The 72,089-nt window shown below is 38.3% G+C and overlaps 3 protein-coding genes and 1 pseudogene across 3 annotated transcripts in view, besides 3 other annotated features; all 4 read right to left on the bottom strand.

Moving 5' to 3' along the window:
- The window catches only part of OR2M4 (olfactory receptor family 2 subfamily M member 4), a 13,263-nt gene extending 11,276 nt beyond the window's left edge, over positions 1 to 1,987 (bottom strand). Inside the window, exon 1 of the mRNA NM_017504.2 lies at positions 1,824 to 1,987. The gene's annotated coding sequence lies outside the window, so the exon portion shown is untranslated. The remainder of the gene's footprint in view (positions 1 to 1,823) is intronic.
- Positions 1,988 to 20,478: 18,491 nt separating this feature from the next.
- On the bottom strand, positions 20,479 to 36,139 carry OR2M3 (olfactory receptor family 2 subfamily M member 3). The gene is made up of 2 exons (NM_001004689.2): positions 36,103 to 36,139; positions 20,479 to 30,354 (listed from the first exon to the last, which is right to left on the bottom strand). The coding sequence occupies exon 2, from the start codon at positions 30,334 to 30,336 to the stop codon at positions 29,398 to 29,400; it is 939 nt and encodes a 312-aa protein (NP_001004689.1). The 5' UTR covers positions 30,337 to 30,354; positions 36,103 to 36,139; the 3' UTR covers positions 20,479 to 29,397.
- Positions 45,703 to 46,902: an enhancer, noted in NCBI's record as "BRD4-independent group 4 enhancer chr1:248349804-248351003 (GRCh37/hg19 assembly coordinates)". NCBI's record gives its function as "activates an origin of replication core promoter dependent on BRD2, P300/CBP, MED14 and CDK7 cofactors, and independent of BRD4, by STARR-seq in HCT116 cells {active_cell/tissue: HCT116}" and the evidence as "EXISTENCE:reporter gene assay evidence [ECO:0000049][PMID:35650434]".
- On the bottom strand, positions 52,337 to 58,583 carry OR2M2 (olfactory receptor family 2 subfamily M member 2). Its single transcript, NM_001004688.2, has 2 exons — positions 58,533 to 58,583; positions 52,337 to 53,436 (listed from the first exon to the last, which is right to left on the bottom strand). Exon 2 carries the CDS (start codon positions 53,416 to 53,418, stop codon positions 52,375 to 52,377), a length of 1,044 nt encoding a protein of 347 aa, NP_001004688.1. The 5' UTR covers positions 53,419 to 53,436; positions 58,533 to 58,583; the 3' UTR covers positions 52,337 to 52,374.
- Positions 60,597 to 61,158: an enhancer, noted in NCBI's record as "OCT4-NANOG-H3K27ac-H3K4me1 hESC enhancer chr1:248335548-248336109 (GRCh37/hg19 assembly coordinates)". NCBI's record gives its function as "activates a minimal SCP1, AML or CMV promoter by ChIP-STARR-seq in naive H9 embryonic stem cells {active_cell/tissue: H9 hESC(naive)}" and the evidence as "EXISTENCE:reporter gene assay evidence [ECO:0000049][PMID:30033119]".
- Positions 60,705 to 67,805, bottom strand: LOC100216488 (akirin 2 pseudogene; annotated as a pseudogene).
- Positions 61,159 to 61,721: an enhancer, noted in NCBI's record as "OCT4-NANOG-H3K27ac-H3K4me1 hESC enhancer chr1:248334985-248335547 (GRCh37/hg19 assembly coordinates)". NCBI's record gives its function as "activates a minimal SCP1, AML or CMV promoter by ChIP-STARR-seq in naive H9 embryonic stem cells {active_cell/tissue: H9 hESC(naive)}" and the evidence as "EXISTENCE:reporter gene assay evidence [ECO:0000049][PMID:30033119]".

The following is a 72,089-nucleotide window of genomic DNA, read 5'->3' as shown; positions in this document are numbered from 1 at the left end:
AGACATATAGCAAGCTTTCCTACTTCATATCAGCAAGCTATATATTCAAATTTGTACATCAAACCAAGTATTATACACCCTTAAGGCCAGAGCAGATTCTGTTACATCTTAATGGTATGTGGCATATGCCTATCACAACACTTTATTTATAAAGTGAAAACTAGTTTGAAATCCTTTTGCTGCTAACACCTTCCCCAGGAAATGTTCTGTTTATATCTTGGTACTCTAAATGAACTTCTGCTGATTATAATTAATGGTAAAATCCCTTTTAAAGCAGGAAAACTAAATAACAGAGACCCCTTTACTTATGTTCATGACACACAAAAAGTAACATGGCTTTATTTTATCTTAACTAAATTAAACTGTTATGTCAATATTCCAAAATAAAATTTACATTATCCATTTTAACGTTTAGAAATAGAAGAATGTGATAAATAACAAGATATAGCAAATGTTGAACTAGAGAATAACTCCTCAGCTGGTGACACATTCATTCATTTGTATGATTACTATGTTCTAGGTACTTCTTTTATTTTAATCCTGCAGAGATGTAGAGGGAATCCAAATTTCCTACAAGAATATATAAAAATATTGATGCCTCTCTAAATGAATACAAAATCTAGCCTCATTTTGAAGGTATCAACATAAAGAAGGAGCAGTACCTTTCTTTGCTCTTCCATTTTAAGAATAGAATTGCGTTACAATGTCACATGAAATTGTAAAATCCTCACATTGCTAGAACTATTTTGATTCTTCCATATGATTTTATGCCAATTATTAATGAAAAATGGAGAAGAATGAGGAAAATGATAGAAGGCACTTGACTAAGTGAGAGGAAGAATTAAGTGTCTGGAAGAGAGGTGAAGGCATATGAGGAAAATAAGTGCTAAAATTAGAGCTAAAATAGAAATAAAAAGAAAACAAAATAATATTAAGAGGGCCTGAAGTGATAAGAAATTTTGGAATATTAATGGCGATCAGAGAAGGAGAAACCACATAAACTATGAAGAGATCTAAGTGGGCACAAAGTCTTTGGAAAGAAGCTCAACCCCACTGAGTCCAGCTTTTCCCTAGACCTTGTGATTTTTACCAACCTGAAGATTTCCAACCACATATTGTAGCATATTCAATGTGTCCAGATTTCAAGAATGTCTCACACACTGTGGAATTTAACTAAATCAGATTTTATTAAATTTTTCTTTACTTCGTCTTTATAACATTGATTGTCAGAATTTTATGAATTAGTATATTTCATGAAAAATTAAGAACACAAATAAGAAAACTGGGTACTTTGTGGGAGTGAATCACTTCCCCAATAATTTCTAAACTAAAAATTTACACTGGGTGGTATGTAGAAAATTTTTAAGTCCAAATTTTCATGTATGTTTGAAGCAGTAGATAGACACCACTTGGTATATGATTGTTTTTGTAAATTCATGTTGAGGTGTAGATCCACCAGGTAGAAGATAGTTATGTTTCTCATAAAGCTTCAATAAATATTCAATAAATTAAAATAACCATTAAGAATACTATGTCTCTCTTTCTTCTTTTCCTTCATTTTTAGTATGAAACAGAAAGAGAGTCCAGGATTGCAGGAGAAATGAGGACATTTCCAGGATACTCCACAATTAGGTAGTTGTGAAGAACTACCTAATTGTAATAATCAGGTTGAGGAAGGCTTACACTTGTGTGATTCTGTATAGTGTTCCAAAAGCTTTTTAATGCACATGAACTCGTGATTTTCCTCAATAAAGTCATATAAGGTCAGCACAAGACATAACGGAATTTTTTTTCTTTTAAAGAGTGTTATATGTCTTACTCACAGGTGGTGATCAAGGGGAAAATTCGCCAAATCAGTTCTGGGTTCTTTATACTCTGGAATATAATAATCACTGCCTGAGCTGTATTACAACCTTTTCTTCTTTCTCTTCTAGAAAAGATTCAAAAGCAGCAACTCCAGTAGTCCAAATGACCCACTTGTCCGAAGGCCTATCCACCCTACAGCATCATGGACCTTAAATTCTATACCTCCACAAAATGTTAAATCCCCTGACATCAATTATAGATGGCATGCCTTCTTTCAGAATTTCTCCTAGGAAACAAAATCCATGTGGACCCCAAGGCTCTAGTTACTTTTTGCCAATACTGTCATTCTTTACTTGCTATAAAGTCATAAATGGCTGCCTACCTTTCTTTAGGAAGTAAATTGTGTTAATGAGAAACTTAAATCTTTACAGATTATTAAAATGCGATTAAAATTAAAACAGGGAATATTTATTACAAAGTAAATGAAATCTGTCAACCTGCCTTCTCAATTGTGTTAACATTTTTAACTTATTTCTAGTATATTGTATCAAATACTTAAGCTGGGCCGGGTGCAGTGCTTCATGCCTGTAATCCCAGCACTTTGGAAGTCCAAGGCAGACGGATCACAAGGTCAGGAGATGGAGACCATCCTGGCTAACACGGTGAAACACCATCTCTACTTAAAATACAGAAAAAAAAAAAAATTAGCCGGGCTTGGTGGCACGTGCCTATAGTCCCAGCTTCTCAGGAGGCTGAGGCAGGAGACTCGCTTGAACTCGGGAGGTGGAGGTTGCAGTGAGCCGAGATCGCGCCACTGTACTCCAGCCTGGTGGCAGAGTGAGACTCCGTCAAAAAAACAAAAACAAAAACAAAAACAAAAAAACACCAAATGCTTAAGCTGATATAAATGTAAATAAGCTCTTAGATGCCTAAACGTATGCAAGCATGTGATTGACAATTTAAAGGGGCACTAAAGACTTGTATGTGGCCTATATCTTTAAGATATATCCTTTGCATTTTCCAGTAAATTCACTATACTAATTCAAAACAAGTCTACATTTGGTCTTGCTTCTCTCCACTCTCAAAAGCTTTCATTTGTCTGCAGCAATGACTTTTTTTAAAGTTTAATTTAAGTTCTGGGATACGTGTGCAGAACATGCAAGTTTGTTACATGTGCCATGGTAGTTTGCTGCACACATCAACCCATCATCTAGACTTGTTTAAAATTTATTTATTTTTATTTATTATTATTATTTTTTTGAGACGGAGTCTCGCTCTGTTGCCAGGCTGGAGTGGAGTGGCACGATCTCGGCTCACTGCAACCTCCGCCTCCCGGGTTCAAGCGATTCCCCTGCCTCAGCCTCCCGAGTAGCTGGGACTACAGATGCATGCCACCATGCCTGGCTAATTTTTTTTTTTTTTTGGTATTTTAGTAGAGATGTGATTTCACCATGTTGGCCAGGATGGTCTTGATCTCCTGACCTTGTGATCCAGCCTCCCAAAGTGCTGGGATTATGGGTGTGAGCCACCATGCCTGGCCATCATCTAGGTTTTAAGCCTTGCATGCAACTCCTGGGGAAGGCATGAGTTGAACAGGTGAAGAGTAGCCAGCTTTCAACGTGGATCTCCAGAATTCTGGCAGCACAAGACTCTATGATTCTCAAAGATACTTGAGCTGCAAGGAGAGCTACTTAGAGAGATGACAGGGGCAGGACTCCATCCTGCGTAAAGCCCAGACAGTTTGGCATTGAAGTGACTGCAGTGGATCACAGCCAGGGATGCCCATCCCCCCAGGCTCACCAGGCTCTTCTATAAGGCTTTGGGCGACTGTCAGAACTGGACAGAGCAGATTGGTCTTGCCTGTGGGACAGGGCCAGTCTAATCTGAAGGCTCTTCATCTGCCAGCCTCTTCTGGGTCCCCAGCCTGGCCATGCCTGCTTGCAGCACAGCTTTGGATGCCCAACATATGTGCTTCCTGGGGGCTTTCATCGTCACCACCTTGCCACAGACTGCTCCTGTCAGAGAGCTCCTGCGGACTGGCCCTACAGACATGCACCAGCTGACCTATAGCTCCCCCAGCTGAAGCCTTCCGCTACTGCTTTGCTGGGACACGCCCACTGCTTTCTAAGGGAATTCATCTCCCATCCCTTGCAGGCACAGGTATGCATGTACTCCCTGCCACCCCACTCTACCAGCATGAGTGTACCCTGCCTCCTAGTATTCACAGATGCACAGACAGCCTGTTGCACCCCTACCACTAACACATCTGTGTGCACTGATGCTAGCAACCCCCACCACTGCCAGAGGCCCACCACCACTTATCTGCCACAAAAGCCACTGTGAAAGTGCACAGACACCACTGCCCTGCTCCTGCTGGTTCCCTAGCTCTGAAAATGCACAGTTACCGCACTGCACCTCTGTCATGACAATCAGAGCAAGTGCAAGTCTGAATACCAGCAGCCTCACCCCCACTCTGCCACAACCAGCATGAGCACGTACAGGAGCACTGCCACCCTGCTTCTGCTGATATCCTGCCCCAGTTGATGTTCATGCCTCCCACTGCACTACCAAAAATGCTGATACATGCGAGCAAGAACTAATCCCAATGCTACCACCCTAACTAAGTGCTTTGGCCAGCATGCACCATTGGAGTGTTGTGCCAGTAGACAAGAAGCACCTAAGCCCCTCCAGTGCGGTAGGTTTCTAACATCAAAAGGCCAGAGATCAAAGCTAGGGTCCAGCTCCAGACCCCCAGAGTTAGAACACACAGCCCAAAGGTACTCCATTGAAACTTGGCCCCTAAAAGCTTCCAGAAACAAAGCCATATCATTGAACCCACCATGTACCACAATCAAACTCCCAAGGACATCAAAGAAGATCAAAGCAAAAAAAAAAAAAAAAAAAAAAACAAACACCATCCAAAGGACAGCAGCTTCAAAGACTAAGGGAACATGAGCCCAACCAGACTGGAAAAACAAACAAACAAACAAAAAACAGTATAAGAACTCTGGCAACTAAAAAATGCCAGAGTGTCTTCTTGTCTCAAAATGACTGCATTAACACCCTAGCTATGGTTCTTAAGCATGTTGAAATGGCTGAAATGACAGACATAAAATATGGATAGGAATGGAGACCATTGAGATTCAGGAGAAAATCAACACCCAATTCAAAGAATCTAAGGAACACAATACAATGATATAGGAATGAAAAGATGAAGTGGTAATTTTAAGAAAGAACAAATTGATCTGATAGAGCTATAAAACTTACTCCCAGAATTTCATGATACAATCTCAAGTATTAACTGCGGAACTGATGAAGCTGAGGAAAGAATCTCAGAGCACAAAAACTGGTTGACAAAAATAAAGAAAAAATAATAAAAAATAGTGAACAAAACCTCTGTGAAATATAGGATTATGTAAAGAGATCAAATCCACAAATCATTGACATTCATGAAAAAGAGGGAGAGAAAGCAAGCAACTGGAAAAAATATTTAATAATATCATCTATATAAATTTCCCCAATCATACTAGAGAGGCCAATATTCAAATTTAGGATATTCAGAGAACCCCTGCATGATACTATACAAGATGACCATCCTCAAGACATATAGTTATCATATTCTCCAAATTCAAAATGAAATAAAAAATGTTAAAGGCAGCCAGACAGAAGGGGTGGGTCACCTACAAAGGGAACTCCATAAGGCTAACAGAAGACCTCTCGGCAAAAACCTTATCAGCCGGAAAAGTTTGGGGCCTATATTTGGTATACATAAAGAAAAGGAATTCCCAGCAAGAATTTCATATCCAGCCAAACTAAACTGCATACATGAAGAAAATAAGAGTCATTTCAGACAAGCAAACACTAAGAAAATTTGTTACCATGAGACCTGTCTTACAAGAAATAATTAAAGGACTGCTAAATATGGAAATGAAAGACCATGAAAATGCACACAAGTACATAGACCACTAAAACTATAAAGCAACTACACAATCGAGTCTGCATAATAACAAGTTAACAATGTGATGACAGGATCAAATCTGCAGATATCAATATTAACTTTGAATGTAAATAAGCTAAGTGCCCCAATTTAAAGACACAAAGTGTTAAGTTGGATAAAGAAGTAAAACCCAATGTATGCTGTCTTCAAGAGACAAACATCACTTAATGGCACCCATAGGCTCAAAATAAAGGAATGGAGAAAAGTCTACCAAACAAACAGAAAAAAAGAGGAGAGCCTGGGATCTGTACTCAACCCCTGGCCTAATATACCTAACACACATCTACGGAACTCTGTAACCAAAAAAAAAACAGTATATACATTATTCTCATCTGCACATGTTTATCTACATCCCTTCATATGTCTCTAACTACTGTTAGTGGGGAACATCTACTCCAATTTCAGACAAAACAGTCTGTAAACCAAGAAAGATAAAAAAACACAAAGAAGTGCATTACATAATGATGAAGGGTTTAATTCAACAAGAGGACCTATCTACGTTAAATATTACACAATCTATACAGGAGTACACAGATTTATAAAACAAATAGTTAGAGACATATGAAGAGATGTAGATGAACATACAATGATACTGGGAGACATTGACTCCCCACTGACAGTATTCAAGCCAGGAAATTAACAAAGATACCTGGGATCTGAACTCAATACTTGGCCAAATAGACCTAACACACATCTACACAACTCTCCAGCCAAAGAAACATAATATACATTCTTCTCATCTGCACATGCCACATACTTTAAAACTTGATGACATAATTAGTCATAATATAATTCTCACCAAACTGCAAAAAACTGAAGTCATACCAATCATACTGTTGGACCACAGAAAAATAAAAACATAAACTAATATTTAGAAAATCACTCAAAACATACTATCACATGGAAATTAAACTCCTGAATGACTTTTGGGTAAGCAATGAAATTAAGGCAGAAAGCAAGAAATTCTTTGAAAGTAATGAAAACAAAGGTACAATATACCATAATCTCTGGGACACAGCAGCATTAAGAATAAATTTTATAATGCTGAACTTCCACATCAAAAAAGTTAAAGAGATCTCAAATTAAAAACCTAACATTACACCTACAGCAAGTAGAAAAACAAGAGCAAAGTATCCCAAAGCAAGCAAAACACAAGAAATAAAATCAGTGCTGAACTGAATGATACTGATATTTTAAAAAAACATACAAAATATCAAGAAATCCATGAATTAGTTTTTTGAAATAACAAATGAGATTGATAGACCATTAGCTAGACTAATAAGGAAAAATTTGAGAAGATTCAAATAAACAAAATAAGAAATCACAAAGGGGATAATATCACTGACCCCACAGAAATACAAAAATCCCTCAGAGACTATTATGAACACCTCTATGCATATAAATTAGAAAACTTACAAGAAATGGATAAATTCCTGAAAACATACGACCTCTCAAAATTGAACCAGGAAGAAATGGAAACCCCGAACAGACCAATACCGAGCTCCAAAAGTTGAGTCAGTGATAAACAGCCTACCAAATAGAAAAGTCCCATGCCCAGATTTGATTCACAGCCAAATTCTACCAGATGCATAAAGAAGAGCTGGTACCATTCTTACTGAAACTATTCCAAAATATTGAAGAGAGGGGAATGGTCCCTAATTCATTGTTTCAGGACAGCATTATTCTGATACCAAAACCTGAGGGAGACACACATACAAAAAGAAAACTTTAGGATGATATCCTTGATGAAAATGAATGCAAACATCTTCAACAAAATACTAGCAAACTGAATCCAGCTAATCCACCACAATCAAGTAGGCTTTATTCCAGGAATGTGCAGTTGGTTAAACATACGCAAATCAATAAATGTGATTCATCACATAAACAGAACTGAAAGCAGAAAGCATATAATCATTTCAATAGATGCAGAAAAGGCTTTTGATAAAATTCAACATTCTTTATGACAAACATCATCAACAAACTGACATTGAAGGAACATAATTCAAAATTATAATATCCATCTATGACAAATGCACAGGCAACATCATACTGAATGGGCAAAAGCAGGAAGCATTCTCCTTGAAAACCAGCACAAGACATGGATGCCCTCTATCACCACTGCTATTCAACATAGAACTAGAATTCCTAGTCACAGCAATCAGGCAAGAGAGAAATAAAAGGCATCTAAATGGGAAAAGAGGAAGCCAAGTTGTCTCTGTTTGCAGATGATATGATTCTATACTTAGAATACCCCATAGTCTCTCCCCAAAAGTTTATTGTTCCCATAAACAACTTCAACAATGTTTCAGGGTACAAAATCAATGTACATACATTAGCAGCATTTCTATAAACCAATAATGCCCCAGCTAAGAGCCAAATCATGAGTACAGTTCCATTCACAATAGCCACAAAAAGAATAAAATACAGCTAGCCAGAGAGGTAAAAGAAATCTACAACAAAAATTACGACACTGCTGAAAGAAATCAGAGATGATATAAACAAATGGAAAAACATTCCATGCTTATGAATAGGAAGAATCAATATAGTTTAAATGGTCATACTGCTCAAAGTAATTTACAGATTTAATGCTATTCCTATTAAACTACTGATGACATTCTTCACAGAATTAGAAAAAAACATTGTGCCAGGTGCAGTGGCTCACGCCTGTAATCCCAGGATTTTGGGAGGCCAAGGTGGGCAGATCACCTGAGGTCAGGAGTTGGAGACCAGCCCAGACAACATGGCAAAACCCCATCTCTACTAAAAACTAAAAACAAATTAGCCAGGTGTGGTGGTGTGCACCTGTAATCTCAGCTACTCAGGAGGCTGAGGCAGGAAAATCTCTTGAACCCTGGAGATAGAGATTGCAGTGAGCCAAGATTGTGCCATTGCACTCCAGCCTGGGTGACAAGAGTGAAAATCTGAAAAAAAAAAAAAAATTCTAAAATTTATATGGAACCAAAAAGCTCAAATAGCAATAGTAACCTTAAGCAAAATGAGAAAATCTGGAGGTATCACATCACCTGATTTTAAACTATACTACAAGGCTACAGTAACCAAAATAGCATAATAACTGCTACCAAAAAAAAAAAAAAAAAGACGTATAGATCAATGGAACAGTATATAGAGCCCAGAAATAAAGTTGCACCTACAACCATCTGATCTTCAAAAAAGTCAACAGAAACAAGCAATCAGGAAAGGACACCCTATTCAATAAGTGGTGCTGGCATAGCTGGCTAGCCATATGCAGAAGACTGATACTGGACCCTTTTTGCACCATTATACACAAATAAACTCAAGGCGGATTAAAGACTTAAATGTAGAACCTAAAATGATTAGTACTCTGAAAAATATCCTAGGAAATACCATTTTGGACAGAAGCCCTGGCAAATATTTCCTGAGGAACATACCAAAAGCAATTGTACATAATCAAAAATTGACAAATGGGACTCCATTAAACTAAAGACCTTCTGGACAGCAAAAGAAACTATTAACGGAGTTAATAGACAAACTACAGAAAGGAAGAAAACATTTGAAAACTATGCATTCAACAAAGTCTAATATACAGTATTTATAAGTATTATAACAAACAAATTAACAAGCAAAAAACAACTCCATTAAAAGTTGGCAAAGGATAAAAATAGACATTTTACGAAAGAAGACATAAGTGTTGCCAACAAGCATATGAAAACATGCTCAACATCAATAATCATTACAGAAATGCAAATAAAAACCACAAAGAGATATCATCTCACACCAGTCAAAACAACTATTATTAAAAAGTCTATACATAACACATGCTGGTGAGATTGTAGAGAAAAGGGAGTACTTACACACTGCTGGTGGGAATGTAAATTAGTTCAGCCATTGTGGAAAGGAGTTTGGTGATTTCTCAAACAACTTAAAACAGAACTACCATTTGACCCAGCAATCCCGTTACTGTGTATGTACTCAAAGGAATATAACTCATTTGGCCATAAAGTCACCTGCACATGTATGTTCATTGCAGCACTATTCACAATAACAAAGATATTGAATAAACTTAGATACTCATCAATGGTAGACTGCATAAAGAAAATTTGGTACATATATACCATATAATACTACACAACCATAAAAAAGAATGAGATCATATCCTTTGCAGCAACATGGAAGGAGCTGGATGCCATTATCCTAAGTGAACTAACAGAGGAACTGAAAACCAAATATTGCATGTTCTCACTTATATGTGGGAGCTAAACATAGAATACATGTGGACACAAATGAGTGTGGAAGCTAGGAGGGAGGTTGAGGGTCAAATAACGTCCTTTCAGGTAATATATGTATTAACTGGGTGATGAAATAACCTGTACATCAAACTCCCATAACACAAAATTTACCGATATAAAAAGCTGCGCATGTACCCCGACCTAAAATAAAAGTTAAAAACATAATGTGGAAGTACCAATATTTCCTTCCATTTCTAACAATTTGAGGATTTCATGTTGAAAATAAACTTCTTAGTTCTTACAAGTTTATAGTTGGGTCCTTTCTTTAATTGTTACTACTTTTTCATTATGAAATATCTATCATTGATAATTTTATTTCATTTTACATTGCATTTTATGTTTTATTAAAATAGCTGGACTGAATTTCTTATTAACATTTGCCCAACTAAAATGTTTCTCTGTAATTTTATGGGACTTTATTTTAAACTTACGTAACTACATCTTAAAAGTCAGCCTTTGGCAGCTTTATCTTCTAATGGTTCACCTTATCCAAGCTTATATTTACAGTTTTTCCTGCAATCTTATGTTATGTGTGTGAGTTTGCATGTTACATCTCCATTCCCTTGGCTTCTAATTGTTTAGTTTTACTTTGCCTATGCCTCTAGCTGTTCCACCAACATGTGTCAAATTGTTTCCTTGACTCTGAATTTGAGTACCACATAATTTAGTGAAGCTCTGATTTCTTTTTTTTTATAGACAGAGAAAATCATAACACATCCGTTATGACATGTCAAACTTTGTAAACTTTTAAAGTTTTTTTCCTATGGGAATGATTGTGTACTGTGTCTGGGGCCACAGATAGAATTTGAAGGATACTCTGAAGCTTAGCATGTCAAATTTTTGAACAAATCTTTCTTTCTGAGTCACCTTCATCAATTGTCAATGTATTTCATTTCTGCTCTTCATGCCCCTTTCAAAATAAACTCTGTAATATGGAATTTCATTAAAATTGCTTTAAAATGAGTATAATATTAAGTTTTCTCAGTATAGGGCACTTATGGTTCCTTGCAGGAGGAAGAGACTGGGTGTTTCTGTGTAGCCCAGGGACTTTTGTGTTGTGAATATGAGAATATTCTGCAGATCCTGCTCTAGCTTCAGGCACAGAATGCAGTCACTGAACAATCTTGTAATCTGGGTTTAGGGTTAAGACTTCTGCAGTCCTCTGAACATGGAGGACAGAGCTCTATGTGGCCCAGGCACAGCTGTCTATCCAGACTCCCTCTGCAAGGCTGCACACCTTCTTCATGCTGGCACCTGTAGGAAGTGAACTCTCTTGTCAAATCCCCATATTTTCTGTATGCAGCCACCTGCCCAGACTCTCGTGGCAAATCCTGGTGTGCATTGTATGCAGCTGCCTATGGCCCAAAGGTTCAGGCCAATCAGTGTTTCTTCAGCAAGGCCCCAGCCTCCCACCTTTGACTGTGTGGTTTGTGTCCTCTGAAGGTCTCTAATTGCATACACAGGCTATGGGTTGCTGATTACTTGCCCTCCTGAGAATTTCTTTTTTTTTTTTTTTTTCTTTTTTTATTATTATTATTATACTTTAAGTTTTAGGGTACATGTGCACATTGTGCAGGTTAGTTACATATGTATACATGTGCCATGCTGGTGCGCTGCACCCACTAACGTGTCATCTAGCATTAGGTATATCTCCCAATGCTATCCCTCCCCCCTCCCCCGACCCCACCACAGTCCCCAGAGTGTGATATTCCCCTTCCTGTGTCCATGTGATCTCATTGTTCAATTCCCACCTATGAGTGAGAATATGCGGTGTTTGGTTTTTTGTTCTTGCGATAGTTTACTGAGAATGATGGTTTCCAATTTCATCCATGTCCCTACAAAGGACATGAACTCATCATTTTTTATGGCTGCATAGTATTCCATGGTGTATATGTGCCACATTTTCTTAATCCAGTCTATCATTGTTGGACATTTGGGTTGGTTCCAAGTCTTTGCTATTGTGAATAATGCCGCAATAAACATACGTGTGCATGTGTCTTTATAGCAGCATGATTTATAGTCATTTGGGTATATACCCAGTAATGGGATGGCTGGGTCAAATGGTATTTCTAGTTCTAGATCCCTGAGGAATCGCCACACTGACTTCCACAATGGTTGAACTAGTTTACAGTCCCACCAACAGTGTAAAAGTGTTCCTATTTCTCCACATCCTCTCCAGCACCTGTTGTTTCCTGACTTTTTAATGATTGCCATTCTAACTGGTGTGAGAATTTCATATTGCTTGTCCAGAAAGATGCAGTTTAGAGATTGTTTTGGTCATGGCTTCAGGATTAAGCATGATGGTTAGCTCCTTTTCAATGGGAAATGGGATACTAGTAATTCATGGCGTGCAGTGGCATCACAATTAATCAAGATATCACTCATGGTTTATTGTAATAAAATGCCAATGGAGCACTTGCATTGGACACTTAGATGGCTACTGGACCTGACCCTGAGGGCAGTAATAATGACTGTAAGGACAGTTATGTGTATTGGATTCTTTTAAGTTTGCATATGTATGTCTAGAGGGAAAATGACAAGCTCAGCTCCATTAACTTGCACTTCAGTTCATGACTGGAAAATCAGACAGCTTCCATGTTAGCACCAGAAGTATCTATTTACAATGTTGCCTGAAACAAAACATAAAATTTAATTTTGTAAATTGCAAAGATACAACAACAATTAAATTCATTCTAGCCACATGTTTTTTGTGTGCAAGTTAAGTGGGAAAAAATGAAAATGCCCCAATTAAAAGAAACAGATGAGCAAACTGGTTAAAGAGTCAAGAACCATCAGTGTGCTGTATTCAGGAGACCCATCTCACATGCAAAGACACACATGGGCTCAAAATAAAGGGATGGAGGAATATTTACCAAGCAAATGGAAAGCATAAAAAGCAGGGGTTGCAATCCTAGTCTCTGATAAAAAAAGACTTTAAACCCGCGAAGTTCAAAAAAGACAAAGGAGGGCATTACATAATGGTAAAGGGATCGATGCAATAAGAAGAGCTAATATTCTAAATATAAATGCATGCAATACAGGAGCACCCAGATTGATAAAGCAAGTTCTTAGATACCTACAAAGAGACTTAGACTCCCAGACAATAATAGTGGGAGACTTTAACACCCTACTGTCAATATTAGACAGATCCACAAGACAGAAAATTAACAAGGATATTCAGGATTTGAACTCAGCTCTGGACCAAGTAGACCTGACAGACATCTACAGAACTCTCAACCCCAAATCAACAGAATATACATTCTTCTCAGTGCCACATAACACTTATTCTAAAATCGACTATGTAACTGGAAGTAAAACACTCCTCATCAAATGCAAAAAGAATGAAAATTGTAACAAACAGGCTCTCAGACAACAGTGCAATCAAATTAGAATTCAAGATTAGGAAACTCACTCAAAACCACACTGCTGCATGAAAACTGAACAACCTGCTCCTGAATGACTACTGGGTAAACAATGAAATTAAGGCAGAAATAAAGAAGCTTTTTGAAACCAATGAGAACAGAGAGACAATGTACCAGAACCTCTGGAACATAGCTAAAGCAGTGTTTAGAGGGAAATTTATAGCACTAAATGCCCACATCAGAAATCAAGAAAGATTTACAATCAACACACAAACATCAAAATTAAAAAAAAAAACTAGAGAAGCAAGAGCAAACTAATACAAAAGCTAGCAGAAGACAAGAAATAGATCAGAGCAGAACTGAAGGAGATAGAGACAAAAAATCCTTCAAAAGAATCAATGACTCTAGGAACTGGTTTTTTGAAAAGATTAACAAAATAGATAGACCACTAGCCAAACTAATAAAGAAGAAAAGAGAGAAGAGTCAAATAGACACAATAAAAAGTAGTAAAAGAGATATCACCACTGATCCCACAGAAATACACACTACCATCAGAGAATACTGTAAACACCTCTATGCAAATAAACTAGAAAATCTAGAAGAAATGGATACATTCCTGGACACAGGAACACCCCCCAGAATAAACCAGGAAGAGGTCAAATCCTTGAATAGACCAATAACATTTTCTGAAATTGCAGCAATAATTAATAGCCTAACAACCAAAAGAAGCCCAAGATCAGACAGATTCACAGCCTAAAAATTGAATAGAGACATTTGGTTATACTAAGGTATAACTGACAATCCTGAAATCCCAAGTCATTTTAATCCACCTGCTATAGTCTGAATGCCTGTGTCCTCACAAAATTCTTGTCAAAATTCTAACCCCCAAGATGACGGTAATAGGATGTGTATTTGGGAGGAGTTGATTAGATCATGAACGAGGAGAACTCATGATTGGCATTTGCACATGTATAAAAGAGACACAAGAGAACTAGCTGTCTCTTCTACCATGTGAAGATAGAGCAAGAAGGCTCTGAGTGTGAACTAGGAAGCACACCCTCAAAAGACACCAAATCTGCCAGCACCTTCCTCCAGAACTGCAAGGTTTACATTTCTGTTGTTTATAAGCTACCCAGTTTATGGTATTTTGTTATCCAGCAGCCCAGCTGGACAAAGACACTCCTTTTCCAGTGAAAGCAGCTTGCCCTCTGATATCTGAGTAGCCTTCCTTAGTTGGAAAACATGCAATACCTGTTGGGAAGGCCATTGAAGGTAAACTATCATCATCCTTAGGGCCTAACACAATCACCCCTTGTTGACACTAGACACATAACTAGAGTCAAATTTCAACATGTTCCAAGAGATAAGCTCACACTATGATCTAAGAGAAAGTAGTTAATGCACTAAAATCATTGCAATATTGTGTGAAGCAGGTAGCTAGGCAACGTGTGTGTGAATAAACTCTCAGGATGGCAAACCAAATAGAGAAAAATATAACACTAGATGGGTATAGATGAGTTGATATGGGTAAGTTACTGTCTTTGAGCTTTTCCCAACATGGCCTGAGGCCATTTACTAGAGTAACCATACATTAGGGGAAGAAAGTAGCCACAATTTTGAAGGATTACTAAACGCCAGCTCTGAATGATGCTAATTTCTGGTATGTCAAAACATCATTGTGGTTGACCAGTCAAAGTAGAGACTTATGATGGTCAGGGGATACATGGAGTTGTATCTCACGTCTGATTCACGGTGAGACTTGTTGGTCCACAGAACCACCCTGTTGCTATTTCCCCAGTTCCTGAATGTATAATTGGGATAAGCATATTTAGTAAATATCATACTGGTAGAATCCTGAAGTTGAGAATTTGACCCATGGGATGAGGGATATTATAATGCAAAAGGCAAAATGAAACCACCTGGAACTTCACCTTTCTGCCAAGACAGTAAACTAGAAGCAATGTGTCTCCCTAGGGGAGTTGCAGAGATTAATGCTACTTTCAAAGACATAAAAACAGGTGAAGCAGTGATAACAATCACATCTCATTGAGTTCATCATTGCAGCCTGTGCAGAAGTCAGATGGATATTAGAATATGACTGTGGGCTATCATCAACTTAACCAGAGGGTAAATCCAATAAAACCTGCTGTCTCAAATATTCTGTCTTTTCTGCAGTCAATTATAACAACTCCTGCTACTTGGTATGTGGCCATTAACTTGTTTTCTGTTTTCTCTATAACAATATATAACTACCACAACAGGGAGTTTGCTTTTACCTGTTGGGGCCAGCAATATATATGTTATATCAGGGCTACACAAATTTCTCTACTGTTTGCCATAATATTGTCTGCTGAAATCTTTATTTCCTTGATATTCCAAAGATCATCACATTGGTTTACTATATTGATGAACTTATGCTGATTGGTTCTATTTAGTAGAAAGTAGCAAGGACTTTAAATGCTTTAATAAGGTATATTGAAGTAAAAGGCTAGAAAATAGCCCCAGACAATTTAAAGAATTCACCATCTCAGTGAAGGTTACAGTGATCTAAAACATAAGGAGATATTCCCTCCAAGGTAGAAAACAAGTTGATTTACCTACCAGGACCTACCATAAAGACATAGGCAAATATTTTGGATTTTGGAAGCAGCATAGACCATATTTGAGTGTTTTACATTGACCCATCTACAGAGTCACTGTAAGGCTGTCTGTTTTGAGTGGAGACTAGAGCAAGGAAAGTCTCTGCTGAAGAATCAGGCTGCAGCACAACTGCTCTACACATCAGTGGTGAATGATTTTGCTGACAGTCAAGAACCTGGAAGGAAAAAAATCAGAAGATTGGTGGCAAGGAAGTTTGATGAGGAAGTATGTGGGTAAACCTCTCATAATTGGCATGGATTGTGAAGATATCTGTGTTTTATACAGTCCAAAAGCATCTGTCCCAGAGGAAACTCTTATCCACCATTGAATGAAATTATGCACTGTATAAAACTTAGTCAGCTTCTTTTTCTGGTTAATCGTCCCTGAACAAAATGACCACAGTGGCATGGATGAAGGCTATGCCTGAGCTCAACATTCTAAACTTTCCCTTATCGAAATAACCTGCTTACTCCTATTACTGAGTGCTTATTCTGCAAAAAGCAGAGAACAACACTGAGTTCCTTACATCATATTATTACCCTGGATAACAGACTGCCACCATTAGACCCACACCACAGTAGAGGAAACAAATATTTGTCCTCACTGGAATAAACCCATATTTTGGATACGTGTTTGCCTTCCTTGATGATAATGCTCTGCCAGCACCACTATTGTGGATTCACAGAATGTCTAATCCACTATCATGGTATTCTATGGAGAACTGACTTAGATGAAGGGAAATATTTCACAGCATAGGAAGTGCAACAATGGGATTATGGTCATGGAATCAACTTGTCTTACCACATACCTCATTGCTTAGAGGAAGTTGGCCTAATGGAAGGGTGGAGTTGATTACAAAAATTTAATTGCGGCACCACTCAGGAAACAACCCCTTGATCAGATGGGGTTCTGCTTTACAGGGTATAGCTTTTGCTTATAGAATTCTGCCTCCTTCCTGGCCAGAATCCATGAGTCTGAGAATGAAGTAATAGAAACGGCGTGGCTACTCTCAACATTACATTTAATTACCCATTTGCAGAATATTTACTTTCTGTCCTAGAAATGTTGACCTCTGTTGGTTTGAAGGTTTGGTTCCATAAGGGGAAAGTTATTCCATTGTGAATGCAGCTATAGTAGCCCTGAATTAGAAGATGAAACTGACATTCAACCATTTAATGCTCCTTATGCCACTAAACCAATAAAAAAAAAGAGAGCTTCATTTATGAAGTGGAGTGATTGTTTCTGCTTACCTAGGCAAAATTTTAGTTGCTGCTATACAATTAAAGGAAGAAATTCTTTATGTTGAGCCCAGGTAATTCCCTAGGGTAACTTTTAGTATTTTTATGTCCGATAATAAAATCAATGTAAAATCACAGAAATAAAAAAAAAAAATTGCAGGGTGACTGAAATTGCAGAATGTTTCAAAATAAAGGTTTGGGTCAATTTACCTAGTAAAGAATGGAGTATAGCTGAGGTGCTAGCTCAGGGGAATAATGGAACAGAAATTGAAGAAAGAAACCATAGATGTAAAATATGAACTCATGTCCAGTTACAGAAATAAGAACTGTGGTGGCATTTCATATTTTCTCTGTGCTTGTTACTTTCAGGTGTTCATTTGCATATACTAATCATTCTGTTATTTCTCTTTTATTTATTTATTTATTTTTATTATACTTTAAGTTCTGGGACACATCTGCAGAATGTGCAGGTTTGTTTCATAAGTATGCACATACCATGGTGGTTTGCTGCACGCATCAATCTGTCATCTACATTAGGTATTTCTCCTAATGCTATCCCTCCCCTAGCCCCCCATCCCCCGACAGGCCCCGGTGTGTGATATTCCCCTCCCTGTATCCGTATGCTCTCATTGTTCAACTCCCACTTATGAATCAGAACATGTGGTGTTTGGTTTTCTGTTCCTGCATTAGTTTGCTGAGAATGATGGTTTCCAGCTTCATCCATGTCCCTGCAAAGGACATGAACTCATCCTTTTTTATGGCTGCATAGTACTCCATGGTGTATAGGTGCTACATTTTCTTAATCCAGTCTATCATTGATGGGCTTTTGGGTTGGTTCCAAGTCTTTGCTATTGTGAACAGTGCCACAATAAACATACATGTGCATGTGACTTTATACCAGAATGATTTATAATTTTTTGAGTCTATACCCAGTAATGGGATTGCTGGGTCAAATGGTATTTCCGGTTCTAGATGCTTAAAGAATTGTCACATTGTCTTCCACAATAGTTGAACTAATTTACACTCCCAGCAACAGTGGAAAAGCATTCCTATTTCTCCACATCCTCTCCAGCATCTGTTGTTTCCTGACTTTTTAATGATCCTTATTCTAACTGGCATGAGATGGTATCCCTTTGTGGTTTTGATTTGTATTTCTCTAACGACCAGTGACAATGAGCTTTTTTAAATATGTTTCTTGGCCACATAAATGTTTTCTTTTGAGAAGTGTCTGTTCATATCCTTTGCCCACTTTTTGATTTTTTTTCTTGTAAATTTGTTTAAATTCCTTGTAGATTCTGGATATTAGCTCTTTGTCAGATGGATAGATTGCAAAAACGTTCTCCCATTCCGTAGGTTGCCTGTTCACTCTGATGATGGTTTCTTTTGCTGTGCAGAAGCTCTTCAGTTTAATTAGATCCCATTTGTCAATGTTGGCTTTTGTTGCCATTGCTTTTGGTGTTTTAGTCACAAATTCTTTGCCCATGCCTATGTCCTGAATGGTATTGCCTAGGTTTTCTTCTAGGGTTTTATGGTTTTCGGTTTTACATTGAAGACTTTAATCCATCTAGTATATCCTTCCTCAGGAAGAAACCTAGAACACTGTCTACGTCAGCCTGGCCATATCCTTTCTGCAGTCCTGTTGCCACAGAAACAAAGCCCTGTGTAACGTGCATGAGGCTGTTACCCAGAAGATCACTTGATGAGCAGTAGTTCCTTCTGTGTTCACTGCTGTCATTCTATTTAGCATCTGTATTCCGAAGTCCTTCTACCTCCATTGGCACCTAGACTTAACTCTATGCTCAGGTCACTGTTTGTTGCGTACCTGCTCCCTGGCCTGCTCTCTGGACAGTTTCCTACTTCTTTCCTAGCAGCTCTATACCAGCTTTGCGCCGGCTAAACCAGCAAACTTTACTGCTTTGAACCATCCTTTCTCCACCGAGCTGTGCACCTTTTCCAACTTTGTCCTTCTTGGGTACTCTCCCTTGCCCTAAGTCAAGAAATTCCTAATTTTATACTGAGTTTTAAAATAATATACATTATAGTTACACTTTATTATAGCTAATAATTCTATATATTAAATGTCTCCTTTTTAAAATCCCTGTGTAGTTCCTGTCTCCTGAGTGAACCCAAACTGCCATAGGAACTTGTTCTAATCCCATCTCCAAGGAACTATTATATGGCCAGGTATACCAGTAAGATTTTAGAACTAAAATGTCAGCTATGTAACCCCAAATAATGGATGCTTTATGTATGTATGTGTGTGTGCATATGGTACATGTAGTAGAGCCTGCGGGTAGGAGTCTATAGTACAAGTTTAAAAAGCATAAAAATAATATAAGGCTGATACAAAGATATGTGTGTTAATTGAGCTATGGTTGAATTAATATCATACCTATATTCCTCAAAATAAACAAATGTTGAGGTTTTACCTTCTTATATATTTTACTTCCATTATTTTGTTTGTGATTTAAATTGATATAAATATAAATGGCCTAATTAAATCATCAAATATATATATGTGTGTGTGTGTGTAAATGTGTGTGTGTGTATATATATAAATATATATATATACATATATATATATAAATATATATATACATATATATATATACATATATATATATACATATATATATATACATATATATATATACATATATATATATACATATATATATATATATATATATATACTGCTAACTGAAGAAAAAATATTACACATTATCATGATTAGGGTGTAAACAATAATATTTGCAGGTAATCTTGAATGTCCACTAATAAAATTGCATTTGTAATCAGCAGGACTGATGGAAGTAGGAGTTCGGTGTGTAGGATGAGACAGGAGCAGGGGCTGAAGATGTAAGGGAAAATGGAGATTAGTATTGTTTATAGGTGATATTAAGAGAAAATTTTCTGAACATAAAGAGATACAGCCTCTAGATTTAGAAACAGACTCTGATGGTTTAGTACCAAGCAATTCTAACCATTTTAGTCAACACCAAAGAAACAGAGATATTGAGAAAGAAAGAAGGAACTGCAAAGGGAGCTTACCCTTCACTGTAATCAGAGTGATGGTAATTACTTTAAGAATCAATAATTTATTGAACAAGTTTTTATTGTTCTTAGTGGTTTTAGAAATATCAAAATGTATACTAGATAATTCACACCCACAACAGATATATAATCCTTTATAATATGAATAAAACAAAATGATGTAAAAACATGTTAAATTATTAGTAACAGTGAGTTCAAAAGAGAAATGAGTTCACATAGGATGTTGTAAAACAACACTCTGTAGAATAAATATTGTCCTGTCTGCTGAAAGTAGGTGAGACTGGAAACAAAGACAGGAGCCTGGTTTCTGTTTTTCATAGCCAGCATAAATTTAAATAGTGTCTTTATTCATTTTCCTTATCAGTAATTTCAATTAACTTAGAAAAAAATTATGTTTAAAATTATAAAACAATAACTTTTGGAAAATGCTTCTTTAATACCAGACCAAGAAAAAGAAAAAAAAACTAAGTTAGAAAATAATTTGGATAATTTAGAAACCATATGAGTTTTTAAAAATCAGTTTTTGGCCTGAATTAAATTATCTATACTTCAGTATAACCATAGATCTGTGGATATAAATGAATCTATCTTAATAAAAAGTACATTATATTTAGAAGCAGGTTTTACAAAATTTATTTTCCTTATTTGGCCAAGTGATTTAAGATAACTATAATTAATTATGCATTTTGCTTAATTGTTAAAAAGATAAGGATTATTGAATATTTTCTTTCTTTCTTTCTACCTAATATATAAATGGTTGTGATGCATATTCTAGAGTCATTAATGTATAGCATTATGAATTAATATTTAAAATATTTGATGGCTATTAGTATACTTCTTGTTTCATGTACAGTTTCACTATTTATTTCAAGGTAAGGCACATGTACTGTAGTCATGTAATAAAGTCTAAATGTTATTCTCTTTATGTATTACTTTGAGCCACTGTGGAAATATCTATTTGACCACTTAATCTATATGCTGGACATGATTTTCTTTAAAAGGACTTCAAAGACTGGAAATATATTATAGGATTTTACATTGTTCCATAAACTCTAATCCTATTCAAAGAGCAGAAATGCTAAAACAATTGACCAATTTTAGAAAAATTTGATTCTCTTGTGAATCAATAATATAAATAAAGCCTGTGCAACTAAGATTAAATGATTTTCCTTATAGGGAATGTGACAGCAATAGAGTTATTACAATTTTATTTTATGGCAAAACCCCATCTCTACTGAAAAATACAAAAATTAGCTCAGCCCATGCCACTTGGCCAAATTAGGAAATTAAATTTTGTAATATCTGCTTCTAAGAATAATGCACTTTTGATTGAGATAGATTTCGCATGGGCCCTGAGAGATTAGCAGGCCCCTGTAGTCTCAGCTACTTGGGAGGCTGAGGCAGGGAGAATTGCTTGAACCCGGAAGGAGGAGGTTGCAGTGAGCCAAGATCGCACCACCGCACTCCAGCCTGGGCCCCAGAGCGAGACTCTGTAATTAAAAAAAAAAAAAAATTACTATTATGTAAAAATATACTTACATTTGAAAATTCAGAAACATTTACTTATATTCTAAATTTCAATATAAGTCCTGTAATTATTAATAAAATGTTTAAGTATCATTGTGCAGTTTAGGGGCACATGTAAATTATCTATCCACTGAGAATTTAAATAATGAAACAATTTCTCTGTTGGATCAGTGTGTGAAGCTTAGATGAATTTTAACAACTTGAAAGAAATTTGGATCTGGGATCCCATAATAAAAGTTAACTTTTTGTGATGGAAGTAATTAGAGATCAAATGTTAAGATGTCACCTGGGTTGAAGTCACAGCAGCATCTCCAAGAGTCCCCCCAAAATAAAAATGACTATAAAATACAGACTAAAAATGTAAAAGTCCAGTGTATTAACTTTTACTCCAAAGTGAGTTTCAAGAGTCTCAATAAAATTTTGAGTTTATACCCTGGGAAAAGAAGATTTGTTTGCTACCTTGGTGCATACTTCAACATTTATGATACTGAATAAACAGAAAACTTTAATGTCCTGACTAGGATTAAGATGGTGGATAGGAGGCAGGACTAGCTTGCAGCTCCCACTCAGATGGACAGAGTGTCTCAAGTGTCCATGTGAAGAGACCACCAAACAGGCTTTGTGTGAGCAACAAGGCTGTTTATTTCACCTGGGTGCAGGTGGGCTGAGTCCGAAAAGAGAATCAGCAAAGTGTGGTGGGATTATCATTAGTTCTTACAGGTTTTGGGATAGGCAGTGGAGTTAGGAGCAATGTTTTGGGGGCAGGTGGTGGATCTCACAAAGTACACTCTCAAGGGTGGGGAGAATTACAAAGAACCTTCTTAAGAGTTGGGGAGATTACAAAGAACCTTCTTAAGGGTGGGGGAGATTACAAAGAACCTTCTTAAGGGTGGGGGACATTACAAAGTACACTGATCAGTTAGGGTGGGGCAGAAACAAATCACAATGGTGGAATGTCATCAGTTAAGGCTATTTTCACTTCTTTTGTGGATCTTCAGTTGCTTCAGGCCATCTGGATGTATACGTGCAGGTCACAAGGGATATGATGGCTTAACTTGGGCTCAGAGGCCTGACACAGAATACCGTATGGAAACTCACATTGTGAAATTTTGTGCCAAGAACTACTGCAGTAACATACCAGGAAAGCTGAGAGAATCCACAGATCCTTTGAAGGAACTGGATCACCACTGCAGGCTCCCTGAGACAATGAAAACCTGTGAGTCTGTTTGCTTTCTCAACAGAGAGGCTCATGGTCTGGGGCAAATTCTCAGCCCTGGTCACCAGCTGCCTGGAAATAGACTTGGTGCTGTTGTGTGGGCACGGTGGGAGCACGACTGGCCTTTAGGACTGTGGGCTGTGTGGATGCTGAGTGAAGCTGGTGACTGCCGGCTTTCTCCCACTTTTCTGGTGACCTATGTGTTGCAGCAGAGGCAGCCATAATCTCCCTAGGAATATAACTCCAATGGACTGGAAACCACACCCCCATCTGCCACAGCAGCAGCAGCAGCAAGCCCCACCCAAGAAGAGGCTGAACTCAGACACAGCCATCCCTACCCTGACCTGGTGGTCTTTCTCTATCCACCTTGGTAGCTGAAGACAAACGTCATAATCTCTTGTTACCTCTATGGCCTCACCCATCACCTGAGAAACCTGAATACTTGACCAGGTGTCCCTAGGGCAAGTTTGCATCCTCCCTAAGGGCCGCTGATGCACTCTGGAAAGCACTACCTCCTGGCTGAAGGCCAACAAAACAAGCAGCACAATAAACAAAAACACAACCAAAGACCCTAGCAGAGTTCCTTTCACTCCCCTGCTACATCGACTGGAGCAGGAACTGGTATCCATGGCTGCAAGACCTGAAGACAGATCATATTACAGGATCTTTGCAGACACTCCCAAGTACCAGTATGGAACCTGGTAGCTCCACTGTGTGGCTAGACAGCCACTACAGTTTGGCTCTCAGGAAGCCTCATTCCTAGGGGAATGAGAACACCACATCGAGGGAGCACTCAGTGGGACAAAAGACACTGAACAGCAGAACTTGAATCCCAGGTCTTCCCTCTGACATAGTCTACCCAAATAAGAAGGAACCAGAAAAAAAAATTCTGTAATATGATAAAACAAGGTTCTGTAATACCCCCAAAAGATCACACCAGTTCACCACCAATGGATCCAAACGAAGAGGAAATCTCTGAATTGCCAGAAAAAGTATTGCCAATTATTAAGCTAATCAAAGAGGCACCAAAGAAAAGTGAAGTCTAATGTAAAGAAATAAAAATCATGATACAGAAAATAAAAGAAAAATTCTTCAGTGAAATAAACAGCATAAATAAAAACACTCACAACTTCTAAAAATCAAGGACACACTTAGAGAAATGTGAAATGCACTGGAAATTCTCACCAATAAAATCCAACGAGCAGAAGAAAGAACCTCGGAGCTTGAAGACAAGGCTTTCAAATTAACCCAGTTCATTCAAGACAAGAAAAAAAACCTAAAAACAAAGCCTCCAAGAAGTTTGATACTATGTCAAATGTCCGGACCTAAGAATAATTGGTGTTCTTGAGGAAGAAGAGAAATCTAAAAGTCTGGAAAATATATTTGAAGGAATAATAGAGGAAAATTACTACCAGCCTTGCTGGATCTAAACATCCAAACTCAAGAAGCTCAAAGAACACCTGGGAAATTCATGACAAAAAGATCATTCCCTAGGTACATAACAAGTTATCTAAAGTCAAGGCAAAGGAAAAAATGTCAGCCGTGAGAGAAAAGCATCAGGTAACCTGTAAAGAAAAACCTATCACATTGATAGCAGATTTATTAGCAGATTTATTAGCAGAAGCCCTACAAGCTAGAAGGGATTGGCGCCCTATCATCAGCCTCCTTAAATAAAATAATTATTAGCTAAGAATTTTGTATCCAGCGAAGCTATGCTTCAGAAATGAAGGAAAGGCACCATCTTTTTCAGACAAACAAATGCTGAGAGAATTCAACACTATCAAGCCTGCACAACAAGAACTGCTGAAAGGAGCTCTAAACCTTGAAACAAATTCTTGGAATACACCAAATAGAGCCTCCTTAAAGCATAAATATTACAGGACCTATATAACAATAACATAATGAAAACAAACAAAAAAACTTCAGATATTCAGGTAACAAATAGCACGATGTATAGAATAGTACCTCACATCTCAATTCCGACATTGATGTTAGTGGCCTAAATGTTCCACTTAAAAAATACAGAATGGCAGAATGGATAAGAATTCACCAACCAAGTTTGTGCATCTTCAGGAAACTCACCAAACACATAAGGACTCACATAAACTTAAGTTAAAGGGGTGAAAGAACATATTCCATGCAAATTGACACCAAAAGCAAGCAGGAATAGATATTCTTATATTAGAAAAAAACAAACTTTAAAGCAAGAGCAGTTAAAAAAAGACAAAGAGGGACATTTTGTAATGATAAAAGGGCTAGTCTAACAGGAAAATATTACAATCCAAAATATATTTGCACATAACAGTGGAACTCTCAAATTTATAAAACAATTACTACTAGACCTAAGAAAGGAGATAGATGACAATGCAATAATAGTGGGGGACTTCAATACTCCACTGAGAGCACTAGACAGGTCTTTAAGACAGAAAGTAAAAAAAGAAACAATGCACTTAAACTATATGCTACAAGAAATGGGATTAACAGATATTTACAGAACATTCTACTAAGCAACTGCAGAGTATATATTCTATTCATCAGTACACAGAACATTCTCCAAGATAGACCATATGATAGGCCAAAAAACAAGTCTCAGTGAATTTAAGAAAATCAAAATTATATCAAGTACTGTCTCAGACCACAGTAGAATAAAATTGAAAATCAACTCCAAAAGGAACCCTCAAAACCTTGCAAATACATGGAAATTAAATAACCTGCTCCTGGATGATTATTGGGACAACATTGCAATCAAGAGGGAAATTTAAAAATTCTTTGAACTGGATGATAATAGTGACAAAACCTAGCAAAACTTCTGGGATACAGCAAAAGCAGTGCTAAGAGGAAAGTTCATTCCATTAGATGCCTACATCAAAAAGTCTGAGACAGCACAAAGAGATAATCTTAGGTCGCACCTCACAGAACAGGAGAAACAAGAACAATCCAAACCCAAACCCAGAAGAAGAAAAGAAATAATGAAGATCAGAGCAGAACTAAATGAAATTGAAACAAAAAAAATACAAAAGATAAATGAAACAAAAAGCTAGTTCTTTAAAAAGACGAATAAAGTTGATAGACCATTAGCAAGATTAACCAAAAAAGAATAGAGAAGATGCAAATAAACACAATTAGAAATGAAAAGGGAGATATTACAATTGATTCCATAGAAATACAAATGATTAATCAAGGCTACTATGAACACCTTTGTGCAGATAAACTAAAAAACCTGGAAGAGATAACCAAATTCCTGGAACTATACAACCCTCCTGGATTAAAAAAGGAAGATATAGAATCTCTGATCAGACCAGTAACAAGCAGCATGACTGAAATTGTAATGAAAAAAATTGCCAAAAAAAAGTCCAGGACCAGACAGATTCACAGCTGAATTCTATCAGACATTCAAAGAAGAATTAATACCAATCCTATTGACACTATTCCAAAGGATAAAGAGGGAATCCTTTGTAAATCATTCTGTGGAGCCACTGTCACCCTAATACCAAAACCAGTGAAAGACATAACAAAAAAAGAAAACTACAGACTACAGACCAATATCCCTGATGAACATAGATGCAAAAATCCTCAACATAATACTAGAGAACTGAATCCCACAGCATATCGAAAAGCTAATCCACCCATAATTAAGTGAGTTTCATACCAGGGATGTAGGGATGGTTTAAGATACATAAGTCAATAAATATGATACACCACATAAACAGAATTAAAAACAAAAATCACATGATCATCTCAATAGACAGAGAAAAAGCATTTGATGAAATCCCACATCCCTTTACAATTAAAATTCTAAGCAAAATCAACACGAAGGGACATAGAGGTGACGTTAAGGTAATCAAAGCCTTCTATGAGAAATCCACAGCAAACATTATACTGAAAGGGGAAAATTGGAAAGCATTCCCCCTGAGAACTGGAACAAGACAAGGATGTCCACTTTCACCATGTCTGTTCAAGATAATACTGAAAGTCCTAGCTAGAGCAATCAGACAAGAGAAAGAAATAAAGGACATCCAAAATGGTAAAGAGAAAGGAAAACTGTCGCTGTTTGCTGATGATACGATGGAATACATAGAAAACCCTAACGGCTCATCTAAAAAGCTCCTAGAACTGGTAAATAAATTCAACAGTTTCAGGACACACAATTAATGTACACAAATCAGTAGCTCTGCTATATACTAATGGCAACCAGCTGAGAATCAAATCAAGAACTCAACCCTTTCATGACAGAAGCAAATAATATAACAACAACAACACAAAATATTAAGGAGTATACCTAACCAAGGATGTGAAAGACTTCTACAAGGAAAAATACAAAACACTGCTGAAAAAAATCATTGACAACACAAATAAATGGAAATACATCCCATACTCATGGATGGGTAGAAACAATATTGTAAAAATGACCATGCTGCCAAAAGCAATTTACAAATTCAATGCAATTCCCACTAAAATATCACCATCCTTCTTAACAGAACTAGAAAGAACAATCCTAAAATTCATATGGAATAAAAAAGTCCTGCATAGCCATAGCAAGAATAAGCAAAAAGAACAAATCTGGAGGCACCACATACCCAACTTCAAATTATACTATAAAGCCATAGTCACCAAAACAGCATGGTACTGGATAAAAATAGAGACATAGACAGACAAAACAGAATAGAGAACCCAGAAATAAACCAAAATACTTACAGCCATCTGATCTTCAACAACACAAACAAAAACATGAAGTGGGGGAAAGAACACCATATTCAACAAATGGTGCTGGGCTAACTGACAGGCCACATGTAGAAGAATGAAACTGGATCCTCATCGCTCACCTTATACAAAAATCAACTCAAGATGGATAAAAACCTTAAATCTAAGTACTGAAAACATAAAGATTCCAGAAGATAACATCAGAGAAATCCTTGTAGACATTGGCTTAGGCAAGGGTTTCATGAGCAAGAACCCAAAAACTAATGCAATAAAAACAAAGATAAATAGCTGGGAACTAATTAAACTAAAGACCTTTTGCACTGCAAAAGGAACGGTCAGCAGAGTAAATAGACAACCCATAGAGTGGGAGAAAATCTTCACAATTTATACATCTGAGAAGGGATTAATTTCCAGAATCTACAAAGAACTCAAACAAATCAGCAAGAAGAAAACAAATGATCCCATCAAAAAGTGGGCCTAGGACATGAATAGACAATTCTCAAAAGGAGATATATAAATATATATAAATAGCCAACAAGCATCTAGAAAAATGCTTGACATCACTAATTATCAGGGAAATGCAAATCAAAACCACAATGCAATACCACCTCACTTCTGCAAGAATGGCCATAATCAATCAAACAATAATAGATGCTGGTGTGGATGCGGTCAAAAGGGAACTTTTACACTGCTGGTGGGAATGCAAACTAGTTCAACCACTGTAAAAAACAGTGTGAACATTCCTTAAAGAACTAAAAGTGGATCTACCTTTTGATCTAGCAATACCACTACTAACTACACAGAGGAAAAGAAGTTATTATACAAAAAAGATACCTGCACATGCATGTATAAAGCAGCACAATTTGCAATTGCAAAAATATGGAACCAGTCCAAATGCCCATCAATCAACGAGTGGATAAAGAAAAGGTTATATATATATATGTGTGTGTGTATATATATACGTATATATATATATATCTATATACACACATACCATGGAATACTACTCAGTCATAAAAAATACAAAATAATGGCATTCACAGCAACTGGGATGGAATTAGAGACTATTATTCTAAGTAAAGTAACTCAGGAATGAAAAACCAAACATCATACGTTCACATTCATATGTTGAAACTAAACTATGAGACAAAAAGTCATAAGAATGATACACTGGACTTTGGGGACATGAGGGAAATACGGGGAATGACAAGTGATAAAAGACTACACATTGGGTACAGTGAATACTGCTTGGGTGATGGGTGCACCAAAATCTCAGAAATCATCACTAAAGAACTTATTCATAAAACCAAACACTACCTGTTCTCCAAAAACCTATGGAAATTAAAAATAATTTTTAAAACTTTAATATTCTTATTGGAAATGACTTACATTGTGGTCATAGCAGAAATGAATATAAAATAATAAATAGTTATAATAGTTTATCTGAAATAAATTATATAGGTGCACATAAATATGTCATTGCAGATTTATGTACACAATGAATCCCATTTTCAAGGCTTAATGGAAAAATAGGACCATTTAAAAAAAGGATTTAGCACACAGCAAAACATGAAGTTTATTAGGTAACTCACTCTCCAGACTTGCCCTTTCCTAAGATCTTCATGAATGCTCTGGTCACCTCCTTGTTGCGGAGGCTGTAGATGAGGGGATTCAACATGGGAGTGAGGATGGTGTAGAATACAGACACCATCTTGTCCTGTGTTGGGGAGCGATCAGATGTGGGCCGTATGTACATGAACAAAGCTGCTCCATAGTACATTCCCACCACCAAGAGGTGAGAGGAACAAGTAGTAAAAGCTTTGCGACGACCCTCTCCAGATCCCATGTGAATGACAGCCAGGATAACTCGAGCATAGGAAGCAATGATGATTGCAACAGGGAAAACAATCATTACTATACAGCAGATGAAAAGAATCTTTTCAAATATTGATGTGTCACTGCATGAGAGGATTAGTAGGGAGGGGAAGTCACAGAAGAAGTGGGCTATTTCCCGAGACCCACAGTAGGAGAAGGAAAATGTTGCTACAACATCAATAATTCCATCCGTAGAGCCCAGGATCCAGGAAAAGGCAGTCATAAGTCCACAAATTTTAGGGCTCATGAGATTGGTGTATCTTAGAGGGTGGCAAATGGCAGTGTAGCGGTCATAAGCCATAACAGCCAAAAGAAAGCACTCAGAGCCAAGCAGTGATGTATAGAAGAAAATTTGTGTGGCACAACCAGCCATAGAAATGGACTTGCTGCCAGACAGGTAGTTGAAGGCCATCTTGGGTACGGTGGTGCAGATGAGCATGAGGTCCATGAGGGACAGTTGGCTGAGGAGGAGGTACATGGGGGTGTGGAGCTGGGTGTCCAGGTAGATGAGGAGAACCATGACAGAGTTTCCCATGAAGGCCACTGAAAAGATGGCCAGGACCAGAAAGAAGAGGAAGGTGTGGGTGGGGCTGTGATTGAAGATTCCCAGGAGGATGAAGTCGGAGTTGAAGGTCGAATTCTCCCTTGCCATGATGTGTATGCTTTTTACCTAGTACCACAAAACCAGCGTATTAATTTGGTAAAACTTTACTCAGTGCCTTATAAATCATGTGATTGTGGTAACTTCTGTAGTTGGGTGATCAATACAGCATGAATAGAAGTAGGAAACTAAAAGGTCAAGAAATATAGAATCTGAACGAAATATGTTCTTTCAACACTGTCTCACGAAATTATAGAGCTTGTCCTAAGGTTTTCTTCTGAGCATCCCCTTTCTCCATTGAAAAATTAGAATTATAGTATCTAATAAATAATGGATGGAGTTTTTTTTTTTTTAAAGTCTCCAAGGGAAACAGATAGTTCCTATAAAATTAGAAGTCTTTTACAGACACATTGATAGAGAAATTCAGCTTCAGTCAGCATGTGACCATCACAGTACTAGAAATGGAGAATAAATGTGTGCCTTTGCTCACATAATAGTAGACATTTTTACTAGGAGTGTTAACAAAATCTGTTTGTCTATTACTTTAGAGTGTTTGATGTACACTTTGTAGTAAGTTTTCTATACAGTAATTGGATACACTGAAAAGATTTTCAATTATACAAATCTAAAACCTAGGCCATTTTTTCCATAGCCCAGTGTTACGGATTGAGTTGTATTTCTTCCCAAAAAGATACTCAGCATGTGAGCTTGTTTGGAAATACATAAAGAGTGTAACTAGTTAAGGTGAGATCATATTGGATTAGAGTGGGTTTCTCTAATCAGTTATGACTCATGTTCTGATAAGAGGGTGGCCATGCAAAGACTGAGACACTGGGGATTACCGTGTGATGGGGGAGGCAGGGATTAGAGTGGTGCATCTGCAAACCAAGAAATGTCAACAACTGTTAGTTATGACAAGAACCTGGGAGAGAGGAATGGGACAGATTCATCTGCTTAGAGCCCTCAGAAGTAACCAACCCTGGTGACATCTTGATTTCAGATTTCTAGCCTCCAAAACTGTGAGAGAATAAAATTCTGTTGTTTTAGGTAACCAGTTTGTGATACTGTATTGGCATTCCTAGGAAACTAATACATCCAATATCTCCTCTAGAGAATGAGTACATACAAAAACAGAAATTCAGAAAAGCATGAAATCCACTCTTTCCAACCACACTTATGAAGCCTGGCTACGTGTTGACCACTGTGGCTACCACAGTGATCAGAACAAAGTCCCTGTGCATACAGGTCACAGTGAGTGTGATCAGATGATGACATATAAAACAATTTATGTTATAAGAGGATAAATGCAGCCTCATCATTCTATGCAGCCATAAAAAATGATGAGTTCATGTCCTTTATAGGGACATGGATGAAATTGGAAATCATCATTCTCAGTAAACTATCGCAAGGACAAAAAACCAAACACCGCATGTTCTCACTCATAGATGGGAATTGAATAATGAGAGCACATGGACACAGGAAGGGGAACATCACACTCTGGGGACTGTTGTGGGGTTGGGGGAGGGGGGAGGGATAGTATTAGGAGATATACCTAATGTTAAATGACGAGTTAATGGGTGCAGCACACCAGCATGGCACATGTATACATATGTAACTAACCTGCACATTGTGCACATGTACCCTAAAACTTAAAGTATAATAATAATAAAAATAATAAAAAAAGAGGATAAATGCTTTGGAGAAAACTTAGTTAAAGAAGGGCATTAGAATTGCATGAGTATGTTCAACTTTGAATAGAGTAGTCAAGGGAAACCTCACACTTATAATGGCATTTGGCAAAGACACTGAGGAAGTGAGAAAGAGACCAGATCACAGGAAAGGGTTATCCAAATAGGAATTCCACAAACTGAAATGCATAAATAGAACATACACAGAAAAAAATAGAAATGTGTATAAGATTTTGAGAAAACACAGGGTTTTAAAATTTAGAATTATGTTTCTCGTATGTTGTGGCATTTAGATTTTATTGTATGAGATAATTATAAATGTATGAGCAAAGCCAATATGTGAAGGGAGATTATCCCAGGCAGTAAAAAATTATGTTCTAAACAGAAAAAGAAGCCTGGTGAGTAGACTTATTAGACAGAAATGTACATTTTCTCATTTATTCATGCGTCACATTTTTATGAAGAGACTGAAAACAACAACAACAATGAAAGCTGAATAATCTAGGAAGAGCAAGGGAGTTGGAAGAAATCTACAGAGGAGACGGAATCTGGAATTTGGCCTCATGAGTTGAGATAAAACTTTTTAAATAGGGAGATAGTAAAGTATATCTTTTTGACTTTTATTTATTTATATAAATTTTGAATAATATTGTGTGTAAGAAAAAAATACTCAAAAGTAATGTTAAATTTTAACCCAAGGACAACTTTGACCTGGGAATACTAAGAAATGCCTCTTAAGGGCTGGGAAGATGCAGAAGGAATCTCCTTAAGTGACACTCATGAGATAGGATAGCAATCTCTAAAAGAAAAACAAATCATTTTTGTCAATCAGTATAAAGAGAGAAACAGGCCTCAACCTCCTCCCTTTCTGGTGTTAAAACAAATGGTTACCAAGAAGTTGGATAAAGCTGATTATTGGTAGCTCAGATCTAGGTCCAGTCAATGTCTTGAGAATGAGAAATGGGCATCTCTGGGATCTTCAGTGTTGGGGGTTTCCTACCACAGGGTTCCCTTGTGTTGTCTTCAAGAGGAGGTAGGCTTTTAAAGTCAATCAGGGGGAAAGACTTTGTATTGCCTCAATAATTTTCAGTGCCTATGAGCTTAATTCATCTTAAGAAAATAACTCGTCTCAACTTACTTTATGGAACCACCTATTCTGACCATTATACCATAGCCTTCCCAGTTACCTTGAAGTTGTCAACTGTTGTAATACACTAATTTATGCAAACAAAACTATATTACCTCAAAGTTCCACCATAATTTTTCTTTAAGTAGGTCTGCAATATTACTCCAAGAAGGAAGCTGTCTTGTCAAGTTAGCTTGTTCCTATGCTTCTTTTTAAGTTGGCAAAGTGTTCTTTACATTTGAGAATCATTCCTTCCCAGTCACCAAATTGACATAAAATGTTGAATAATTCTACTCCATCATTTATCCATTTCCACCACATATGTTTTAAACTCCACTGAATCATGAAGCATTAAAACAAAATTGAATAACAAGTGTAAATCTACATATCCCTCTGAATTTTCTCAGTTACATTAGTTTAGGCTGAACTTATATAAATGCACTATTATTTGTGTTGTATTTTTCACCTCCTTCATATCCATGTGCTAAAATTGTCTTCATTGAGTTTGCCCTGTCACGGAGAATATGGCAAGGTATATCATAAATTTATAAAAATTTAGAAGTCACAAAATTGAAAATATTGACTATTACATTGCCCTGTACCTTTAGTATTAAGATCCATGTGAATATTTATTCAATAAAATTCTATAAAAAGAACTAATGTGTTACTCATGAGGAAATTAAATATTTCTTCTAAGTTAGTAAGACACATATGACAGATTGTGCTTAATTTAGGCACTAGGAATATGAGATCCAACTCTGAAAGTCATTGTAAGTTATCCAGGATATAAACAATCTGAAAATGCAGTAAAGATAAAATTGGGATTCAAAGAGGTATTTGTATGTAGTCTTATAAAAATGGACCTGTGGCGAAATATTTTTTGCAACTCCAAGTTACTCAGGACTATTCACTGTCAAAAAAAACCAGAATATTTTGAGTTGCAGCACTGTATTAAGAGGAATAAAAAAGGCAGCTTTTTCAGAAAGGATCTGAAATTATGACATCTTGTTTATTTTATTTTTTTCAGAATACCCACTGGCATATCAAAAGTATTCACATAATGAGGTACAACATTTTGAACTCTGGATTAGACATTGCCTGCCAAGTATTTTTTTCTTAATTGTAATATTGTGCTTCCATTTTTATTTATTTCATCTAATCTACTATGTTTCTTTTGTAATAAACTTCATTGTTTTGTAAAAAGATGGTGCATATATTTAATATTAAAAATTATTTTTATGTATGAATCTTATCACATCAGGAAGACGACTCATCAGATTTCATCACACTGTGGTGCTGTGCCCAGGCCCAGAGCAATAGTAACACAGAAGTCATGAAAATCATGGTCATATTTCATGACACTGTGACATTTGCACATACCCAGGGCAATAGTAACATAGAAACCATGAAAATCATCATCAGATTTCATGACACTGTGGTACTGTGCACAGGCCCAGAGCAATAGTAACACAGAAGTTATGAAATTCATGGTCATATTTCATGACACTGTGATACTGTGCACATGCCTGAGCAATGCCAACACAGAAATTATGAAAATCATGATGAGATTTCATGACACTGTGATACTCTACACCTGCCAGAGCAATAGTAACACAGAAACCATGAAAATCTTGTTGAGAAATTGAGAAGTCACTGAGGGAGATGATGGAAAAGAGACACTGAGTGGCCAGAATTTGATCAAAAAAGTTGTAAAGCATTATGTATCAGACAGCATGTGTAATCCACTGTGTAATCCACTGAGGTTGCTAAACTGACTTTACCCTTTTGTAATAGGAATGATCAGGAAACAACACAAAACAACAAATCTCTCATATTAGCAAAAATGAGCATAGCAACTTTATATGTAATATAAAAATGCAACCTGCATGTGCACTAACGATGGAATTTATAAGCATAACTACAAGAAGTAGCATTGATGAGTCTCACAAATAGAATGTTGAATGAACAAAGTAGATCACAAGGAATGCCCTCATGAATCCTATTATGAGTAATTTAAACACACATCTAAAAATCACTTATGAAGCACAGCAATACTGGAATAATGACTACCTACAAAATGGGCCTGAAAAGTTATATAATCAGAGAGAGTTAAACTGTTTTTCAAAGGCACTGGTAATATTTTAAAGCATTTTACAAAATGTATATCTAACATATTTTTGTAAATAAACATTTTATACTCTGAAGTTTAATAAAATATTTTAAAAATAGGTGTAAACGTCTTAAAAGAATACATGACAAATGTAAAGCATTCATTAATACGGGTTGAGGATTCCTTATCCAAAATGCTTGGGACCAGACGTGTTGCAGATTTCAGATTCTTTTTCACACTTTGGAATATCTGCATAGCTAATAATGAGATTTTTTTGGAATAGAACCAAGTGTAAGGAAAAAATTTATGTTCTATGTATACCTTATACAAATAGCCTGAAGGTAATTTTATGCAGTATTTTAAAACAATTTTGTGTATGGGAGAAAGTTTGTGAACCATCAGGAAGCAAAAGTGTCACCATCTCATGTCAGCACTGAAAAGGTTCTGATTTTGGAGTGCTTTGGGTATTAGATTTTGGTTTAGGAATTCTCATCCTGCATGAGCTAAAATTATTAAAAGAAAAGAGAACGTGGCCAAAATTTTCAAATCATTGTTTATGGTTCTCATCTGCTACTCTTCTCCTCTGACATCTATTCACTGTCAATTTCTTTTTCAAATCTGGAATACCAGGACATGGAAAAACAAAAGTAATGGATTTTATCCAATCTTTCACACTGATAAGCTGGAGCAAGTAACCACTCCTTCTGCCTCAGATTGTACCACATTTCTCAAAGTAATATTGTACAGATAAAATAGAATAATGTTTATAAAATTCTTAGCACAAAAAATGACTTAAGAAATGAGATCAATCATCACCATGTTCAGCAGAAATTTCAGCACTAGCTTATACAAAGTCATGCTTGCGCTTGGTTAACTTACCTCTTAGTACTTACCTGAATAGTGTATATTTTCAGTGAGATTGTGGTTTCCTGGAAAGGCAAAAATATATAAATATCTTACAGGTTTTATGTTTCCATAATAAGAAAAAAAAGCACCTAACGTACAGTTGGAATCTTTATGGTTATTGAAAAATAAATGAAAAGACAAAAACTTAAATTTTCAGCCCTTGGGGAATCCATTCCCTTGTCTTTAATTTTAAAAGTTTGTATTTCCTTCTGTCTCCTCTCCTAGGACATGAAGCCGAATTAGCTTCCTTTTCTTGAAAATACTACAAAGATAATTACGCCTCCTTCCTTGTAGATTAGGGTGAACTTTCTGAAACTTCCCCCTCTCTCTCACATGATGAGGTGAAACACACTAAGTGCTTTCTGTGTAACTGGCACTATGTTTAAAAAAAAAAGGTTTGTAAATTAACATAATACTTACAACCATTGTGTATGCCAGATACCCCTATTAGACACATGTATATATTATTATATAATATATTTAATTATATTGTCGTATGTTTTACATGTGAAACTGAGGGCAGAAGTAAATTGACGTCTCAGAGCTAGAGAATGGCAGTCAGGGTGTTCCAGGCTAATATCATTCCTCTTCCATGGTTTCTCTTCACTCTTCCTTCTGCTCCATCATCAAAGCAAGATATGTTTGGGTAGAATTGGCATTTTTAACATCTTAAAGTTCCCTACATAATTCTAATTCTATTTGTATGTTCTTTAGTATGTTTTCTATCCCTTAAAACGCCTGTATATATTTTCTGTCAAAGTCATTATAAAATTGAAATGTTTATAGGTATTTTATATTTCGTTGCTCTAGTGTATGGATTATTGTTTCTATTACATCTTCTATTTGTTTTTGTTAATATATAGAAATCTGTTAATTGTTGCTTATAGACCTTGAATCCAAGAATGGTAATTTTTTTGTATTCCTTAGTGAAGAGAAAAATATTACATACAATGGATGAAACAACTTTATATGTCTTTCCAATTTTATCTATTTTCCTTGCATCATTTGATTAAAATATATATATTTAAAATGTTGAAGAACAATATTCTTGAGTACCTGAAGCCTTTAGCGATATAGTTCACCATGACATATAGTGTTTGTTTGAGGTTTTGGTAGGTGTATTCAGCACATTAGCAAAATCCCATTGTATTTCTTTTACCAATGCTTTCTTCAATAAATGTTCACTGAATTGTATTGAATGATATCCTGTTTTTACTGAGATAATGTTATTGTTTTTCTTAAATTGTTCATAGCCTGAATTACAAGGATAGCTATTTGTATATTTAGAAATATTTCAGTGGATGACAATGTATAAAACAAATAAAACACCAATGTACCCATCACCAGCTTAAAATAAAATATTACAGGCTGGGCATAGTGGCTCACGCCTGTAATCCCAGCACTTTGGGAGGCCAAGGCAGGTGGATCACTTGAGGCCAGGAGTTCGAGACCAGCCTGGCCAATATGGTGAAACCCCATCTCAACTGAAAATACAAAAATTAGCAGGGCATGGTGGCTCAGGCCTGTCCCACCTACTCAGGAGGCTAAGGCAGGATAATCGCTTGAACTTGAGAGGTGGAGATTGCAGTGAGCTGAGATTGCGCCACTGCACTCCAGCCTCAGCGACAGAGCAAGACCCCATCTCAAATATAAAATATACCATATAAAAATAAAACAAAATAATAAATAAAATATTACAGATTAATAGATGTCTGTGCGCACATAACCTGAATGTATGTTATTTATTATTTGCCTCTAGAGATAACAGAAGCCTACATTTTTGGTTAAATACTCTCCTTTCTTTATTTTAGAAGTAAATGTTTCATCCTTCCAGCTAAATTCCAGTACTTCGAAAGAGGTAAAACAATGATGTACTGGGACAAAAGTGCAGCAATATACATTTGTTTGAAAGACTGGTAAAATAAATAAAACTCTTAAAAAACCATAAGCCTATTCTGAATGCCCAAGAAGTCCTGGAATACAGAATGGCTTCCTCCTTCACTATTTCTCAAGAAGTGCTGTGGCTATTTGCTTCAGATTGTCCTGGGATTACTTTCTCAATCAGTTATTACTGGTTATGTCCTGGTTGTAGTACACAATTAAAATCTCACTAATGTCCTCTGCATTGTCATTCTAGTTTTATTTAAGCAACCAGCGAAATATGTTCTAAACATGTTTTAGAATACCCCCTTTAATCCTTTTCAAACATGTTAAAATAAGGAGCCAAAACTGTATTAATATAGGTAGCAAAGGTCCACATTAAGTGGTGCTGAAATCGGGGAAATGTCCAAAACCAGTTGCTAGGGTGTAAGAGTGGGTGCCATTGTCAAAAGCTTGCAAAAACCTGTATTTACCGAGGGATACCGGCATTGTATCAGGTCAAAATTGGGACCCTTTGCAATAAGTCAGCAGGAATAAGGCAGCGGCAAATGCAGAATGTGTGAGTCATGAAACGTAAGAGCCAGCGCCAGAGTGTCACATTATTTCACCAAGCGTGAACTTCACAAATGCATCATCCTGTTCTGCCAGTTTTGTGTTTGATTTCTTCATGCTCTTCTCGAATTTTCTCATCACATTCTTTCAGAAAACGTTCACAGACCTACTCACCCTGCCCTAGAGTAGACAAGGCCTGTCTTTATTTAATGGTGAGGATGTTATAGATGAAGTCCTTTGAGGAGAAATGCACGTGACCGTGCATCAGAAGTACGAGGTGGATCTGTCGGTTGGAAACTAGTTTCTGAAACGCCTTCTCTTCCGCATGCGTTTATTCTCTTATGCTGCAAAGAATTTGCTCCGTGGTGAGGGGAGAGGAGACTGGAGGGGGACAGCTCCATTCCCAGCTACTTCTGCAGAAAGTATAATGGCCATTCTGACTGGAGTTGGATGGTATCTCATTGTGGTTTTGATTTGGATTTCTCTAATGATAAGTGATGATGAGCTTTTTTATCATATGTTAGTTGGATGCATAAATGTCTTTTTTTGAGAAGTGTCTGTTCATACACTTCTCCCATTTTTTGATGAGGTTGTTTTTTTCTTGTAAATTTGGTTATGTTCCTTGTAGATTCTGGATGTTAGACCTTTGTCAGATGGATAGATTGTGAAAATTTGTTCCCATTCCATAGGTTGCCTGTTCACTCTGATGCTAGTTTCTTTTGCTGTGCAGAAGCACTTCAGTTTAATTAGATCTCATTTGTCAATTTTGGCTTTTGCTGCAATTGCTCTTGGTGTTTTTTGTCATGAAGTCTTTGCCTATACCTATGTCCTGAATGGTATTGCCTAGGTTTTTTTCCAGGGTTTTCATGGTTTTGAGTTTTACATTTAAGTCTTTAATCCATCTTGAGTTAATTTTTATATAAGGTGTAAGGAAGGGGTCTAGTTTCTGTTTTCTGCTTATGGCTAGCCAGCTCTCCCAGCACCATTTATTAAAAAGGGAATAATTTCCCCATTGCTTTTTTTGTCAGGTTTGTCAAAGATTAGATGGTTGTAGATGTGTGGTGCTATTTCTGAGGCCACTGTTCTGTTCCATTGGTCTATATATCTGTTTTGGCACCACTACCATGCTGTTTTGGTTACGGTAGCCTTGCAATATTGTTTGAAGTCAGGTAGCATGATGCCTCCAGCTTTGTTCTTCTTGCTTAAGATTGTCTTGACTATACAGGCTCTTTTTTGGTTCCATATGAAATTAAAAGAAGTTTTTTTCTAATTCTGTGAAGAATGTCAATGGTAGTTTGATGGGATTAGCATTGAATCTATAAATTTCTTTGCTCGATATGGCCATTTTTATGATATAGATTCTTCCTATCCACAAGGATGAAATGTTTTTCCATTTGTTTGTGTCCTCTCCTATTTCCTTGAGGAGTGATTTGTAGTTATCCTTGAAGAGGTCCTTTACATCCCTTGTTAGCTGTATGCCTAGGTACTTTATTATCTGTGTAGTCATTGTGAATGAGAGTTAATTCATGAATTGCCTCTATTGTTAGTGTATAGGAATGCTTGTGATTTTCGGACATTTATTTTGTATCCTGGGACTTTGCTCAAGTTGCTTATCAGCTTAGGGAGTTTTGGACCTGAGATGATGGGGTTTTCTAAATATAGAATCATATCATCCACAAACTGAAACAATTTGACTTTCTCTCTTCCTGTTTAAATATGCTTTTTTTTTTTTCTTGCCTGATTGCTGTGGCCAGGACTTCCAATACTATACTGAATAGGAGTGGTGAGAGAGGACATCCTTGTCTTGTGCTGGTTTTCAAAGGGAATGCTTTCAGCTTTTGCCCATTCAGTATCATATTGACTATGGGTTTGTCATAAGTAGCTTTTATTATTTTGAGATATGTTTCATCAACACCTAGTTTATTGAGAGTTTTTAACATGAAAGGGATGTTGAAGTTTCTCGAAGGCCTTTTCTGCATCTGTTGAGAAATAACTTTTTTTTCCTTTGGTTCTGTTTCTGTGATGGATTACTTTTACTGGTTTGCATATGTTGAACCAGTCTTGCATCTCAGGGATGAAGCAGACTTGATTGGGCTGTAGAGGCATTTGATGTGCTGTTGGATTTTGTTTGCTGGTATTTTATTGAGGATTTTCATTCACATCAATGTTCATCAGAGATATTGGCCTGATGTTTTCTTTTTTTGTTGTTGTTGTGTCCTTGACAGGTTTTGGTATCAGGATGATGCTGATCTCATAAAATGAGTTAGAGAGAAGTCCCTCCTTTTCAATTATTTGCAATAGTTTCAGAAGCTAGGGTACCAGCTCTTCTTTGTACCTCTGGTAGAATTTGGCTGTGAATCCATCTGACCATGGACTTTTTTTTGGATGGTAGGCTATTAATTACTACCTCAATTTCAGAATTGTTATTGGTCTATTCAGGGATTTCATTTCTTCCTGGTTTAGTCCTGGGAGAATGTATGTGTCCAGGAATTTATCCATTTTTTCTAGATTTTCCAGTTTATTTGCATAGAGGTTTTTATAGTATTCTCTGATGGTAGTTTGTATTTCTGTGAGGCCATTGGTGACATCCCCTTCATCATTTTTTATTGTGTGTATTTGATTCCTTATTGTTTATTAGTCTAGCCTGTGGTCTATCTATTTTGTTAATTTTTTTCCAAAAGTTAGCTCCTGAATTCATTGATTTTTTGAAGAGTTTTTTGTGACTCTATTTTCTTCAGTTCTGCTCTGATCTTAGTGATTTTTTGTCTTCTGCTAACTTTTGGATTTGTTTGCTCTTGCTTCTCTAGTTCTTTTAATTGTGACGTCTGGTTGCCGATTTGAGATATTTCCAGCTTTTTGTTGTGGGCATTTAGTGCTACAAATTTCCCTCCTACCACTGCTTTGTTGTGTCCCAGAGATTCTGGTAAGTTGTCTCTTACTTCTCATTAGATTCAAAGAACGTCTTGATTTCTGCCTTAATTTTGTTATTTACCCAAGAGTCATTGACAAGCAGGCTGCTCAATTTCTGTATAGTTGTGTGGTTTTGAGTGAGTTTCTTTATCTTAAGTACCAATTTGATTGCATTGTGGTCTGAGAGACTGTTATAATTTCAGTTCTTTTGCATTTGCTGAGGAGTGTTTTATTTCCAATTATGTGGTCAATTGTAGGATAAGTGCTACATGGTGCTGAGAAGAATGTATATTCTGTTGATTTGGGGTGGAAAGTTCTGTAGATGTCTATTAGGTCCACTTGATCCAGAGCAACGTTCAAGTCCTAGATATCCTTGTTAATTTTCTGTCTCGTTGATCTGTCTAATATTGACAGTTGGTTGTTAAAGTCTCCCACTGTTATTGTATGGGAGTCTAAGTCACTCTGCAGGTCTCTTAAGAACTCATTTCATGAGTCTGGGTGCTCCTGTATTGGTTGCATCTATATTTAAGATAGTTAGCTCTTCTTGTTGCATTGATCCCTTTACCATTATATAATGCCCTTGTTTGTCTTTTTTGATCTTTGTTGGTTTAAAGTCTGTTTTATCAGAGACTCAGAGTACAACCCTTGCTTTTTTTTGTTGTTGTTGTTGCTTTCCATTTGCTTGGTAAATTTTCCTCCACCCCTTTATTTTGAGCCTATGTGTGTCTTTGCACGTGAGATGGATCTCCTGAATACAGCACACCAATGGGTCTTGATTCTTTATCCAATTTGCCAGTCTGTGTCTTTTAATAGGAGCATCTAGCCCATTTCCATTTCAGGTTAATATTGTTATGTGTGAATTTGATCCTCTCATCATGATGCTAGCTGGTTATATTGCACATTAGTTGATGCAGTTTCTTCATAGTGTCATTGTTCTTCACACTTGGGTCTGTTTTTGCAATGGCTGGTACCCGTTTTTTCTTTCTCTATTTAATGCTTCACTGGGGACCCCTTGGGAGGCAGGCCTGGTGGTGATGAAATCACCTTAACAGTTGCTTGTCTGGAAAGCATTTCATTTCTCCTTCACTTATGAAGCTGAATTTGGCTGGATATAAAATTCTGGATTGAAAATGATTTTCTTTGAGAATCTTGAATGTTGAACTTACTCTTTTCTGGCTTGTAGGGTTTCTGCTGAGGTATCTGCTAATAGTCTGCTGGATCTCCCTTTGTAGGTGACCTGACCTTTCTCTCTGGCTGCCCTTTTTCCCTCATTTTGACCTTGGAGAACCTGATGATTATGTGTCTTGGGGTTGATCTTCTCATGGAGTATCTTATTGGTGTTCTCTGTATTTCCTGAATTTGAATGTTGGCCTGTTTTGCTAGGTTGGGGAAGCTCTCCTGGATAATATCCTGAAGTGTGTTTTCCAACTTGGTTCCATTCTCCTTATGTCTTTCAGGTACTCCAATCAATTGTAGATTCCATCTTTTTACATAGTCCCATATTTCTCAGAGGTTTTGTTCATTCCTTTTTATTCTTCTTTTTCTTTAATTTTGTCTGCATGCCTTATTTCAGCAAGATGGTCTTTAGACCCTAGTATCCTTTTTTTCACTTGATAAGTTTAGTTACTGATACTTGCGTATGCTTCATGAAGTTGTTATGCTATGTTTTTAAGCTATGTCAGGTGTTTATGTTCCTCTCTAAACTGGTTACTCTAGTTAGCAGCTCCTGTAAACTTTTATCCAGTTCTTAGCTTCTTTGCATTGGGTTAGAACATGCTCCTTTAGCTCAGTGCAGTTTGTTATTTACCCACTTTCTGAAGCCTAGTTTTGTCAATTCATCCATCTCACTCTCCATCCAGTTCTTTGCCCTTGCTGGAGAGGTGTTGCAGTCATTTGGAGGAAAAGAGACATTCTGTCTTTTGGAATTTCTGTGTTTGGGGGCTGGATTTTCCTCATCTTGGAGGATTTATCCACCTTTGATCTTTGAACCTGATGACAATTGGATGGGGTTTTTGTGAAGGGGGAGTATTTTTTGTTGATGTTGTTGTTGTTGCTGCTGCTTTCTGTCTGTTAGTTTTTCTTCTGACAGTCAGGCCCCTCTTCTGGAGGTCTGCTGCAGTTTGCTGGGGGTTCACTACAGACCCTGTTCACCTGGGTATCACCAGTGGAGGCTGCAGAACAGCAAAGATTACTTCCTGCTACTTCCCCTGGAAGCTTCGTCCCAGAGGGGTGCCGGCCTGATGCCAGTCAGAGCTCTCTTGTATGAGGTGTCTTTCGACCCCTCCTGGGAGGTCTCTCCCAGTCAGGATGCATGGCGTCAGGGACCCGCTTGAGGAGGCCATCTGTCCCTTAGCAGAGCTGGTGTGCTGCGCTGGGAGAAGCCTCCTTGACAGGATCAGCTGCTCTGTTCAGAGCCCGCAGGCAGGAAAGGTTAAGTCTGCTGAAGCTGCACCCACAGCCGCCCCTCTCCCCCAGTGCTCTGTTCCAGGGAGATGAGAGTTCTGTCTGTCAGCCCCTGACTGGAGCTGCTGGATCTCCTGCAGAGATGCCCTCCCCGGTCAGGAGAAATCTAGAGAGGCAGTCTGTCCACAGCCGCTTGGCTGCGCTGCGGTGAATTCCGTTCAGTCCAGAACTCCCACTCTTCTCAGCACTGTCAAGAGAAAACCTCCTACTAAAGCCACAGTAGTGGCGGTCGCCCCTCCCCCCACCAAACTCTATCAAACACGCAGACTCCAGACTGAGGTTCTGGCAGTGAGAATTTCAAGCCAGTGGTTATTACCTTTCTGGGCTCTGTGGGAGTAGGATTCGCTGAGCAAGACCAATTGGCTCCCTGGCTTCAGCCCCCTTTCCAGGGAGCGGACAGTTCTCCTGTCTCACTGAAGTTCCAGGCACCACCGGAGCATGAAAAAAACTACTGCAGCTCTGTGCCAGCCGAACAGCCACCCAGTTTTGTGCCTAAAACTCAGGGAGCTGGTATTGTCAGCTCACAAGGGAGAATCCTGATCTGTGGATTGCAAAAATCCGTGGGAAAAGCGTAGTACCCTGGGCAGGTATCACAGTCCCTCACTGCTTCCCTTGGCTGGGAGAGGGAGGTGCACTGGGTCTATGCCTCACCCGGGCAAAGCAATGTCCCATCCTGCTTCTGCTCAGAGAGGGAGGTGCACTGGTCTATGCCTCACCCGGGCAAAGCAATGTCCCATCCTGTTTCTGCTCAGAGAGGGAGGTGCACTGGTCTATGCCTCACCCGGGCAAAGCAATGTCCCATCCTGCTTCTGCTCAGAGAGGGAGGTGCACTGGTCTATGCCTCACCCGGGCAAAGCAATGTCCCATCCTGCTTCTGCTCAGAGAGGGAGGTGCACTGGTCTATGCCTCACCCGGGCAAAGCAATGTCCCATCCTGCTTCTGCTCAGAGAGGGAGGTGCACTGGTCTATGCCTCACCCGGGCAAAGCAATGTCCCATCCTGCTTCTGCTCAGAGAGGGAGGTGCACTGGTCTATGCCTCACCCGGGCAAAGCAATGTCCCATCCTGCTTCTGCTCAGAGAGGGAGGTGCACTGGTCTATGCCTCACCCGGGCAAAGCAATGTCCCCTCCTGCTTCTGCTCAGAGAGGCAGGTGCACTGGTCTATGCCTCACCCGGGCAAAGCAATGTCCCATCCTGCTTCTGCTCAGAGAGGGAGGTGCACTGGTCTATGCCTCACCCGGGCAAAGCAATGTCCCATCCTGCTTCTGCTCAGAGAGGGAGGTGCACTGGTCTATGCCTCACCCGGGCAAAGCAATGTCCCATCCTGCTTCCGCTCAGAGAGGGAGGTGCACTGGGTCTATGCCTCACCCGGGCAAAGCAATGTCCCATCCTGCTTCCGCTCAGAGAGGGAGGTGCACTGGTCTATGCCTCACCCGGGCAAAGCAATGTCCCATCCTGCTTCCGCTCAGAGAGGGAGGTGCACTGGTCTATGCCTCACCCGGGCAAAGCAATGTCCCATCCTGCTTCTGCTCAGAGAGGGAGGTGCACTGGTCTATGCCTCACCCGGGCAAAGCAATGTCCCATCCTGCTTCTGCTCAGAGAGGGAGGTGCACTGGTCTATGCCTCACCCGGGCAAAGCAATGTCCCATCCTGCTTCTGCTCAGAGAGGGAGGTGCACTGGTCTATGCCTCACCCGGGCAAAGTAATGTCCCATCCTGCTTCTGCTCAGAGAGGGAGGTGAACTGGGTCTATGCCTCACCCGGGCAAAGCATTGTCCCATCCTGCTTCTGCTCACTCTCTGTGGGTCACAGCCACTCCCTAGCCAGTCCCAGTGAGATGAACTGGGTACCTCTGTTGGAAACGCAGAAATTACTCACCTTCTGCATTGGCCTTGCTGGGGGCTGCACACCAGAGCTGTTTCTGCTGAGTCATCTTGGTCCCTCCTACAATGTATTAACGTTTATTCCAAAGTGAGCTTCAAGAGGCTCAATAAAATTTTGAGTTTATACTTTAGGAAAAAAAAAGACTTGCTGGCTACCTGGCTGCATACCACAAAATTTATGATACTGAATAAAAACAAACTTTAATGTCCTGACTAGAATTAAGATGGTGGATAGGAAGCAGGACTAGCTTGCAGCTCCCACTCAGATGGACAGTGTAGTGTGTGGAAACTCACAATGTGGATTTTTGCTCCAAGAACTACTGCAGGAACATACCAGGAAAGCTGAGAGAATCCACAGATCCTTTGAAGGAACTGGATCACCACTGCAGGCTCCCTGAGACACTGAAAACCTGTGAGTCCATTTGCTTTCTCAACAGAGAGGCTCATGGTCTGGGGCAAATTCTCAGCCCTGGTCACCAGCTGCCTGGAAATAGACTTGGTGCTGTTGTGGGGGCACGGCGGGAGTAGGACTGGCCTTTAGGACTGCCTTCTGCGTGGGAGCTGGGTGAGGCCCGTGATTGCTGGCTTTCTCTCACTTCCCTGGTGACCTGTGTGTTGCAGCAGAGGCAGCCATAATCTCCCTGGGAACATAATTCCATTGGACTGGAAACTGCACGCCCATTTCCCCCACAGCAGCAGCAGCAGCAAGCCCCACCCAAGAAAAGGCTGAGCTCAGACACAGCAATCCCTGCCCTGACCAGGTGGTCTTTCTCTACCCACCTTGGTAGCTGAAGACAAAGGTCATAATCTCTTGTTACCTCTATGGCCTCACCCATCACTTGAGAAACCTGAATACTTGACCAGGTGATCTTAGGGCAAGTTTGCATCATCCCTACAGGGCCACTGCTGATGCACTCTGGAAAGCACCACCTCCTGGCTGGAGGCCAAGCAACACAAAACCAGCACAATAAACAAAAACACAACTGAAGACCTTTACAGTGTCCACTTCACTCCCCCGCTACCTCCGCTGGAGCAGGTGCTGGTATCCATGGCTGCAAAACCCGAAGACGGATCACATCACATGACTCTTTGCAGACACTGCCAAATACTAGCCCAGAGCTTGGTGGCTCCACGGCATGGCTAGAAACAGAACAGCAAAAACAACCACTACAGTTTGGATGTCAGGAAGCCCCATTCCTAGGGGAGGGGGGAGAACACCATGTAAAGGGAGCACCCAGTGGGTCAAAGAAATCTGAACAGCAGTCCTTAAACCCCAGATCTTCTTTTAGACATAGTTTACCAAAATGAGAAGGGACCAGGAAAACAATTCTGGTAACGTGACAAAACAAGATTCATTAATACCCCCAGAAGATCACAGCAGCTCACCACAAATGGATCCAAACCAAGACAAAATCTCTGAATTGCCAGAAAAAAATCAGAAGTTTGATTATTAAGCTAATCAAGGAGGAAACAGATAAAGGTGAAGTCCAACTTAAAGAAATAAAAAACATAATACAGAATATGAATCTGAAAGGAAAATTCTTCAGTGAAATAGATAGCATAAACAATGTCATAACTTCTGGAAATCAAGGAAACACTGAAAGAAATGCAAAATGCACTGGTAAGTCTGACAAATAGAATTGAACACTCAGAAGAAAGAACGCAGAGATTGAAGACAAGGTTTTCAAGTCAACCCAATCCATCCAAGGCAAAGAAAAGATAATTTTAAGTAATGAACAAAGCCTCCAAGAAGTTTGGGACTATGTTAAATATCCAAACATAAGAATAATTGGTGTTCCTGTGGAAGAAGAGAAATCTAAGAGTTTGGAAAATATATTCAAGGGAATAATTGAAGAAGACTTCCCTGGCCTTGCTAGAGCCCTAGACATCCAAATGCAAGCAGCACAAACATCACCCAGGAAATTCATTGCAAAAAGATCATTGCACATAGCCAACATGTTAACTGAAGTCAAGATGAATGAAAAAATTGTAAAAGCTGTGAGACAAAAGCATCAGGTAACCTATGAAGAAAAACCTACCAGATTAACAGCAGATTTCTCAGCAGAAACCCTACAAGCTAGAAGGGACTGGGGTCCTGTTTTCAGCCTCTTTAAACAAAACAATTATCAGCAAATAATTCTGTATTCAGTGAAACGAAGCCTCACAAATGAAGGAAAGGCATCCTCTTTTCTAGGCAAAGAGAAGCTGAGAGAATTCACCACTACCAAGCCAGCACTACAAGAACTGCTAAAAGGAGTTCTAAACCTTGAAACAAATTCTTGGAATACACCAAAATAGAACTTCCTTAAAGCATAAATATCACAGGACCTATATAACAATAACAGAATGAAAATAAACAAAGGTATTCAGGCAACAAATAGCACAATGTATAGAATAGTACCTCATATCTCAATCCTAACATTAATATATTGGCCTAAATGTTCCATATAAAAGATACAGAGTGGCAGAATAGATAGGAATTTGACAAACAAGTTTCTGCATCCTCAGGAGACTCAATTAACATATAAGGACTCACATAAACTTAAGATAAAGGGGTGGAAGAAGATATTCCATGTAAATGGACACCAAAAGCAAGCAGTAATAGCTATTCTTATATCATAAAAAGCAAAACCTTCAGGTAACAGCAGTTACAAAAGGCAAAGAGGAACATTATATAATGATAAACAGATTAGTGCAAGAGGAATATACCAAATCACAAATATATATGCACCTAACTGTGGAAATCCAAATTAATAAAACAATTACTACTAGACCTAAGAAATCAGATAGTCAACAACACAGAATTACTTGGGGACTTTAATACTCAACAGAGAACACTAGACATGTCATCAAAATAGAAAGTTGACTAAGAAACAATGAACTCAAACTATACACCACAACAAAAGGACCTAGATATTTACAGAATATTCTACCCAACAACTGCAGAATGTACATTTTATTCATCAGCATATGAAATATTCTCTAAGATAGACCATATGATAGGCCACAAAACAAGCCTCAGTAAAACTGAGAAAATTGAAATTTTATGAAGTACTCTCTTGGACTGCAGTGGAACAAAATTGAAAATCAACTTCCAAGTGAACTCTAAAAACCATGCAAATACATGGAAATTAAATAATCTGCTCCTGAACGATCATTGGCTTAACGTTGAAACGAGGTTGGAAATTTAAAAATTATTTAAACTGAATGATAATAGTTAACATAACCTATCAAAACCTCTGGGACACAGCAAAAGCAGTGCTAAGAGGAAAGTTCATACCAGTAAATGCCTACATCAAAAAGTCTGAAAGAGCTCAAATAGACAATCTAAGGTCATACCTCACTGAACTGGAGAAACAAAAACAATCCAAACCCACACCCAGAAGAAGAAAAGAAATAAGAAACGTCAGAGCAGAACTAAACGAAATTGAAACCAAAATCAATGTAACGGTAAGTGAAACAAAAAGCTGGTTCTTTGAAAAGACAAATAACATTAATAGGCAATTATCAAGATTAACGAAGAAAGAAGAGAGAGGATCCAAATAAGCTCAATTAGAAATGAAACAGGCGGTATTACAATCGGTACCGCAGAAACACAAAAGATTATTCAAGGCTACTGTGAACACCTTTCTGCACATAAACTAAAAAACCTAGAGGAGATGGATACATTTCTGGAAATATATAAACCTCCAAGATTAAACAAGGAAGATACAGAATCTATGAACAGACCAATAACAAGCAGAGAGACTGAAATGGTAATTTAAAAATAAAAAAAGAAAAAGGCCAACAAAATAAAGTCCAAGACCAGAGATATTCACAGCTGAATTTTTTCAGACATTCAAAGAAGAATTAGTACCAATCCTACTAACATTATTCCAAAAGATAAAGAGGGAATCTTCCCTAAATCATTCTCTGAAGCCACTATCACCATAATACCAAAATCAGGGAAGGAAACAACAAGAAAAGAAAACTGCAGACCATTATTCCTGATGAACATACATGCAAAACTCCTCAACAAAATACTAGCAAACTGAATCCAACGGCATATTATAAAGATAATCCACGATGATCAAGTGGGTTTCATACCGGGAATGCAGGAATGGTTTAACATATGTATGTCAATAAATGTGATAAACCACATAAACAGAATTAAAAACAAAAATTACATTATCATATCAATAGACACAAAAAGCATTTGACAAAATCCAGCATCCCTTTACGATTAAAATCATCAGCAAAATCGGCATAGAAGGGAATTATCATAATATAATCAAAACCATCTATGACAAACCTACAGCCAACATTAAGCTGAATGGGCAAAAGTTGAAAGCATTTCTCCTGAGAACTGGAATAAGACAAGGATATCCACTGTCACCACTCCTATTCAAGATAGTACTGGAAGTCCTAGCTAGAGCAGTAAGACAAGATAAATAAGTAAAGGGCATCCAAATTGGTAAAGAGGAGGTAAAACTCAGTGTTTACTGATGATATAAGTATATACTTAGAAAACCCTTAAGACTCATTCAAAAAGCTCCTAGAACTGGTAAATGAATTCAGCAAAGTTTCAGGACACAAAATTAATGCACACAAATCAGTGGCTTTGCTATACACTAACAGCGACCAAGCAGAGAATCAAATCAAGAATTCAATCCCTATTACAATAGCTGCAAAAAGCCAAAACCAAAAACATAGGAATATACTTATGCAAGGAGGTAAAAGACCTCTACAAGGAAAACTATAAAAAACTGAGGAAAATATCATTGTCAACACAAAAAATGGAAACACATCCCATGCTCATGGATGGGTAGAATCAATAGTGGAAAATGACCATACTGCCAAAAGCAATCTACAAATTCCATGAGATTCCCATCAAAATGCCACCATCATTGTTCAGAGAACTAGAAGAAACATTTCTAAAATTCATATAGAACCAAAAAAAAAGCCTACATAGCCAAAGCAAGACTAAGCAAAAAGTGCAAATCTGAAGGCATCACATGACCCAATTTCAGACTATATTCTAAAGCCACAGTCACTAAACGGCATGGTACTGGTATAAAAATAGGCACATAGACCAATGGAACAGAAGAGAGAACCCAGAAATAAACCAAAATATTTGCATCCAACTGGTCTTCAACAAAGCAAACAAAAACATAAAGTAGGGAAAGGACAACCTATTCAACAGATGGTGCTGGGATAATTGGCAAGCCACATGTAGGAGAATGAAACTGGATCCTCATCTCTCACCTTATAAAAAATCAACTCAGGATGGATCAAAGACTTACATCTAAGACCTGAAACCATAAAGATTCTAGAAGATAAAATCAGAAAAACCCTTCTAGACATTGGCTTAGGCAAAGACTTCATGACCAAGAACCCAATAGCAAATGCAAAAAAGAAACAAACAAACAAAACAAAGATAAACAGAGAGGACTTAATTAAGCTAAAAAGCTTCTGCACAGCAAAAGAAATAATCCTCAGGGTTAACAGACAACCCATCGGGTGGAAGAAAATCTTCACAATCTATACAGCTGACAAAAGAATAATATCCAGAATCTACAAAGAACTCAAACAAATCAGCAAGAAGAAAACAAACAATCCCATCAAAAAGTGGTCTAAGGGACATAAACAGACAATTTTCACAAGAAGATATACAAATGGCCAACAAGCATATGGAAAAATGCTCAACATCACTAATTATCAAGGAAATGCAAATCAAAACCACAGTGCAATACCACCTCACTCCTGCAAGAATGACCATAATAAAAAAATCAAACAATAATAGATGATGGCATGGATGCAGTGAAAAGGGAAAACTTTTACACTCTTGGTGGGAATGTAAACCAGTACAACCACTATGGCCAACAATGTGAAGATTCCTTAAAGAACTAAAAGTAGATTTACCATTTGATCCAGTAATACAACTACTAGGTATATACTCAGAAGTAAAGAAGTCATTAAATGAAAAAGATATTTATACTTGCAGGTTTTTAGGAGCACAATTTGCAATTGCAAAAATGTGGAACCTGCCTAAATGCCCATCAATCAAGGAGTGGATATAGAAAATGTGAGATATATATAAATTACCACGGAATATAACTCAGCCATAAAAAGGAATGAATTAATAGGATTTGCAGCAACCTGGTTGGAATTGGAGACTATTATTCAAAGTGAAATAACTCAGGAATGGAAAACCAAACATCACATGTTTTCACTCATATGTGCAAGCTAAGCTATGAGACACCAAGGCATAAAAATGAGACCATAAACTTTGGGGACTTGGTGGAAACGGTGGGGGGTGGCAAGGGATAAAAGACCACACATTTGATAAAGTGAACACTGCTTGGATGATGGGTGCACCAAAATCTCAGAAATCGCCACTAAAGAACTTATTAATGAAACCAAACACCGCCTGTTCCCCAAAAAGATATTGAAATTAAAAAGTAATTTAAAGAAATACTTTAGTGTCCTTATTGAAAATGACTTATATTGTAGTCATAACTGAATTGAATATACAAAAATAAATATATAAAATGGTTTACCTGAAATAAATTGTATAGGTGCCCATAAATATGTTAGGCAATGTACATAATCAATGCTAGTATTTTGACATCATAGAAAAAGATGGATATTAGAAAGAAGAATTTAGCAAACAGCAAAACATAAAGTTTATGAGGTAACTCACTCTCAGACTTGCCCTTTCCTAAGATCTTCATGAATGCTCTAGTCACCTCCTTGTTGCGGAGGCTGTAGATGAGGGGATTCAGCATGGGAGTGAGGATGGTGTAGAATACAGACACCATCTTGTCCTGCGTTGGGGAGTGATCAGATGTGGGCCGTATGTACATGAACAAAGCTGCTCCATAGTACATTCCCACCACCATGAGGTGAGAGGAACAGGTCGTGAAAGCTTTGCAACGACCCTCTCCAGATCCCATGTGAATGACAGCCAGAATAACTCGAGCATAGGAAGCAATGATGATTGCAACAGGGAAAACAAGCATTACTATACAGCAGATGAAAATAACCTCTTCAAATATTGATGTGTCATTGCATGAGAGGATTAGTAGGGAAGGGAATTCACAGAAGAAGTGGGCTATTTCCCGAGACCCACAAAAGGAGAAGGAAAATGTGGCTACAGCATCAATGATTCCATCTGTAGAGCCCAGGATCCAGGAGAAGGTAGCCATAAGTCCACAAATTTTAGGATTCATGAGATTGGTATATCTTAGAGGGTGGCAAATAGCAATATAGCGGTCATAAGCCATAACAGCCAAAAGAAAACATTCAGAGCCAGACAGTGATATATAGAAGAAAATTTGTGTGACACAACCAGCCATAGAAATGGACTTGCTGCCAGACAGGTAGTTGAAGGCCATCTTGGGTACGGTGGTGCAGATGAGCATGAGGTCCATGAGGGACAGTTGGCTGAGGAGGAAGTACATGGGGGTGTGGAGCTGGGTGTCCAGGTAGATGAGGAGAACCATGACAGAGTTTCCCATGAAGGCCACTAAAAAGATGCCCAGGACCAGAAAGAAGAGGAACGTGTGTGGTGGGCTGTGATTGAAGATTCCAAGGAGGATGAAGTCGGAGTTGAAGGTCTGATTCTCCCATGCCATGATGAATGTGCTTTTTACCTAGTACCACAAAACCATCTTATTAATTTGGTAAACATTTACCCAGTGTCTTATAAATCGTGTGATTTTGGTAAATTCTGTAGTTGGGTGATCAATACAGCATGAATAGAAGTAGGAAACTAAAAGGTCAAGAAGTATAGAATCTGAACGAAATATGTTCTTTCAATACAGCATCACTTATAAAATTATGGAGCTTGTTCTAAGATTTATTCTGGGCATCCTTTTTCAATTGAAAAATTAGAATAAAAATATCTAATAAATGATTGACGGAGTTTTCCAAAAAGAATATGTCTCCAAAGCAAACAGATAGTTCCTAAAACACGAGAAGTATTTCAGAGATAAATTGATAGGCTAATTCAGCTTCAGTCAACATGTGACCAACACAATACTACAAATGTAGAATAAATGTATGCTTCGCTCTCATAATAGGCAGTTTTACACCAGTGTTAACAAAATCTGTATGTTTGCTTATTACTTTACAGTTTAGAATATTTGATCTACACTTTATAGTAAGCTTTGTTGTATATGGTAAGTGGATACACTGGAAAGATTTTCAATTATGCATATCTAAAACCTAGGCCCTTTTTCTCTAGCCCAGTGTTATGGATTGAATTATATTTCTTCCCAAAAAGATACTCAGCGTGTGAGCTTGTTTGGAAATACGTAAAGACGGTAATTAGTTAATGTGAGGTGATATTGGAGCACAGTGGGTCTCTCTAATGCAATATGACTCACGTTCTGATAAGACAGTGGCCATGTGAAGACCGAGACACTGGGAATACCATGTGATAGGGGAGGCAGCGACTGGAGTGATGCATCTACAAACCAAGAAATGCCAACAACTGTTAGTTATCACAGGAACCTGGGAGAGAGGAATGGGACAGATTCGTCCTCTTAGAGCCCTCAGAAATAACCAACACTGCTGACATCTTGATTTCAGATTTCTGAAATCCAGAACTGTGAGGTAAATTTATGTTGTTTCAAGGTAATCAGTTTGAGATACTCTGTATTGGCATTCTTAGGAAACTAATACACACAATATCTCCTCTAGAAAATAAGTACATACAAAAACAGAAATTCAGAAAAGCATGAGATCCACCCTTTCAAACAACACTTGTGAAGTCTGGCTATATGTTGACCACTGTGGCTACCACAGTAATTAGATCAAAGAAAGCCCCTGTTCATACAGGTCATAGTGAGTGCGATCAGATGATGACTATAAACCACTTTATATCATAAAAGGATAAATGTTTTGGAGAAAAGTAAGTCAAAGATGGGTGTTAGAATTGTGTGAGCATGTTCATCTTTGAACAGAGTAGTCAAGGGAAATCTCACACATCTAGTGGCATTTGACAAAGACTCTGAGGAGGTGAGAAAGAGACCAGATCACAGGAAAGGGTTGTACATCTATGCATTCCACAAAATGAAATGCAATAATTAGAACATACACAGAGAAAATAGAAATGTATAGAAGATTGTGGGAATAAAAACATGGTTTTCTAATTTAAGGTATGTTGCTTGTATGTTGTGGCATTTAGTTTTTATCGTATGAGATAATTATAAATGTATGAGCAAAGCCAATGTGTGAAGGGAGATTATTATGGGCAATAAAAAAATGAGGTCATAAACAGAAAGATATGCCTAGTGAGTAGGTTCATTAGACAGAAATGTGCTTTTTTAATTTATTCATGCATCACATTTTTATGAAGAGACTAAAAACAACAATGAAAGCTGAATAAACCAGGAGCAACAAGAGAGTTAGAAGAAATCTGCAGAGGAGATGGAATCTAGAATTTGTCCTCATGGGGTGAAATACAATTTTTTAAATAGGTGGGTAGTAAAGTATACCTCTTTGAGTTTTATTTATTTATATAAATTGTGAATAATATTGTGAATAAGAAAGAAAAAACCTCTCAAAAGCAGTTTTAAATTTTCATTCAAGAACAGCTGTTATGTGGAAATACTAACCTACCAAAAAATGCCTCTTCAGTGCTGGGAAGGTAGAGAAGGAACCTCCTTATGTGACACTCATGAGATAGAATAGCAATCTCTAAAAGAAAAACAAATCATTTTTGTCAATCAGCATGAAGAGAGAAACAGGTCTCAACTTCCATTCCGGTTTTTAAAAAATGGTTATCAAGAAGTTGGATAAACCTGTTTGGTAGCTCAGATCCAGGTCAAGTCAACATCTTGATAAGCAGTAATGGGCATCTCTGGGATCTCTTGTGTTCAGGGTTTCCTACCCTAAGTTTCCCTTGTTATGTTGTCCTCAAAGGAGGTAGTCTGTTAAGGTCAATCAGGGGAAAAAACTTTGTATTGCCTCAATAATTTCCAGTGCTTATGAGCTGAATTTGCTTCAAGAAAATAATTCATATCAACTTCCTTTATGGAATGACCTATTTTGACCATCGTACCATAGCTTTCCCAGTTATCTTGATCTTGTCAACTGTTGTAAGACACCAATAAATCCAAACAAAATTGTATTATCTTAAATTTCCACCATAATTTTTCCTTAGGTCAGTCTGCAGTATTACTCCAAGAAGGAAGCTATCTGGTCTAGTTAGCTTATACCTATATATCTTTTTAAGTTGGCAAAGTGTTCTTTACATTTGAGAATCATTCCTTCCCAGTCACTAAATGGATGTAAAATGTTGAGTAATTCTATTCTACCTTTTAGACATTTCTACGACATATGTTTTAAACTCTACTGAATGATGAAGCATTAAAACAAAATTGAATAACAAATGTAAATCTACATAACCCTCTGAATTTTCTCAGTTACATTAGTTTAGGATGAACTTATACAAACACACACTTATTTGTCTTGTATTTTGTCACCTCCTTTCATTGCCTCAAATTTCCCTTCATATCCAGTTACTAAAACTATCTTCATTGACAATTGTCTTCATTGAGTTTGTCCTGTCACAGAGAATGTGTCAAGCTATATCACAAATTTATAACAAACAGTGATAATATTGAAAATATTGAGCACCTGTACCTTCTATGTTAAGATCTGTATGAACATTTATTCAATAAAATCCTATAAAGAAAAATAATGTTGTTTCTCATGAAAATTAGATATTTCTTCTAAGATACATGTGACAGATTGTACTTATCTTTAGGCACTAGGAATGTGAAACCCAATCCTGAAGCTCAGTGTAAGTTATCCAGGATATAAACAATCTGAAAATGCAGTGAAGGTAAAATTGGGTTTCCAAGAGGTATCTGTATATATTCCTATAAAAATGGATCTGTGATGAAATATTTCTGCAACTCCAAGTTTATAGGACTATTCATTGCCAAACAAAGAACATTCTGAGTTTCAGCACTGTAGTAGGAGGAATATAAAAAGCAGCTTTGTCAAAATGGATCTGAAATTATGACATCTTGTTTTTTATTTTTTTTCAGAATACCTATTGACATCTCAAAAGTATTCACATAATGACGTACAACATTTTGAATTTGGATTAGACATTGCCTGACAAGTATTTCTTTTCCTTAATTGTAATTTTATGCTTCTATTTTTATTTATTTTATTGAATTCACACTGTTTCTTTTGTAATCAACTCCATAATTTTGTAAAAAGATGGTGCATACATTTAGATTTTTCAAATGTCTTTTTATATATTAACCTTATCACGTCTGGAAGAATAGTCATCAGATTTCATGACAGTGTGGTGCTGTGCACATGCCAGAGCAATAGTAACACAGAAACCATGAAAATCATGGTCGGAAATTGAGAAGTCACTGAGTGAGATGATGGAAAAGAGACATCGAGTGAACAAAATTTGATGAAAAAATGTAAAGCATTATGTGAAATAATGTCAGACAGCATGTGTAATCCGCTGTGTAATCCACTGAGGTTGCTAAAATGACTTTACCCTTTTGTAACAGAAATGATCAGGAAACAAAAAAGCACATCTCTCATATTTGCAAAAATGAGCATAGCAACATTACTTGTAATATAAAAAGGCAACCTGCATGTGCACTGACAATGGAATTTATAACCATAACTACAAGAAGTAGCATTGGTGAGTCTCACCAATAGAATGCTGAATGAACAAAGTAGATCACAGGGAACACCCTCATGAGTCCTATTATGAGAAACCTAAACATACATGTAAAAATTATATATAAAGCACAGCAATACTGGTATAATGATTACTACAAAATGGACCTGAAAGGTCACATGATCAGAGAGAGTTAAATTGTTTTTCAAAAGCACTGGTAAATATTTTAAAACATTTTACAAAATATAGACGTAACATATTTGTTGTAAACATTTTTATACACTTGAAGTTTAATAAAATATTTAAATAATATGTGTAAATGCTTTAGAAGAGCACATGACAAATGTAAAGCAATCATTAAACTGGTTGAGGATTCCTTATCCGAAATGCTTGGGACCAGATGTATTGCAGATTTCAGGCTTTTTTCAGACTTTGGAATATCTGCATGTAGATAATGATATATCCTGGGAATGGAACCCAAGTGTGGAGACAACATTCATTTATATTCATTGTATACCATATACACATAGCCTGAAGGTAATTTTATGCAGTATTTTAAAATAATTTTGTATATGGGAGAAAGTTTGTGTACATTGAAACATTAGAAAGCAAAAGTGTCACAATCTTATGTCAGCAGTCAAAAGATTCAGGTTTTGGAGTATTTTGGATATTAGATTTTTGGTTTAGGGATTCTCATCCTGCATGAGCTACAATTATTGAAACAAAAGAGAATGTGGTAAAAATGTTCAAATCATTTGGTTATATCCTGTTCTCATCTGCTCTTTTCTCTTCTGACACCTATTCACTATCAATTTATTTCTCACATCTGGGATTCCAGGATATAAAAAACAAAAATAATGGATTTTATCCAATCTTTCACATTGGTAAGCGGGGGCAGGTAACCACTCCTTCTGCCTAAAGCGATACCACATTTCTCAAAGTAATATTGTACAGATAAAGTAGAATAATGTTTATAAAATTCATAGCACAAAAAATGACTTAAGAAATGAAATCAATCATCACCATGTTCGGCAGAAATTTTGATGCTAGCTTCCACACAGTCTTGCTTGGGCTTAGTTAACTTACCTCTTAGTACTGATCTGAATAGTGTGTATTTTCAATGTGATTTTAGGTTCCTGGAAAGGCAAAAATCTATAAGTATCTTACATGTTTTTATATTTCCATCATCAGAGAAAGCACAGTTGGAATCTTTATTGCTATTGACAGATGAATAAAAAGATAGAAACTTAAATTTTTACCTGTGGGGAATCCATTCCCTTGTCTTTAATTATCAAAGTTTGTATTACCTTCTATCTCCTCTCCTAGGACATGAAGCAGAATTAGCCTCTTTTCTTGAAAATACTACTTTTCTTTTCTTGAAAATACTACATAATAAGATAATTATGCCTCCTTCCTTGTAGATGAGTGTGAACTTTCTGAAACTTCTCGCTGTCTCTCACATGATGAGGAAAAAAACACCAGTGCTTTCTGTGTAACTGGCACTGTGGTTTAAAAAAAATTTGTAAACTCACCTAACACCTACAACCATTGTGTATGTCAGATACCCTTATTAGACACATGTAGATATTATTATATATTATCTTTAATTTTATAATCTCTTATTTTTTTTACATGAAGAAACTAAGTGCAGAAGCTTAAGTAAATTGCCTGATGTTGCAGAGCTAGAGAATGGCAGTCGTCTTCACTCTTCCTTCTGCTCGATCATAAAAGCAAGATATGCTTGGGTGGAATTGGCATTTTTAACATCTTGATGTTCTCTATATAATTCTGTAGAGAACATCAATAGAGATTCTATTTATTTGTTCTTTAATATGTTTTCTATCCCTTAAAACTACGGAATATATTTTCTGCAAAGGATATTATTATAAAATACAAATGTTCATGGGTATTTTATATTTTCTTGCTCTAGTGTGTGGAATATTGTTTCTATTACTTTTTTTTTTTTTTTTTTTTTTGAGACGGAGTCTAGCTCTATCACCCAGGCTGGAGTGCAGTGGCATGATCCGGGCTCACTGCAACCTCCGCCTCCGGGGTTCAAGCAATTCTCCTGCCTCAGTCTCCCGAGTAGTTGGGACTACAGGCACACGTGACCACGCCTGGCTAATTTTTTGTATTTTAGTAGAGATGGGGTTTCACCATGTTGCCCAGGCTGGTCTTGAACTCCTGAGCTCAGGCAATCCGCCCACCTCGGCCTCGCAAAGTGCTGGGATTACAGGCCTGAGCCACCAAACCCAGCCTGTATTACTTCTTCTATTTCGTTTGTTAACATTTAGAAATCTATTAATTGTTGCTTGTAGACCTTGAATCTAAGAATGCTAACTTTTATTTTTGTATTCCTTATTGCAGGGAAAAATATTATATACAATAGATGAAACAAGCCTATATCTCTTTCCAATTTTATCTATTTTTTCTTACATCATTTGATTAATATATACATATATACTTAAAATGTTGAAGAACAATATTCTTGAGTACCTGAAGTCTTTAGCAATATAGTTCACCATTACTCATAGTGTTAGTCTGAGGTTTGGTAGATATATTCACCACGTTAGCAAAATCTCGTTTTATTTCTTTTACCAATGCTTTGTTCAACGAATGTTCACTGAATTGTATTAAATGATGCCCTGCTTTTACTGAGTTAATTGTATTGTTTTCCTTAAATTGTTCATAGCCTGAATTACAATGATAGTTATTTTGTATCTTCAGAAATATTTCAGTGGAAGATAACGTATAAAACAAATTAAACACCAATGTACCCATCCCCAACTTAAAATAAAATATTACAGTCCGCACACGGTGGCTCACACCTGCAATCCCAGCACTTTGGGAGACCAAGGCGGGCAGATCACTTGAGGCCAGGAGTTCGAGACCAGCCTGGCCAATATGGTGAAACCCCATCTCAACTGAAAATACAAAAATTAGTAGGGCATGGTGGCACAGTCCTTTAATCCCAGCTACTTGGGAGGCTAAAGGAGGAGAATTGCTTGAACTAGGAAGGTGGAGGTTGCAGTGAACTGAGATCACACCACTGCACCCTAGCCTAGGTGACAGAGCAAGACTCCATTTCAAAAATAAAATATAAAATATGTGAAAAAAATAAAATAGTAAATAAAACATTAGAGATTAATAGAAGTCTGTGTGCACATACCCTGAATGTATGTCCTTTTTTCTATGCCTCCAGAGATAACAAAAGCCTGTATTTTTTGTTAAATAGTCTCACTTCTTTTTTTATTTTTTGAAGCAAATGTTTTATTCTTTCAATTAAATTCCAGTAGTACAAAAGAGGTAAAACAATAATATGCTGGAAAAAATACAGCAACAAACATTTGTTTAAAAGACTGATAAAGGGGGGAGGAGCCAAGATGGCCAAATAGGAACAGCTCCGGTCTACAGCCCCCAGCGTGAGCAACGCAGAAGACAGGTGATTTCTGCATTTCCATCTGAGGTACCGGGTTCATCTCACTAGGGAGTGCCAGACAGTGGGCGCAGGACAGTGGGTGAGCGCACCGTGCGCGAACCAAAGCAGGGCGAGGCATTGCCTCACCTGGGAAGCGCAAGGGGTCAGGAGTTCCCTTTCCGAGTCAAAGAAAGGGGTGACGGACACACCTGGAAAATCGGGTCACTCCCACCCGAATACTGCGCTTTTCAGACCGGCTTAAAAAACGGCGCACCACGAGACTATATCCCACACCTGGCTCAGAGGGTCCTACGCCCACGGAATCTCGCTGATTGCTAGCACAGCAGTCTGAGATCAAACTGCAAGGCAGCAGCGAGGCTGGGGGAGGGGCGCCCGCCATTGCCCAGGCTTGCTTAGGTAAACAAAGCAGCCGGGAAGCTCGAACTGGGTGGAGCCCACCACAGCTCAAGGAGGCCTGCCTGCCTCTGTAGGCTCCACCTCTGGGGGCAGGGCACAGACAAACAAAAAGACAGCAGTAACCTCTGCAGACTTAAATGTCCCTGTCTGACAGCTTTGAAGAGAGCAGTGGTTCTCCCAGCACGCAGCTGGAGATCTGAGAAAGGGCAGACTGCCTCCTCAAGTGGGTCCCTGACCCCTGACCCCTGAGCAGCCTAACTGGGAGGCACCCCCCAGCAGGGGCACACTGACACCTCACACGGCAGGGTATTCCAACAGACCTGCAGCTGAGGGTCCTGTCTGTTAGAAGGAAAACTAACAAACAGAAAGGACATCCACACCGAAAACCCATCTGTACATCACCATCATCAAAGACCAAAAGTAGATAAAACCACAAAGATGGGGAAAAAACAGAACAGAAAAACTGGAAACTCTAAAAAGCAGAGAGCTTCTCCTCCTCCAAAGGAACGCAGTTCCTCACCAGCAACGGAACAAACCTGGATGGAGAATGACTTTGACGAGCTGAGAGAAGAAGGTTTCAGACGATCAAATTACTCTGAGCTACGGGAGGACATTCAAACCAAAGGCAAAGAAGTTGAAAACTTTGAAAAAAATTTAGAAGAATGTATAACTAGAATAACCAATACAGAGAAGTGCTTAAAGGAGCTGATGGAGCTGAAAACCAAGGCTCGAGAACTACGTTAAGAATGCAGAAGCCTCAGGAGCCGATGCAATCAACTGGAAGAAAGGGTATCAGCAATGGAAGATGAAATGAATGAAATGAAGCGAGAAGGGAAGTTTAGAGAAAAAAGAATAAAAAGAAATGAGCAAAGCCTCCAAGAAATATGGGACTATGTGAAAAGACCAAATCAACGTCTGATTGGTGTACCTGAAAGTGATGTGGAGAATGGAACCAAGTTGGAAAACACTCTGCAGTATATTATCCAGGAGAACTTCCCCAATCTAGCAAGGCAGGCCAACGTTCAGATTCAGGAAATACAGAGAACGCCACAAAGATAATCCTTGAGAAGACCAACTCCAAGACACATAATTGTCAGATTCACCAAAGTCGAAATGAAGGAAAAAATGTTAAGGGCAGCCAGAGAGAAAGGTCGGGTTACCCTCAAAGGGAAGCCCATCAGATTAACAGCGGATCTCTCGGCAGAAACCCTACAAGCCAGAAGAGAGTGGGGGTCAATATTCAACATTCTTAAAGAAAAGAATTTTCAACCCAGAATTTCATATCCAGCCAAACTAAGCTTCATAAGTGAAGGAGAAATAAAATACTTTACAGACAAGCAAATGCTGAGAGATTTTGTCACCACCAGGCCTGCCCTAAAAGAGCTCCTGAAGGAAGCGCTAAACATGGAAAGGAACAACCGGTACCAGCCGCTGCAAAATCATGCCAAAATGTAAAGACCATTGAGACTAGGAAGAAACTGCATCAACTAACGAGCAAAATCACCAGCTAACATCATAATGACAGGATCAAATTCACACATAACAATATTAACTTTAAATGTAAATGGACTAAATTCTCCAATTAAAAGACACAGACTGGCAAGTTGGATAAAGAGTCAAGACCCATCAGTGTGCTGTATTCAGGAAACCCATCTCACATGCAGAGACACACATAGGCTCAAAATAAAAGGATGGAGGAAGATCTACCAAGCAAATGGAAAACAAAAAAAGGCAGGGGTTGCAATCCTAGTCTCTGATAAAACAGACTTTAAACCAACAAAGATCAAAAGAGACAAAGAAGGCCATTACATAATGGTAAAGGGATCAATTCAACAAGAGGAGCTAACTATCCTAAATATATATGCACCGAATACAGGAGCACCCAGATTCATAAAGCAAGTCCTGAGTGACCTACAAAGAGACTTAGACTCCCACACATTAATAATGGGAGACTTTAACACCCCACTGTCAACATTAGACAGATCAACGAGACAGAAAGTCAACAAGGATACCCAGGAATTGAACTCAGCTCTGCACCAAGCGGACCTAATAGACATCTACAGAACTCTCCACCCCAAATCAACAGAATATACATTTTTTTCAGCACCACACCACACCTATTCCAAAATTGACCACATACTTGGAAGTAAAGCTCTCCTCAGCAAATGTAAAAGAACAGAAATTATAACAAACTATCTCTCAGACCACAGTGCAATCAAACTAGAACTCAGGATTAAGAATCTCACTCAAAGCCACTCAACTACATGGAAACTGAACAACCTGCTCCTGAATGACTACTGGGTACATAACGAAATGAAGGCAGAAATAAAGATGTTCTTTGAAACCAACGAGAACAAAGACACAACATACCAGAATCTCTGGGACGCATTCAAAGCAGTGTGTAGAGGGAAATTTATAGCACTAAATGCCCACAAGAGAAAGCAGGAAAGATCCAAAATTGACACCCTAACATCACAATTAAAAGAACTAGAAAAGCAAGAGCAAACACATTCAAAAGCTAGCAGAAGGCAAGAAATAACTAAAATCAGAGCAGAACTGAAGGAAATAGAGACACAAAAAACCCTTCAAAAAATTAACGAATCCAGGAGCTGGTTTTTTGAAAGGATCAACAAAATTGATAGACCGCTAGCAAGACTAATAAAGAAAAAAAGAGAGGAGAATCAAATAGACACAATAAAAAATGATAAAGGGAATATCACCACCGATCCCACAGAAATACAAACTACCATCAGAGAATACTACAAACACCTCTACGCAAATAAACTAGAAAATCTAGAAGAAATGGATACATTCCTTGACACATACACTCTCCCAAGACTAAACCAGGAAGAAGTTGAATCTCTGAATAGACCAATAACAGGCTCTGAAATTGTGGCAATAATCAATAGCTTACCAACCAAAAAGAGTCCAGGACCAGAAGGATTCACAGCCGAATTCTACCAGAGGTACAAGGAGGAACTGGTACCATTCCTTCTGAAACTATTCCAATCAATAGAAAAAGAGGGAATCCTCCCTAACTCATCTTATGAGGCCAGCATCATTCTGATACCAAAGCCAGGCAGAGACACAACCAAAAAAGAGAATTTTAGACCAATATCCTTGATGAACATTGATGCAAAAATCCTCAATAAAATACTGGCAAACCGAATCCAGCAGCACATCAAAAAGCTTATCCACCATGATCAAGTGGGCTTCATCCCTGGGATGCAAGGCTGGTTCAATATACGCAAATCAATAAATGTAATCCAGCATATAAACAGAGCCAAAGACAAAAACCACATGATTATCTCAATAGATGCATAAAAAGCCTTTGACAAAATTCAACAACCCTTCATGCTAAAAACTCTCAATAAATTAGGTATTGATGGGACGTATTTCAAAATAATAAGAGCTATCTATGACAAACCCACAGCCAATATCATACTGAATGGGCAAAAACTGGAAGCATTCCCTTTGAAAACTGGCACAAGACAGGGATGCCCTCTCTCACCACTCCTATTCAACGTAGTGTTGGAAGTTCAGGCCAGGGCAATCAGGCAGGAGAAGGAAATAAAGGGTATTCAATTAGGAAAAGAGGAAGTCAAATTGTCCCTGTTTGCAGACGACATGACTGTTTATCTAGAAAACCCCATCGTCTCAGCCCAAAATCTCCTTAAGCTGATAAGCAACTTCAGCAAAGTCTCAGGATACAAAATCAATGTACAAAAATCACAAGCATTCTTATACACCAACAACAGACAAACAGAGAGCCAAATCATGAGTGAACTCCCATTCACAATTGCTTCAAAGAGAATAAAATACCTAGGAATCCAACTTACAAGGGACGTGAAGGACCTCTTCAAGGAGAACTACAAACCACTGCTCAAGGAAATAAAAGAGGATACAAACAAATGGAAGAACATTCCATGCTCATGGGTAGGAAGAATCAATATCGTGAAAATGGCCATACTGCCCAAGGTAATTTACAGATTCAATGCCATCCCCATCAAGCTACCAATGACTTTCTTCACAGAATTGGAAAAAACTACTTTAAAGTTCATATGGAACCAAAAAAGAGCCTGCATCGCCAAGTCCATCCTAAGCCAAAAGAACAAAGCTGGAGGCATCACACTACCTGACTTCAAACTATACTACAAGGCTACAGTAACCAAAACAGCATGGTACTGGTACCAAAACATAGATATAGATCAATGGAACAGAACAGAGCCCTCAGAAATAACGCCGCATATCTACAACTATCTGATCTTTGACAAACCTGAGAAAAACAAGCAATGGGGAAAGGATTCCCTATTTAATAAATGGTGCTGGGAAAACTGGCAAGCCATATGTAGAAAGCTGAAACTGGATCCCTTCCTTACACCTTATACAAAAATCAATTCAAGATGGATTAAAGATTTAAACGTTAGACCTAAAACCATAAAAACCCTAGAAGAAAACCTAGGCATTACCATTCAGGACATAGGCGTGGGCAAGGACTTCATGTCCAAAACACCAAAAGCAATGGCAACAGAAGCCAAAATTGACAAATGGGATCTAATTAAACTAAAGAGCTTCTGCACAGCAAAAGAAACTACCATCAGAGTGAACAGGCAACCTACAACATGGGAGAAAATTTTCGCAACCTACTCATCTGACAAAGGGCTAATATCCAGAATCTACAATGAACTCAAACAAATTTACAAGAAAAAAACAAACAACCCCATCAAAAAGTGGGCAAAGGACATGAACAGACACTTCTCAAAAGAAGACATTTATGCAGCCAAAAAATACATGAAAAAATGCTCATCATCACTGGCCATCAGAGAAATGCAAATCAAAACCACTATGAGATACCATCTCACACCAGTTAGAATGGCAATCATTAAAAAGTCAGGAAACAACAGGTGCTGGAGAGGATGTGGAGAAATAGGAACACTTTTACACTGTTGGTGGGACTGTAAACTAGTTCAACCATTGTGGAAGTCAGTGTGGCCATTCCTCAGGGATCTAGAACTAGAAATACCATTTGACCCAGCCATCCCATTACTGGGTATATACCCAAATGACTATAAATCATGCTGCTATAAAGACACATGCACACGTATGTTTATTGCGGCATTATTCACAATAGCAAAGACTTGGAACCAACCCAAATGTCCAACAATGATAGACTGGATTAAGAAAATGTGGCATATATACACCATGGAATACTATGCAACCATAAAAAATGATGAGTTCATGTCCTTTGTAGGGACATGGATGAAATTGGAAACCATCATTCTCAGTAAACTATCGCAAGAACAAAAAACCAAACACCGCATATTCTCACTCATAGGTGGGAATTGAACAATGAGATCACATGGTCACAGGAAGGGGAATATCACACTCTGGGGACTGTGGTGGGGTGGGGGGAGGGGGAGGGGTAGCATTGGGAGATATACCTAATGCTAGATGACGAGTTAGTGGGTGCAGCGCACCAGCATGGCACATGTATACATATGTAAGTAACCTGCACAATGTGTACATGTACCCTAAAACTTAAAGTATAATTAAAAAAAAAAAAAAGAAACTTACTAAATGAAAAAAAAAAAAGACTGATAAATAAAACTATTAAAAAATCATAAACCCATTCTGAATGCCCAAGAACTCCTGGAATACAGAAATGGCTTCTTCCTTCACTATTTCTGAAGAAGCACTGTAGGCTATTTGCTTCGGTTTGTCCTGGGATTACATTCTAAATTATTAATAACTGGTTACAGCTTGGTTGTAGCATACGATTAAAATCACGCTAACTTCCTCTGCATTGTCATTCTAGTTTTATTACACAACTAGTGAAGGACATGTTCTAGAATACCCCCTTTAATTCTTTTCAAACATATTAAAATAAGGAGCCAAACTGTATGAATACAGGTAGCAAAGTCTACATTCAAGTGGTGCTGACATCGGGGAAATTTCCAAAACCAGTTGCTAGGGCCTAAGAGTGGGTGCCATTGACAAGAGCGTGCGGAAACCTGTATTTACCGAGGGATCCTGGCATTGTGTCATGTCAAAATTGGGACCCTTTGCAATAAGTCAGCAAGGAATAAGGCAGCGGCAAATGCAGAATGTGTGAGTCATGAAACGTATTAGCCAGCGCCAGAGCGTCACATTATTTCACCAAGCGTGAACTTCACAAATGCATCATCCTGTTCTGCCAGTTTTGTGTTCGATTTCTTCATGCTCTTCTCGAATTTTCTCATCACATTTTTTCAGAAAACGTTCACAGACCTACTCATCCTGCCCTAGAGTACACAAGCCCTGTCTTTATTTAATGGTGAGGATGTTATAGATGAAGTCCTTTGAGGAGAAATGCTTGTGACGTGCATCAGAGAAGTACAATGGATCTGTCGTTTGGAAACTGGCTTCTGAAACGCCTTCTCTTCCGCATGCGTTTATTCTCTTATGCTGCACAGAATTTGCTCCGTGGTGAGCCTGGAGGAGACGTCTCTGGAGGAGTACAGTTCCATTCCCAGCTACTTCTGCGGAGCTGGTGGCTCGGAGGTGGGCACAAAGGCTGAAGGTCGCACATCCTGTGCTTCTGGAGGAGGTGCTGAAACCGGAGTCCGAATGTTTCCTTTCCAGCGGGGCTCCTCTCACCTTGGTGCAGTGCTGGTGTGAGAATGGGAAAAACAACTGGAGAGAGAGGCGAGGGAACGCAGGGACAGAGCGAGCCTAGCACGGGTCTCAGACGGAGCCTGGCGAGTCACGGGTGCTGGAGCGCCCTCCTGAGGACTGGAGCCCCCTGAGGACTGGAGCCGCCTGAGGACTGGAGCCCCCTGAGGACTGGAGCCCCCTGAGGACTGGAGCCGCCTAAGAACTGAAGCCCCATGAGGACTGGAGCCCCCCTGAGGACTGGATACCCCTGAGGACTGGAGCACCCTGAGGACTGGAGCCCCCTGAGGACTGGAGCCGCCTGAAGACTGGAGCCCCCCTGAGGACTGGATACCCTTGAAGACTGGAGCCCCCCTGAGGACTGGAGCCGCCTGAGGACTGGAGCCGCCTGAGGACTGAAGCCCCCTGAGGACTGGAGCCCCCTGAGGAATGGAGCCCCCTGAGGACTGGAGCCGCCTGAAGACTGGAGCCCCCTGAGGACTGGAGCCGCCTGAGGACTGGAGCCCCCTGAGGACTGGAGCCACCCTGAGGACTGGAGCCCCCTGAGGACTGGAGCCCCCTGAGGACTGGAGCCGCCCTGAGGACTGGAGCCCCCTGAGGACTGGAGCACCCTGAGGACTGGAGCCGCCTGAAGACTGGAACCCCCTGAGGAATGGAGCCGCCCTGAGGACTGGAGCCCCCTGAGGACTGGAGCACCCTGAGGACTGGAGCCACCTGAAGACTGGAGCCCCCTGAGGAATGGAGCCCCCTGAGGACTGGAGCCCCCTGAGGACTGGAGCCGCCTGAGGACTGGAGCCGCCTGAAGACTGGAGCCCCCTGAGGACTGGAGCACCCTGAGGACTGGAGCCGCCTGAAGACTGGAGCCCCCTGAGGAATGGAGCCCCCTGAGGACTGGAGCCCCCTGAGGACTGGAGCACCCTGAGGACTGGAGCCGCCTGAAGACTGGAGCCCCCTGAGGACTGGAGCAGCCCTGAGGACTGGAGCCCCCCGAGGATTGGAGCCCCCCGAGGACTGGAGCCCCCTGAGGACTGGAGCTGCCTGAAGACTGGAGCACACTGAGGACTGGAGCCCCCTGAGGACTGGAGCCGCCCTGAGGACTGGAGCCCCCTGAGGACTGGAGCCCCCTGAGTACTGGAGCCGCCTGAGGACTCGAGCCCCCTGAGGACTGGAGCACCCTGAGGACTGGAGCCACCTGAGGACTGGAACGCCCCCCTGAGGACTGGAGCACCCCCCTGAGGACTGGAGCCCCCTGAGGACTGGAGTCCCCTGAGGACTGGAGCCGCCGCAATTGCGTCCACTTAAGGGACAGAGGCCAAGGCGGGCCCGGAGGCCTAGTCAGGAGGGGCAGCACGACACGGGGCTCTTTATGTCTTTAATGTCTGCATTTATTAGTAAAAAGTACGATTTTGTAAGCTATGCTCTTTCTTTCAGAAATCTCAGTGGACTTCTTCCATGTTGAAACATGTAGCCACATGTAGCTGTGCTTTTTTCAGTTTTAATAAATTACAGCCTTCTATTTCTTCTCTTGTTGGAAAATTAAAAGCAATGCTATTTCTTGGGTTCATATTTTCCTTCAGATATATGCTCAAGTCTATCCAGAAAATAAATGAGAAGTGGAATTATGGTGAAAAAGAGTTTTCATGTATGAATTTTACAAAATTTCCACACTTCTCGCAGACTGTAATAATTTATATTGTCAGCAGGAAGATATTTAAATTTCTAATGCTCTTTATGCTTAGCCAAAAGTAACTATTGATACACTTTTGAATTGTTTGGTCTACCACCTGAATATTGTTACCACAAAATAAGTAGTACCCAATTAAATTTGAATTTCAGATAAACAATGAAATATTATTCTGTTCCATGCAGTATTTTTTAGCAAACTTATACTAATAAATTCTTTGTTATTTATCTGATATTCAAATGTAACTCTTGTCCTGTGTCTTGATTTGCTTAATTTGACCGTCTAGCAAAACTGACTCTGGATGTCAACTACATAAAAGTAATTGTTGGTGTTTTCTCTGTTGTTTTCTGTTATGTCTTAAGGACCTAAAACAGGGACTTGGCACATCTTTTGGGTATATAATGTTTTGTGACATTGTCGTAAGTAGTTGTAACTTTGTAATTTTATTTTATTTATTTGTTGACATAAAAACAAAATAGTAGTTATTACATTGATTTGCATCTAGCAACTTTACTAAATTTAATTGATAGTTTTATTATCTTTAGCAGTACATTTTTTTGCATCTTACTGAAATTTCAAAGCCAGATCAACTGGTAGTCTTCGATTTTACAATTTCTATTGGAGAAAATATAAACTGCATCTCTGTAATATGGAAAGTGTAATTTTAATTTTATAGCAAATGAGCTCTTTTTTCAAATATGTAGTTTTAAGGCTTGTTTGGAAACATTCTCAAAGTTGTTCAAAAGTTGCAATAACAACACAAAACTTTTCTTCTCTGAACCATTTGAGATTTGAACCATCACTTGTTAATAATACCTTAGAGGCTTTGCTACAAATAGAGACCTTTCTCCAACATAAGAAACGAATAAAACCACCCAAACCATGAAGTTACCATCGGTACATTACTACCATCTAGTCTACAGACCCTATTAAAATTTTGCCAATATCCCAATAATAATTCTTACATAGCAAAATAATCAAAGTCAGATGATGTGTTGCCTTTCTTTGTTATTCCTCTTTTTTTATTTTTTTCAGTTGTACTTTAAGTTCTGGGATACATGTGCAGAACGTGCAGATTTATTACATAGCTATACACGTGCCGTGGTGGTTTGCTGCACCCATCAACAAGCATACCATCTACATTAGGTATTTCTCCTAATGTTATCCCTCCCCTGGCCACCTATAGCCTGAAAGGCCCCAGTGTGTGATGTTCCCCTCCCTGTGTCCATGTGGTCTCATTGTTCACCTCCCACTTATGAGCGAGAACTTCCTATCAGTTACGTTGTTTATTACCTGGTTGATGAAATCTCTACATCAAACTCCCATAACACAAAATGTACCTATATAACAAACCCGCACATGTGCCCTGAACTAAAATAAAAGTTAAAAAAATAATGTGGAAGTATCAATATTTCCTTGCATTTCTATTTTTGGGTTTTTTGTTGAAAATAAACTTCTTAGTTCTTACAAGTTTATAGTTGTATCTTTTTTGTTACTAATTTTTCATTATGAAATATCTTTCATTGATAATTTTATTTCATTTTACATTGCATTTTATTTCATGTTATATTGAATTAGCAGGTCTGAATTGCTTTTTAAAATTTGCCCAACAAAAATATTTCTCTGTAATTTTATGCAGCTTTTCTTAAGCATATGTAAATCATCTTAAAAATCAATCTTTTGGATGGGCGTGGTGGCTCACGCCTGTAATCCCAACGTGTTGGGAGGCTGAGGCAGTCGGATCACCTGAGGTCAGGAGTTCGACCAGCCTGGCCAACATGGTGGAATCCCGTCTCTACTATAAAAAAAATATATATATATATATACATATATATATACATATATATATGTGTATATATATATATATATATACGTATATATGTATATATACGTATATATATATATATATACGTATATATACAAAAATTAGCCAGGCGTGGTGGCGTGCACCTGTAGTCCCTGTTACTCGGGAGTTTCACATAGGAGAATCGCTTGAACACAAAAGGTGGAGGTTGCAGTGAGCCAAGATTTCACCAGTGCACTCCAGCATGGGCAACAGGGCGAGACTGCGTCTCAAAAAAAAAAAAAAAAAAATTCTATCTTTTGCAGCTCTGTCTTTTAATGGTGCATCTTATCCAAGGCAATGTTTATAAATTTTCCTGCAATTTTATGTTATGTGTGTGAGTTTTCATGTTATATCTCCACCTCTTTTGCTTCTAATTGTTTAGTGTTACTTTTCCTATGCCTTTAGCTGTTCCACCCTCATGTGTCAAATTGATTTCTTGACCCTCAATTTGAATACTGCATTATTTAGTGAAGCTCTGATTTCTTTGTTTTTATAGACAGAGAAAGTCATAACGCATCAGTTATGACATGTCAAACTTTATAACATTTTAAAGTTTCTCTCCAATGGGAATGATTGTGTACTGTGTCTGGAGGGATAGATGGAATGTGAAGGGTACTCAGAAGCTTA

The sequence above is a fragment of the Homo sapiens genome, chromosome 1 (assembly GCF_000001405.40).
Source record: "Homo sapiens chromosome 1, GRCh38.p14 Primary Assembly".
Lineage (NCBI taxonomy): Eukaryota > Metazoa > Chordata > Mammalia > Primates > Hominidae > Homo > Homo sapiens.
This window is presented reverse-complemented; position numbering and strand designations above follow the sequence as displayed.

Excerpts from the sequence above, each read along its gene's own strand:
- OR2M2 (NM_001004688.2), bottom strand. The coding sequence starts at position 53,418 with ATGGCATGGGAGAATCAGACCTTCAACTCCGACTTCATCCTCCTTGGA.
- OR2M3 (NM_001004689.2), bottom strand. The coding sequence starts at position 30,336 with ATGGCAAGGGAGAATTCGACCTTCAACTCCGACTTCATCCTCCTGGGA.